Source organism: Gossypium arboreum, chromosome 4 (genome assembly GCF_025698485.1).
Source record: "Gossypium arboreum isolate Shixiya-1 chromosome 4, ASM2569848v2, whole genome shotgun sequence".
Taxonomy (NCBI): domain Eukaryota; kingdom Viridiplantae; phylum Streptophyta; class Magnoliopsida; order Malvales; family Malvaceae; genus Gossypium; species Gossypium arboreum.
The window spans coordinates 383275-452702 of record NC_069073.1 but is presented as its reverse complement, the minus strand read 5'-3'; the positions used below and the strand labels follow the sequence as shown (position 1 = coordinate 452702).

Genomic DNA, 69428 nt, shown 5'->3' with positions numbered 1-69428 from the left:
GCGAATTCTGCATGCGCTTTAATCTTGGAAGTGATAATCTCATGAATTGTGGGTCGCAATCGTTGGCTGTTACATAGATAAACCATCATGAAGACAAGTAATATCAAGAGCAGAATGAAAATAATAGAACTTAAGAAAAAAGAAATAAATTATTATTTGAACTTATCATGTCATTAATTTGTTATGTATGAACAGTTATCAAAGGAAAAAATGGCTCAAGACTACTTTCCATCATGCTCAGTACGTAATTTAAATCCAGACTTATTAAGTTCATATATCATATTAGACAACCCTCTAAAAAAATTCATCAGTAGATGAGTAAATAAAGGAAAATTATTGTATACTAGAATAGTTATAGAAAACCATTTTCAGATTCTATCTAAAAGCACCGATGAAAGAATATAAGTTCTATCAAAACATGCTACTACCTAAGCAAAGCAACCAACCTTATTACAGCCCCAGCTGCAGCTACTTTGTTAAGCAAGCAGAGGCACTCCACCATGGTCTGCAAATACTTCACATGAAGTGGAGCATCACTCTTTTTAATTGTTTCCTAGAACACCAAGAAGAAAACAGCATTTGAATGCTAATGGTGAGAAAAATTAATGAAGTCAACTTCATGAGATGTGGTAATGTTAAGTGAAGTACTCATACAACAAATTCATCGGGAGTCGAACTTGAAAGCCACAATGGGATTTGATGGGATACGACTTTGGCATCTTTTGCATCACCAACATTATCATGTGGCTCCAAATAGCCATCCTCATCATGGCCATCATATGATGAACTGAGAAAAGAAAAAGGTGATACAAATTCAGAAAACTGAACAAACTGAGAAATATAATATTTCTAAAAAGCATGTAAAAAAAAGAAGCCTAAACAGAATTTTTCTTGAAGGAGAAAAAAAGCCTAATGACTTTCTGCATATCTACAACACCAAGCAGTATAGACATCTGATAATTAGTTTATAATAAAAACTTAAAACCCGTGAGCAGGCATTGATAATGGGAGAAAATTTATGCAACAAAATCCGTAAAAGAAAGCATTTTAGAATAGATAACAGGTTCAGAGATGAATACTTAGTAGACGAAATCACTAATCACATTTCATGTTGCCATAAATTTTAATACTGTATGATTCAAAAGAAAGTTTGGCATCCAAATCATTCTTCCACAAAACTCAACTAAAACAGAAGTGAAGGTTTGCTCTCCTATATTCTGAAAGAAATCTGTTTTCAGCTAGACATGGTCATACTGTAGCCGAGGAAAGAACTATTCCGAGTCATTAACACTTAATAATAATGCTAAGAATACTATCATAACTGTTAAAGCATGAATTATATGATGTTTGAAACTCATAACATCCTTCAAGAGGAATGTACAACAGAGAAAAGCATATATAATCATATATTTGTTTCATTTTTAAAATGAAAGACTGGGAGAAGTCAAGAGTACATAAAGAAAAATATTTTAAAAGGAAGGAAAAATCTAGACTTACCCCCCATCAATGGAACCTGGCCTGTATGACCCATCTACAGTTCCCTGACTGCCAAACATACCATCACCTCTCACTGACCTGGTTCTTCGAGAGCCAGGATGCGAAGTATTTGCAGTGCATGCAACAGCTGTGGTTGTAGGGACTTCATCATCCTTTTCATGCAAGCTTGACGTAATTGAGCTGCAAAATTTAGTTGGCGTAATGACCAAAAGTTCTGTAAGAGGGAAAACGTTCTGAAATGCCCTTTACTGGCATAGAGAAAATGCAAAAAGTGTATAGAACCAGATAAGACATTTATTTCTTTCCAATTGAATGTGAACAAATGAAACGATGAAATGCAAAAAGAATATGCCATGGAAAGTTAAAAGTCCTTCATAGATAAAAATACCTGTATTCACCCTTATTGTAAAGATGTGCATGCAAATCCTCCAAAACTTTATAGAACAGAACACTTCGCAACTTTGACAGATCAGATCGAACATCTTGAAGAGCACCAACCTAGATTATACTGGGTTAGAATATTTAAGTTCAGGCATCTAAAGTTATATATATAGTTTCAATTTCACAAAAGTGAAGTGGACATAGAAAAAGATGAACTTTTTATAAGAGTAAGATTTCTTTTGTCACTAGGTTGATTGATTGCTATTGTGAGCCTATGTTTTATGAACATATGAAATAAGACGTCACTCCCAACTTTATTTGAATTTATAAAATTACAACAAACATAACATAGACTAAGCTTCTTGCTTTTAAATGACATGGCTTCCATTTTTCTTTCTGTACTTATTTATATACCTATGGATTACTTTCCATAAGAATAGTTTAGAAATTGTAATTGTTCCATTTGGTTTTGTTGTAATTGTGTGTAGTCTATCAATGTTATTCCACCACAAATAAAGAGACAAAAGAAAATGATTTACAATGATAAGAGCGAGCAAAGAGAGAACATTGTGTTAGCATCTCTTTGGAACAGCATGTGCAGCCCAAATGACAATTAAAGGACTTGTTAGTTGAAGGTTAAAACTGTTCATATTTAATTTAGAGATCAATGTCTAGGCTTTCAAAACTGTAGGGTTCAACCTGAAACTGGGTCAAAATAAGGATTTTTTTGTGCATTTGTTCCAGATATTTAACAAAACACCTAGCCATAATCGTGAAAATATGCCCAATTAATTTGGGAGATCTAACAACTTTAAAACAGACAGCTTATCTGTTTATGTCAAATCAACAAGCTGCTCTAAAAGATAAAAGAGTAAGAGAAGTTGAAACATTTTAATCCAGTGCAAATTTAATCATGGAACTGTTAGGAACAGGAGCTAAACCAAATTTTACCTAAATAAAGCAAAGAATATAAAGGTATACACCACTTGCAACATTGTATAAACAGCACTAGCTAAACCAAGGTTTCACTTTCTTCTACGTAAAGCAAAGAATACACTATAAATACCGTTTGGAGGCCCTCTCGCTCAAGCATCAATACAGACTGAACAAGCGATTGAGCTGCAGCATAAAGTTGATTATCAGAAATGAGCTTCTCAATACGAGCAGGAACCTGATCCATGTAACAAACAAACAAGGTGGTGCTTCAGATTTACTTGATTTACTGCAGCAACATAGGTACATGAAAGGAACTGAAGTGCCAACTTCTAGAGGAGATGAAGCATTTCAATACTAACAAAATAGCATTTGAATGGATGAAATAATAATCAACAAACCTTAGCTATGCCCTCAATCTGATCTAACAAGGAAATTATGTGACGCAATGTAACTGATCGATACCACAACTGGTGCAATTGTTTATTCCGTACACCTAGACATTTTTTAGCCTCAGACAAGTCAACCTTTAAGACACCAATGCTTTCAGAAGATTCACTGAATAACCGCAAGATCTGAAAAGGAATGAATAGTTAGTGATAAAACATGTAACAGCTAACTTTCCACTTCTGATTTCAACAAAAGAAGGAAAACAGAATGATAAATTGACATTGACATCAGAAATGGCACCTATACCAGAGATAATTAGTTTTGATTGTAAATTTATTTATGTATCTTGTATGCCCAGTTTGTTCAAATATTATAGTATGGATCTTTCAATTCCCTCAAATCTTACCCATTATTTTATCTTAAGTGGGATTTATTACCATGAGTGTTTGATGGACGTCAGATTGATAGAGGGCTCTCTAACACAGGACTGATTATCAATGGCATAACTAGGGATTTAAATACTTGATCAATGGACATAGTTCATTCTATACTAGATGCCCAAAAAATGAGTGTCTTGATTTAAAATTCTGAAGAAGAATGAACAGTTAGGAACCAAAATTGTAAAAACACACTTTCCTCTTCTCATTTCTAAAAAGAGAAGGAAAAGAGAGAAAATGGCACTGACATGAGAAATGGCACCTAATGGAAGTGTCATATCAAACTAGTTTTGCAAATTTATTTACTCATTTTGTACGACCTATTTGTTCAAATATATAATAGTATGGATCATTCATGTCCCTCAAACTCTTATCCATCCACTATTTTTCACCCATAGGATCAGACCGATAAAGGGCTCTATAACATAGGATTGATGATCAAAGGCATAATTAGAGATTTAATAGTTAATTCATGTGCATATTTTATACTTCTATATTAGAAGTCCAAAATGAGCGTCTTGATTTAAAATCAATATTTTATTATTTTATTTTTGCACATTATCTTAATTTCATAGCCAAAATGAAAAAAAATATTAAGAAAAAAAAAACCTTCCTCTTCCCATATATTTAGCCATCTTTAGGCTTCCTAAATTTTATGGGGGCATCATTTATTGTACTTACATTGGTCATAGAAAGCATTCATTTTCAAAATTTTACCAAGCAAATTCGTGCGCATAAAGAGAGAAGCAGCAAGTGAGGCTAACTTTGTAAAGTTTACAAAGCATTCCAGGACATCTCGAACTAGACAAAATATTGTGGGAGCAAAACGAAAGGATATGTTTTGAGGAGAAAACTATTTGAGAATATACAAAAGTAAAACATACAAAAATAATTACTGCATCCCTGAAAGTTTTGGAGATTCAAATGGGACAATAATCATGTGCCAGAAGAGCGACACATAAAAGGTTAAGAATCCATAAAAACAAACCAAATATCATATCTGGAAGAAAAAAGTACATAAAATTATCATCCAAGAGGGCAATGATGAATTGCAACTTTTCTCTTCCTAGTATCAGATCAGCAGAACCATAGGACACAAGTGCAAAAACTATAAAAGAGAAAACACAGAAAGAAATACTTCTCTTAGTTTAGTAGCATTTGGAAAAATATCCATGGTTTGAGGGAGTGTTAAACTTTATTACCCCTTACTTTCAATTGAATTTTTAAGTTATGCTATTTTGTTAGTACTATTTAAAATGGTTTTATAAATCAATAGAGTTTGTTAGACCATAAAAAACCAATAAAAGAAGTGCAGAATCTAGATAGTGATTGCTAGAGTTAATAGTTAATATAGAATTTTTTAGCACTAAAATAACTAGTAAATAGCATTGTTTTCATTAAAAGAATTAACATAAGAGAATATGGTTCACTTGCAATGAACAAAATGCTAATATCAATAAAAGAAAAAATTCCATCAAAACTTAAAAAACAAGACAAGAAAAATTAAAACAAAATTCTCTGAAACATATGTTTGATCCTACCCATTTCTAACTCAGCAAGAATCCCTCTTGAAGCATAAACTATGACACAATGAGACATCTATTTGCAGAGTAACACCTTTGAACCCACAATTATGTTAACATCATAACTACTTATACTTATCAATCTAGGTAAAAATCAGACCAAAGGTCGAACAGGTTAAACCTCCTATTCTCCGTTCAACCTGTTGGGCCAGTCTGTTCAATATAATTAGATACTGTTAAGCATCCAACATAAAACCAATGGGCAATAGGTGGAGTGGCCCAACTTTAATATAAGATCATGAGAAACCTAACACTTAACATATGAGGGAAAACACCACTTAACACTCCCCCTAAACAATCATCATCCCAACCTAACCCATTACAAGGATAATCTTCATAGCAAATGAATAAACATAACAATAATTACCAAAATTCTGTTAATTTACAAAATAAGCAACAGCTGTAGGGTTCCTCAGTCTTCTGAGAGTTTTGCTAATAATTTTAGTGTCACCATATCTAATAGTAAGCTAATAATATAGGACTGCAGAACTTTTAGTTTCTAATTTTTAGGGATATTCCTCAGTCTTCTGAGGTTTGCTAATATTTTCAGTGTCACCACATCTAACAGCGAGTTATTCATATATGACAGGGGAATTTTTTATTTTTACTTTTTAAGGATATAGTCCCTTTCTCAACAAAGTATAATAGTTATCCTGAGAAGAAACCATGATTTATCAAAGGAATATGAACTACTGGTAGTGGCAGTTATAGTATATAATTATGGTTAAAGACATTTTTTTCCCATTCATCCGTAATTTTCCAATAAGATTTAGAATAAAAATCAAATGATTTTATGATTCGAAACTACATAGAACAATGTTCCATACTCCCTGTCCAAGTGAGGACCCAACATTACCTGAAAAAGTGTCACTGAGAAAAATATGAACATAAATTCATGTGCTCAGTAGCAAATCACCACAATGGTTTTGAAGTAAATTAATTTTCCATTTAACACCCCCCCCCCCCCGGGGGAAATATCATTAGCAGAAAACCAAGCAATGAGAAACTTGAGAAGCAACAAAAGTTTAGCTTGGGAAGAAACTAATAAAGAACCTGAGAATAATTTTGAATTGCTTTGTTGAATCCCCCGTGATAAGCATGCACAACTTCATCTACAACATCCTCGACAACATCGCTTTGTTCCTTTAAAAACTGGAGCTCGCCTTCACGATCTTTTGATGTCAGGATACGGACAACATGAGGTAGTGAATCAAAACGTGCACTTGCCCAACTCTCATCTATTCTAGAAAGTTCATCCCTTAAGTGCTGCAATTAATCATAAGAAATCAGAAGAAGAACCATGAAAAAAACACTAAAACACATAGGATAATCTAAGAAATGCATCATTATGTTCTTCACTAATTTTATCAAATTCTTCACCAAAAGCAGGTGCCTGATAACAGCAAATGAAGCTGCCTACCAATCAAAAAAATAATACCATCCAAGTAAACATCCTGATCTAAACCATAGCAACAATCAGAATACTATTCGAACTCCACCAGCCTCAAGATGATTGCCAAATTTTGCAATAATAATGACACCATTTTGCTGTTACTTTTATTGCTTAGTTTTTGTTTCTGAACGAAAAAAAGAAAGTTGTTTGAATATGAGAAGAGTGTTGCTTTCAAGAATAATTATATATTATATTACTACTGCATTTTTTCCTCAAGAACAAAGCACATGACATTTACATGTATATAAGAAATCTATACTAGAATTATGTGATTTTGAGGTCATTTATTCATGGCTAACCTGTCACAATTCTGCTTGTTGGCAATCTTTTTACAAGCAATAGCAAAAACAAAGTAGTAAAGTAACAACCTATGTTGCTCATACTCTTAAAACTTTCTGATTTCAATTTGTTGAAGTATTAGTGTCCAACACATATTCAGACACTGGTATAGGAATTAAGCTTAAACTCTTAGAACCAGAAGAAGAGTGAATTAAGCTTACTTCTTTATCTGGAGGAATGGGAAATCCATCAAAAATCCCCATCACAAAAAGCCTTTCACTTCTCCCACGCTAAAACCCTCCGAGGAACAGCGTGAACTCAACTAATGGCAACAATGCGTCTAATCCACCTGAAAAGAAAATTCCGAACAAAAATAAATAAAAAGTAAACATTTTATTGCCTCTAAAAAAAAGGAGACATTTTATCATTGCCAGCTACGTTCTTAGAGCTCAGTGCAAGAAAGAGAACAATTGGGATGAATTTTTTATACTACTAATAACAATAAGGAATTACTAAAAAGAAAAGTATAAACTTCAGAATTTCCTTTCCAATCAATTTTCCATTATTATACCGGTGACCAAACAACAGACAAAAAAATAGTTGAATGAAAACCGAAAATCAAGAGAAATGAGTTCAGATCCAGTACGCAGAACACCAGAACAGACGAAATATCAAGCAATGCGAAGTTTGATTAAAATCACTGAATAAATAGAAGAAATCGAAAGAAAGTTGAAATTTCGAAAATCATGCGATTCAAAGAACTAAAACAGATCAAATCATTTTATCAAAAGTAAATAAAATCTATAAATCAAGAACGAATAAGAAAAAGAAGAGAATTGGAACTGTGAATCAATGAAAGAAAAACAAAAGGTAAAGTGAGCTTCAGTCATCTCCCTTCGGGTTACCTGCCACAAAGCGCCAAACGTTTTCAAAGGGCGTGCCGCAGTTGACACGCCGAGCTCGAGTCAAATTCAGATCCCTTCAATGGCAGAAGAAGAAGAGAAAGAAGAAAGAAAGAAAGAAATGTCAAAATCTTACAATAGAAGAAAGACGAACAAGAACGATTTTTCGATTGGAGCTATCGAGTTTATTACTGTTCTTTTTTCTTTTTATATTTTAAAATGGATAAAAAATATATAAAAAATCCAAAAGGGTCGGGTCGAGTATTTGATTAAAAAATGAGTGATATAAAATAAATAGAGATAATAAAGAATAAGAAAAATATGGCGACTAATAGAAAATATATTTTATTTATCCCATATTACCATGCTCTTCAAATTAGGAAAAATCATAAAAATGGTTAAAAGGAAAAGAGTACACCTTGTTTTAGACTGCCCCAATAGTAATATTACATCTCATCTTTGAATTTGAATTGACACATTTTAATTTTGTGTAGAAGTTTTTCAAATATTGAAGTTAGCAATATCTGCTAAATTATCACTAGAATGAATTTCTTGAATATTATATCACCTATTTTCTCAATATCATGAGTTAAAAATAATTTTGGTGAAATATGTTTGTTCTGTCACATTTAGTATAACCACTATTCAATTGAGTTATGCATGCTGCATTATCTTTGTATAATATAGTTGGTATATTTTACTTTAAAGGCAAATTACATATCTTTTAGATATATTGGGTCAATAAGCTTAGTCAAACACACTCTCGACTTGTCTCATGCATTACAATTATTTCTGCATGATTTGAAAAAGCGGCAGCTAATGTTTACTTTGTTAAATATCATAAAATGGCAATACCCCACATGTAAATAAATATCATGTTTGAAATCGACCTTTATGTGGATCTAATGAGTATCCAACATCAACATAGCCAACTAACAAGGATTTTAAATCATTTGAATAAAATAACCACCTATCAATGGTCCCTCTAAGATATCCAAATACATATTTAATTCTATTCCAATATCTATGTGTTGGAAAAGAACTAAATCTTACTAACAAGTTTACAGCGAAAACTATATCAGGTCTTATGCTGTTTACAAGATACATTAATGCCCCCATGACACTTAGATATGATACTTCAGGACCAAGAAACTCTTCATCATTCTCGTAAGGACGAAATTTATCTTTACTCACATCTAACGATCGTACAACCATCAGAATACTCAATGGGTGTGCTTTATCTATGTAAAATTTCTTTAATATATTTTCCGTATAAGTTGATTAATGAACATGAATTCCATATTTTAAATGCTCGATCTGTAAATCAAGACAAAATTTTGTTTTTTTCAAGATTTTTCATCTCAAATTCTTTCTTTAAACAATTTATTATATTTTGGAGCTATTCAAGAGTTCCAATAATATATAGATCATCAACATAAATAACAATTATCACAAAATCTAATCCAAACCTTTTTATAAAGACATAGACAAATTGGATTGTTTTTGTAACATTCTTTTAACAAGTATTCACTAAGACGATTGTACCACATACGTCCAGATTGTTTTAATCTATATAAACTTTTCTTTAATTTGATCGAGCAATTTTTTTGAAAAACTCTATATCCTTCTGTGTTGGAATGGAACCATCGCCTTAGAAGCTCATTGCATTGCAACTCAAGCTCCCAATTTATAATGATTATACGGTTATGGGTTAAAGTATAACTAGGGCTCTTAGTTGACAATGGTTATGCGATCATGAGTTTAAGTTTCACAATATCGGAATAGGGTGCTTTATAAACCCATACATAAGTTTGAGACCACAATCATAGGGACAAGCAAAGGGGCTTTTCAGTATAATTAGTTTATTCTTTTTATTGGTCTCCACCAAAGGTAGTATTCTTAGTCTTATTATCATAAACTGTGACAGAGTTGGGTGTAAGAAGACTTTTAAACGGATGAGTGACTGTGACAGTGGAGAAAAGCTGAAACGCGACTCGAGACAGTAGCTGTTGTAGTTATTAATGAGTTTTTTAATCACAACAATTGTTGCTGCCCTAATTCGCATTCACCTTTTCTTAACAGTCACAGTCACTTGTCCCTCTTAAAGCCTTCTTGGCTGTAACTTTATCACTGGTTATAGTAACAAGTAGGTTAAGGATACTACATTCCCTAATGTAGATATATTTGGTACGGAATATCATTCAATATTCGTTAGTTCTCTCTCACAAGTCGACCTTATATTGTTCTTCGATGTCCTAGGGTGATAGCAGAATATTTTGCTTAAACCTATAACCTCCCCAACCTAGTCCAGAAGTTATAGCCGAATTTTGAAAGTCACAGTAACCACTGAAATGGCTTTGTAAAATTAATTAGGTTTTCAGAAACTTAATTTTAAAGTAAGTGCTTATTTTATGGAAAATCGGAATGGGCTTTCCTTTGTTATTATTATTTTTTTTAAAATGTTAATTTTTTCAAGATTAATTAAAGTTCAATTAAAATTTGTTTTTTAATTTTACAAACATAGTTGATTATTAATTTGTTATTCAGAGTTTTGAAAACCAATTTTGTAGTGGAAAAATCTAGTCAATAATCTTATTAATAGAAACCATTACTCCTAATTTTCAAAAACCAATTATTAATTCAATCGAGTATTTAACTTGCCTAGTTTTGACGTTAATGCATGCAAAATACCAATTAAACCCAAAATACCAATTCCATGTCACAGTTCATATAAAGAAATTATTACAAACCCAAATAAATTAACTTATAAAATTTAAGTACTGAAAATCCAAGTTGATATATTCGAATGCCACGTCAGAGTCCTAACCTTGCAGAATACCTGAAAAATGTTAAACTAATAGGATGAGCTATAAAACTAAGAGTTAGTCTTAATCAATAGCAAACAGTATACCAAAGACCATAAAATCATTCATGAACACATAAAGATCAAATACAACATTATCACCAATCACCCTATTATCAGAGTAAATCATATCTCAGAATTTATGCACATGTACATGAATTTCAACGTAGTTTTCCTACCTATCCATCCACTATACACCATATCCAACCAATTGGAGCCGATCTGAGAGAGGCACAAAATCACCTCATGGAATATTAAGGGGCAATAACCATAGTAGGAATACTAGGGGATGTCGCCCACCCTAGTCCTACTACTAGTAGGAAGTTGTTTTTCTAGTTTAAATAAACTTCTACAATTCAACAAGGGTTTCACATTCTCTTTCTATAAATAGATAACCCCAATAGAGCTATTAACACAATTTTGAGATATTGCTACTTTGCCGAAAAATAAAGAGAATTTGTTCTCAACTATTAAATAAATTTTCAAGAATAACAAATTCTACTTGTTTCTATTAAAAAAGAGAGAGTTTTTGTTTTCATCTAAAAAGAAAAAGAAAACTTTTTCTAGTTTTGTATTTTAATTCAATTGGCTTAAGCCCACTCTTAAAGCAATTCATGGTACGAGAATTGCGAAAAAGGTCGTTTGGTTGAAAGTCAAAAAACATGAAGGATCCACTTATTCAAAAATATAGGTATGATTTCGATCTAAGGTTTATTGCTATAAATATCAAAAATTAGATCGATATTCAAATTTTTAATTTTTCACTTTGCAAGAAAACCATTTTCAAATCGGATTTTTTCCAACATGACTGGCCTCATTTTCCTGGCGAGCTGGATTCTCTTGTTTGAGGATCTCCAAACTAACTCTAGCCCTGTTCTCCAGGCGATTTAGTCTGGCTTATCTCCTGACTTCACCACACTAACTCGACCTAAATGAATTTATGCTCAATAGGCTCTCCTTTCTATCTCGCCTATCTATATGTTCCCTTAAAGGTGCCAATTCTACATTTTAAAATTTATTTAATTTAGTCCAGTTTTTACAATTTAGCCTTTGTACAAAAAACTAATTAAACAACTTTTACACCAACCAACCACCATAAACTTAGTTACCTAACATCATTTCCATACAAACAACCTAATAAACAATCAAAGCATACATTAGATTAAACACAAAAGTAAGGTTTAAGAAAACATAATGATTTCTTTATGGTTGCTTGGAGGAGAGAATGTTGGTAACAATGGAAGTCACAAATACTATTCAAGATCATATTTTTAACTAAGAAAAGAAATAGAGGTGAGTTATATTAATTGTTATGGATTAAGATGAAAATAAAAAGAAGGTTTGAGTACTAAACAACAATTAAAATAAATCTACATGAAAAACTAACTAACTTCCAACTAACTCAACTAAAAACCAAAATATTTTGAAACTAAACCCTAAAAATATGAAGAAAAAAATAATTAGAAATCAAATATATTTTCTCATAAACTCTTTATTTTATAGATTCACGATCAGACTTGTTGAAAGCGATCAGACTTTTGATTCAATATTGATAATATCAGGAACCTATGTTTTTTGAAACCATCTGTATGTGCCAAAAGATTCAGAGTTGAAATGAGACATTTTACATGAGGCTTATAGTAGTGCTTTTCAATCCATTCGAGTAGTAACAAAATGTATAATAACTTGAAACAATTGTACTGTTGGTTAGGAATGAAAAGAGAAATTTTAGAATACATAGCAAAGTGTTTGATATGTCATAAAGTTAAAGTCAAACATCAGATTTCGTCAAGTTTATACAACCTGTAATAATTTCGGGATAGAAATGTAAGTGAGATACTATGAATTTCGTATCGAGTTTGTCCTTGTCACTGAAAAAGAAGAATGTGATTTGGTTAATAGTTGACAGATTGACTAAATAAGCGCATTTCATTCTTGTCAAGACAAATTACTCACTTGAAAAGTTAGCTTAACAATATATTTTTTAGATTGTCAGATTATACAATATGTCACTATCTATGATTTTAGATTGAGATCTGATATTTACCTTTAGATTTTGGGGTAAACTATATAAAGCCCTGGGCACGAAATTAAATTTTAGTATAGCATTCCATCAATAGACTAGCAAACAATCAAAATGGGTGATCCAGATATTCAAAGATAAGTTGTGATGTTGTATTACTAAATTTGAAGGTAGTTGGGAAAAAATTCTACCATTAGCTAAGTTTACATATAATAAAGCTACTAGTGGAGTATCAAAATGGCACCGTACGAGGTCTTATACGAACGTAAATGTAAAACTCCTCTATGTTGGTTAGAGTTGAGCGATAGAAAGCTGACAGGAATAGACCTGATTCGTGAAGCTGAAGAAAATGTTTGGGTTATACGAGTTTTTTTAAAGCTACACTAGATCGATAGAAATCATATGTTGACTTGAAAAGAAAAGATATTGAGTTTCAGATAGATGATAAAGTGTTTTTGAAAGTTTCACCTTGGAAAAAAGTTCTACGTGTCGGCAAAAAAGAGAGACTCATTCGAGATTTATGAGGTCATGCGAGATTCTAGAAAGGATTGGTCTGGTAACTTATCGACTAGATCTGCCTTCGGAACTTGAAAAGATTCATAACGTTTTCTACCTATCGATGTTATTTCATTATGGTTCTGATCCTTCTCATGTGTTATCTTATGATGAAATAGAATTACAGCCTGATTTGACGTATAGTAAAGAACCAGTTAGAATTTTGATTTAAAAAGCTAAAGAACTGCAAGACAAATCAGCATCACATGGCAATGTCATGACACAGAAGAGGCTATGTGAGAATAGAAAGAAACGATAATGTTATAGTACCCTAACCTTTACTCAAATAAAAATTTTGGGGACGAAATTTCTTAAGGGGGGAGAGTTGTAACAACCTAAAAGTCAGTGGTGTCAAAAAATATGATTTTGGAACCCCATTTCCAATGTTTGAGTCTTTAAATATTATTATTTAATATTTATAATGTTAGTATAGAGTTTAATTAAAGTTTGGTCCCTTAATTTTGTCAAATTGATAGTTAATTAAGGTACAATGACTAATTGTAAAAATGGTAAAAGTTTCTCGTTATGGATTTTAATTATTTAAATGACCAATTGAACAATTGGTCCAATTGAACAATTGGTCCAATTGACTACATCTAAACGGTGGTGAATGTTTGGTGTACTCCACTAAAATTTGTTAATTATAATTAAGTTAGTTAATTATAGTTAATTAAGCTAATTATTGATTAATTAATGATTAATATTAATATAAAATGAAAAATAGAACATTTCTTCTTCCAGTTGTCATTTTCACCGAAGCAAGAAATAATAAATAGGTTTTTGACATTTTCAACTTTGGTCCCTCAATTGGTAAGCATTTTCAAGTTCATTTCTTATCATTCTTATGTTTTTTAGGTTTCAAGAGTTTGATTTAGCTAATTCGTGTACCAATTTGCAAAACCATTGAAGTTTATAAAAGTTACCATTGATGAGTTTTTTTATGAAATTGGTGTTAAATGGTAATTTGTTTAACTTAGATATGAAAAATAACTAATTTGTAAAGTGAAAATTATTAGTTTTGAACATAGGGACTAAAATGTAATTCCAAATTGGTATTAAATCTTTATAATTATGGATAGTCGAGGGTCTTAGAATGATGTAATTGATATCAATTTCAAAATCAAAGCTCAAATTTGAAAGTTATAGCAATTTCAGTTTTAAAAACTAAGTTGAATAAAATGCAAAACTTTAAGGGCATTCGAATAATGAAATTGAGCTAATATATGCTTATAATAGGATGAAATAAGGTAGGATTGAAATTGATAAATTGAACTGAATTATTTTGTAGAATGAGAATTGAACCAAACCAAAGATAATCAAGAAAAATGCAAAAATAATTGATTAGTCCTTGAAGATTTGGTTGTTTGTTATTTTGATTAGGTAATTTCATATGGTATGATTGTATTTAAATTATTATATACTTGAATTATGAGTTTGAGTATGTTTAATGGTAATTTAAATTGTTTGCAATTTGATACAAAAGGTAAGATATGGACTAAATCGTAAAAATGATAAATTAACGATAAATTGAGTTATTTAATGAATTGGTAGTTGATTATGATTGATTGAATCGTATTATTATGTTTGTGAATGATTATCGAGAAATAGGACAAAACTAAATAAAATTGAGATAAATTATACAATATATGTATGAAATGGTAACTTGATTAATGAATTGGTTATATTGAAATCAATAAAATGAGAGTTGAACTTATAATGAAATTGGATTATTGATTACTCTATTAATTGTTCGGTTAGAGTCAGATATAGTTGGCATGTCATAGGATAGATAGAGTATGGGTTACTTAGACTATGTATCGATAAGTGATGGGCACAACTTTTACTTCGGTTATACCAATGAGTGTGAAGTGCAAACTAGTTACTTCGGCATTGTTCGATGAGGCACTGGATGTCAAATTAGCGTGTTGATTGAATCTGTGTATCTATTCTTGTCCAAGTCAGGTAAATAAAGGGTATGAAATGTGATATTTGATAAATGATATATAATTTGGTTGGTAATGTGACTTGGTATTACAAAGCTGATTTATGATATATGAATATTGATAGCATGGAAAAGATCATGCAAACTAGATATACGAGCCCAGAGGGTCGATATGGAAATGTGACGAATCTATAAATTCGATTTGAAATTTGAACAATGAAATGAAATAGTGATTTTCATTAAATTGAAATTGGATGTATTATTAATAAATAAATGAAATGGTATGAATTTGATATTAAATTGATTAAATGTTGACTGCTTACATGAATGGCATTGAACTGTTGATTATATGCGGATTGGAATATTGTATGTTTGAATCAATATACGATACAATATATATTGAACTGACCTTGTTGAATTGTGGTTGCCATGTTTAGGCAAACTTGTCAAGCTAGTAGCTTATCATATTAAATTGTTATTGAGGTAATTTATGATTTAATGCCTATAAACTTACTAAGCATTCGATATACTTACCTCGTTGTTTTCCCTTTCTTTGTAGATTGCAAACTTGCGGAACGTGTCAAGGAGATCATCGAGAAGCTCACACTATCCCATTGTTATTTGGTAATCTTTTAAATGTTCTAAAGTTCGGTTATGTGGCATGTACATAGGTGTTATATATGATTTTACTTGGAAATGATAGTTGGTTTGAAACTTGGTTAATGGTTGTTTTTGAGAAAGTTGAAGTTCATGTTATATGTGTGTGTGTGCTTGGTATTAGGTTAAGCTTTAGATGAAGCATTTGAATGACAATTTGGAAGTGAAATGATTTGGTTAAATGATGGAATTGAATGGTTGTAAATGTTTGAAAGGTTTGTGAATTCATAGGTTAAAATGTTATGTTTAAGTATCTAATTGATGTATAATAATTTGGTTGATTTTGAAAATGGTAAAATGGATGTTTTGGTATGTGTTTTGGTTGGCTTTGTGCAGGTTTGTGTGTGCTTTAAGCACCATTTGAGTAATAGAATTGGTTTGGCATGAAAAAGGTACCAAAATATTATTTTTGACCATTTTGGCTCATATGTATCGATGTTTTAAGTAAAGGTATCGATACTTAGTGATTTTCTTCAAAATTTTCAAACATAGAATCTTAAAATGGTATCGATACAGAGTTAAGGTATTAATACCTTGAAAGAAGTATCAGTACTTTAAGTCTAGTATCGATACCTTTGGTTTTAAATCAATTTTTCTGAAACGTCAAAGCTTAGATTGGTATCGACACCTAGATGGGGTATCGATACTTGATATGAAAACTTTGAAAATATTATAATCTGGTCATTTTTCAAGCTCAGGTTAGAAAATGAGCTTTAGTAAGCTTATATAATCTCGAAAAAAATTGTATATCATGATGTGAATGTATTTATGTTATGATTGGATATTTGAATGATTTATTTGTTGATTATTTTATGGTAGTTGCTTCGATAATAGTTGTCGCATCTGGTAGCTTAGACCCGACGATTGAGTCGAGAGAAGGATGTTACAAGAGAAATCATCGTGGGTTTGATTTGGTGGATTTATCGAGAGTTTTCTTTCACACTAGTTAATATGAGAAGAGAAGTGGGAGAACAGGGTGGCAATGGTGGAAGAACATACGGTGTTCGTATCCTTAGAAAAAAATGACATAAACAATTTTGATTATTGAGTCGCAATTCCTCTTTTACCTTCAATTACTTTATCAACAAGTAACAATGTCCTATTCCAAATGAAATTACAAAACTTTAACTTTAACTTTATCTCTAAGTCTAACTCTAATTGTTATCTTATCTGATCAATATTTTCATTTAAAAAATTACAAAAGTAACTTATTCGTATATACACTAAACGAATATGAAAAAATTATAAGCTCATCCTTTTCCAAATGGAATTAGGAAATTTTATATATTCTGATATATATAAAAGCTAAAGCTATAAAGCTTTTAATGTTCTATACCGTAACATGTATCCAAGAAAACAAATTTTAAAGTTAAGAAAAAAGAATTGAGGTTAAAATAGTAAAGATCAAGGTTCTTGGAAAGGGTTCTTATGGTGTTGGGCATCAGGTCAATATCGTAGTTCCTGTTTATAATCATAGTTATGGATGACTAAAATGAAAAGTTGGATGATGAAATTGCAAAAAAAAATTTTAAGGTGATCAAAATAAAATTGTCTAAAAATTGGACGAGTAAGGGGTAGTTTACCTTATTTTTAAAATGAAAAACTACTTTTTTTAATTGAAGGAAATTTCTTTGGTGTTGTTAATTGGACTTCAATTGTCAAATTAAAAGAATAGAGAGATTAAAATTCAAGAATTAAAGTAGAGGGACTAAAGTTTAAACATACAAAAAGTAAAGTGACTAAGAGCAGAAATATACATTTTGCTTGCCATGAATGGTTGACAGGCGGTTAAGATGCATTTATAATAATAACCATCAGATCAACAAAATATTTATACCCAAAATAAGTAAGGTATTATAAATAAAATTAGGTAATATTAATATTAAATTAAATATAGTAAAATATGGTTCATTTATTTTATAGTAATAATAATTTAAATAATTTAAAACAAAAAACAAAAAGGAGAAAACTTTGTGAAATTGTCTTTATGAATTGTCTGTTAATGCCACACTGTCGAAGGCCGTTCTTTCCTAAACTCTCTCTCTCTCTTTTGTTCCTTTGAAGGGAATAAAAGAGAAGAGGAGGGAAAGTACGTGAAATTTGTGAATTTGTTTTACATCTTCGTTAATCTGCGTTGAGGTAAACTATTTCCTTTTTAATTTCTTCAATATTTTTTTGTTGTTGTATTTCTTCCATGTTTTTGTTGAATTTTACATGATCTAAGAATCGTCAATGTTGGTTGTTCAATGGTTTTTAATTGTGTGTGTTTTTATTATTTTATTTCTTTTTTTTGGGTTTTGTTTTGAATTTTCCCAGAAAAAGAAACGAGAAAGAAACCCATGAAAAGGGAATGACTTTTCAAAAGTTTTCGTTTTCTTCTTAAATTTGGAGAGAAAAGCATGAAAACAAATTTTAGAAAAGGAACTTAATTCCTCTACTTTTATTTCAAGGAATTTAGTTCATGATAAGTACAGAGACTTGTGGCACATTTTCTTGACTTTTTTCATGAAAAGTATGAAATTCATGTATAAAGCGTCACCCTTTTTGATGAATAATGGGAAACTTTGGTACTACATCTTAGCATTTCACACAGCCTTTGTAGAGGATATATGGAGAAACAAAGAAAGAAAGAGAAACCGGCCTCTTCCAGACAAATATTCTGCCTTTCAGGTCCTTCACACCTCACTTCAGTCGACTGGTAAACACCTTTTCTTTCATTTATTTCATTGAGAATCTCCAATGTTTACATTAAATTTTTTTTTTCTCTGGACAACATTGCAAGATATATGGTAGGGTATTAATGGAGTTTGCCAAGGAGACTTATATGAAAAAGAAAAAAAAAAGAGGGGGGTCTCAAATAGCATTTTAATTCAAAAGAGTTCAATGAATGAGCATTTTCAAATTGTGGAAAACCGACTAACCATTGATGCTAAGAATGAAGTGGACATACAATTAATCTAGTACCTAACATTTGATAGTAGTTAATCCTCAGCTAAAACTTTGTAAAAGTATCATGGAGGCTCTTGTATTAAGAGTCGGATTACATTTTATCCCCTCTACTAAAAAAATGAATAAATTAGTCTCTATACTTTAGATCAAAGAGCAAACTGGTCCCTCTGTTAAAATTTTATCCATTTCTAATGTTAAAAAATTGGTTCCTATACGTTGGCATGAGGTACACGTGGCAAGTCTCATATAACTGTCTGATTATTCCTTCAACTATGCCAGTTTTTAATAGTATAAATGAATGAAATTTTTAACAGAAATGACCTATTTGCTCCTTGAACTATTGTACAAGGACCAATTTGCTCATTTTTTAATAGAGAGCGCAAAATGTTATCTGACTCGTAGTACAGGGGCCTCCATGATGCTTTTACCACTAAAACTCGTTGTCTCTATGACCCTGAATTCATGCTGAGAAAATTATCATGGAACAAGTATGAACAACAGATAACTCTTCTTTCTTTAAGCAAAGATCAAAATTCAGGGGATTTGTTGGTGCACAGAACTCTTAGGGCCAAATTCAGTGAATTCAGCAGCCAAAGCTACAGTAATGAACATGCTTTAATTGCAGTTTATGCTTTTTCTGTGGTTCTTTGGTAGGGATAACTTTCATGACCGAAGATCAGTTGCTGCAAGCTTGGTTCAGGGAGTGTACATCCTAGAACGTGATCGCCAAGAGAACCGCAAAGACCCTCTGGCTCATGCACCAGCTTGGTGGGAGTTCTTCAATTTCCAATTGTTCCATATTCTTGTAGATGATGTTGATAACTCCATTTTTGGTGCCATTTTTCAATCCAAGCCTTGTAATTTCACCTACAACCATTCATCTCAAAGTTCTCCACATTATGTTATTGCATTTCGGGGTACTATAAATACGTCAAACACCAGGTCTCGTGATCTCAAGTTGGACTTCCTCTGTGTCCGCAATAGACTTCATGAAAGCTCTCGTTTTGAACAAGCAATGCAGGCCGCGGAGAGCCTCTTTTCTGTTTACAGAAATTCAAGTATTTGGCTAGCCGGTCATTCACTAGGATCCGCTATTTCACTGCTTATAGGTAAAAATATGACTAAGATGGGTTATAATGTTGAAGCTTACCTCTTCAATCCCCCATTCTTGTCTGCTCCTGTAGAGGGAATCAAGAGTGAAAGGCTGAAGCATGGGATTCGTTTTACAAGCAGCGTAGTCAAAGCTGGCCTCGCTTTTGCTGTAAAGGGTCGTAATCTTAGACACGAGCAAAATGATCCATTTACTTCACTCTCTTCTTGGAGACCATACCTGTTTGTGAATCCTTCAGACCTTATATGTTCAGGTTATATTGGATATTTTGAACATAGGAAGAAAATGGAGGAGATTGGGGCCGGGAAAATCGAGAGGGTCGCGACACAGGTAGGGAGCTTACTTGCAGGCTCAGGTCTACAAAGAAGCGAGTCAGAACCACTGCACCTGATTCCTTCTGCCTATCTTACCATTAATTTGCGTCACTCTCCGGATTTCAAACATGCTCACGGAATTCACCAATGGTGGGATAATGGTTTTATTGGTCTGTCGGAACTACACGAGTACAGGCCTTTTGTAACGGATGAGAAGTATCTTCTAAGATAATTGCATAAGGAAAAGTTACATCACTTACTTACATTGGTGTAAGAACTCAGGGAGATTGTAATTGACTTCCTATTTCCCGTTTACCATGAAGACATAAAACCGATTTGTCTTCATAGAGCAAACAAATGTGGTAGGGCTTGAAGCAGTGCAACTTCTAGGGGTTATGTTTTTGTAAGGCATAGGAGCTTTGATAGACTTGAAAACCATGGTTGGTCATGTTGGTCTATTGCTTCGGCCTTCACATTGTATTTATTCCATTCAATACATTTTTATCTATCAATGAATCTGAAAGAAAGAAAAATATATTGGAATTGTATTATACCTTTCAATGAAATGGATTGCAGATGTTTATCACTAAATAGTTGCTCTTTTTCTTGGACAAAGATTCGATCCCATATTCTAACATTATCTTGTTTTACTTTTGTTGTTGTAAATATTATAAAATATATTATATATATATATATATATTCTTCTGAGATGTGCTCGTCAATTTCACGCCATCATGATTGCAGCTCATGTTCCAAAAATGCTTCAAAAACTTGCAGGATATTGCATTTACTATTGAGCTTGAAAGCTCTTGATTTATTGGCCTATAGGTTTTCTTCTTTACTCATTAATGACTGTTTTATTAGATAAAATTTTACACTTTCAAGCTTAGTGAATTATTACAATCTCTCTTGCCAGTGAATTGTCTAGTTACTAAATAGGTAATGGCCTCTGGTCGTGCAAATTTTAGTCTTTCGGGACCTTCACAACTCAAAGCCATTGACTGGTAAGTGTTTTGGCAGCTATCATTTCATTTTTGAGGAATTCTAGTGGTAGGAGTATGATGGAGGTCATTGTATTAGGAGTTAGATTGTATTTTACCTCTTCTATTAAAATAAGGGACAAATTAGTCCCTTTACATTAGATGAAGAGTAAACTGATCATTTTGTTAAAAATTTTATCCATTTTTACTGTTAAAAATTTGTTCGTGTAAGTTACAATGATGATAATTTGTCATTATTTGGTTATTCTGTCAATCATGTCAGTTTTTAATAGTACAAATTAATGGAATTTTTAACCAAAAAAAACAAATTTGCTCTTTAATTTTATGTGCAGAGATTAATTTATTCATTTTTTGAGTTAATGGGATAAAATAAAATCTAACTTACTTCTACCAATTCTGGTCAATTTTATTGGATCCTAAATATGTAAGTATTTCTTGAAAATATTTGCTGGATTTCTTGAGTGTTAATCGGTATATACATATTTGGTTTTAATTTTGGAGGTTAAATGAACATCATCGAAGATCGATCGCTGCGAGTTTGGTTCAAGGAGTTTATGTGCTAGAACGTGATCGGCAGAAGAACAGGGAAGGACACCAAGTTTGTTGTGCTCCTCCATGGTGGGAATCTTTTCATTTTCGACTAAACCATCGTCTTATTGATGATGTTGATGGATCCATATTTGGTGCCATTTATGAATTCGACATCAACACCTCCTCTGCTCACCATTCTCAACTCCAAAACGCCCCCAACTATGTTATTGCCTTTCGTGGTACTTTGAATACTCCACCCTCCATTTCTCGTGATCTCAAACTGGATCTTCTTTGTGCATGCAACAGACTCCATGGCAGCTCCCGGTTTAAGCTGGCCATGAAGTTTGTGAACGATACAGTTGAACGAGTTGGACCCAACATTTGGTTAACAGGGCATTCACTTGGATCAGCCATGGCATTGATTGCAGGGAAGGAGCTGACTATGAAGGGTTATCTCATTGAAACTTACCTCTTCAATCCCCCATTCTTATCAACCCCAGTGGAAATAGTTAAGTATCCAGTATTAAAAACTGGGATTCGTTTCACCAGCAGTGTGGTTAAAGCAGCACTCACAGTGGCCATTAAGGGTCGAAATCCAAAGCCTGGGAAACAAGATCCTTTTGCTGCATTATGTTCATGGACTCCTCACCTGTTTGTGAATCCGAATGATGTTCTTTGCTCAGAGTACAAAGGGTATTTTGAACATAGGAAGAAGATGGAAGAGATTGGAGCTGGGAAAATTGAAAGGATCTCAACAAAGAATTCAATTGTTTGTCTATTGTCAAGCCTTGTATCCAACATGAGCTGTGAACCCTTGCATTTGCTTCCTTCGGCTTACCTCACTATTAATCTACGTCCATGTTCAGATTTTAGGACAGCTCATGGGATTCAACAGTGGTGGGACCCTAATTTTAATGCTAAGGTTGAGCTACACCAGTTCAAGTGACAGAAACTTAATTTGGTGGATGATCAATCAATCAAATAATCTTTTTTTTTTCTTTATTTGATTTCCAAAGGAAAAACTTAGATGTTAAACAACGTATGTGTACCCAAACCCAAGAACAAAGTTTGAACATTACTTGTTTGCGCCATTTGATTCAGTTTTCTCATGAATCCATTTGACTAACTGTTTTCTTATTTTCATTTAAATTTGTTACTTCATTCAAAGGTAAAAGAGTTAAATCCAAAATCATTTGGAATGGAGAATATCTTGTGGTAAATTATACAAATTTATTGTAAGTAAATTCAACGAAATGTAAATATTTTTTCCCATCTCTATATTCTTATCACCAGTCCATCCGTATATAAATTAATTGCAGGAACAACCTCATACCACTAACCTAGAGGTGTGCATGGGCCGGGCTACCCGACCTGGCCCGAAGGCCTGCTCGAAATGTGGGAGGGTTTGGGCAAAAATATAAGCCCGAAAAATAGGCTTGGACAAAAAAATAAGGCCTGTTTAAAAAATAGGCCGGGCCTCGAGTAAGGTATTTTTAGCCCGGGCTCAGCCCCGCCCGGCCCGAATTCACTAAAGGACAAAAAAATCTGCATTTTTTTTAATGTTATTTTCTTGTTGTTTTCTTCATATTTTGCTACCATTTTACTATTATGTTACTATTATTTTATTGTTATTGTTTAGATATTGTATAAAATTTATTTTATTGTTAATTTTCTTATTATTTTAAAGGCATTTGTTAATTTTTTATTATTTTAGAAGCATTTGCTTCTTAAGTTGCATTATCTTAGTGTTATTTAAGTCTACATATTTTTCAAAATTTATTTTTAATTTGTTGGGAAATATTTATTTTGATATTTTAGTATTTTTGATGTATTTATATATATATTTAAAAATAATAAAAAATAATATAAAAATTAATGGGAGGGCGGGTCGGGCTTGGGCAAAATTTTAGGCCTATTTTTTTAGTCCGACCCGCCCGAGCCCAATAAATGAGTATGATTTTTTAGTTGAGCCCGACCTGAACTCGGCCCGGCCCGACCCATGAACACCTCTACACTAACCCATCTGTATGTAAATTAATTGCGGGAATATGGGAACGGCCGAGCAGTTAATCCTTACCAAACGAACAACCCTGAAACCAATTTCCAAGATCTAGCTCCTTGACAACCTTGCAAACTAGAAGAATCTTGCTTGAATCAACAACCTCAACTTTGCTGGTGGTTTAAATTTGATGGTTAATTTCTCTGACGAATTTAACCACTTACTCAATTAGTCACATCAATTTACTCTTCGGTAGATCGATTACGACAATTACATATATATGAATTTTTCAAACTATGTTCCATACAACAACGAATCAATAAACCCTTTTTAACTTGATGCTAATATGACTTTGAGAGATGACTGAGCTTATCTCCTACAGAAAAATAACAAATACTAAAGTAGAAAATTTTTTGAGTACGATTTCAAATCTCACGTGATTCTCTCCTGAATCGATTATAGGCCTAAAATCAGATTTGAGATTTAGTTAATCATGGAAAATAATAAATCAAGACAATAAATAGTCTTTGATTAAAATTAAGAATAGAAAATTTTGGCAGGAAGGTAGAAAGTTCCACCACCACCATTGTGTACGAAACAAAGGAATTGAAAAAGTGAAATTTATTTTTATTAAGAATAATTTTTGGAAAATGTTTTTTTCTTATATTTTCTTGTATTTTTTATTTTTCAACAGAAAATAATTTATAAAAATAAGTAATGATTTACTCTATCGAAGAATGTAAATTATTTTAAAAAAGTGCTCCTTTATGTTGATTTTATTTTTATATAAAATTAACGTCAAATTTAATATTATTATATTTATAATCATTTTTATTTTTAAAATATTTAATATTAATAAAATATTAATATAAAATATTATAAATTTCAATATTATTAAATATACATATTTAATTATCTATATCTAATCATATAATAATTAATAAATTATTTAATATTCAATTTTATTTTAATAATAAATTTTAAATAATATTCTTCATATATTATTGAAAAATATTCAATATTAATATTTTAATAATAAATATTTTATAGTATAAAGGTTAAAATATACTATAAGTCTGTGTACTCTTCACAAATGTGAAATTTAGTCTCTGTACTTTTATTTTCAACAATTTAGTCCGTGTACTTTTCATATATGAAAATCAAACCTAATTGTTAACATTGTTAATTTTCTTGTCAATTTTGATGATATCACATTTTAAATAAAAAATACTCAGGATTCATGTAAATAAAAATGATGTTATAATGAACATGAATTTAACAAAATATTTTTAATAATGCTAATAGCTAAACCTGAATTTTGATATTTAAAAATAGGACTAACCCAAAAATAAAAGTATATGGACTAAATTTCAAATTCATGAATAGTACAAGGACTTGTGACATATTTTAATTTAGTACAAAAATATGAATCTTTTAATTATATAAATATGAGTATTTGTTTAAATAACATTTAGCTTCATTTATCGTTTACAACTCTAATATGTCAATATTCACTCTCATATATGTAATATATGTAATTTAAATTAATTTTAATTAAGCATTATTTATTATTAAATTTTATATATGATATTAATTATTACAAAATATTTTTATTATAAAACAAATTTTGATTGTTAAAAGAAAATTGCAGTATAATATTTTACATCAAATATATTTATGTCGTATTTGTTTTACAAAAAAATATAAAATATAAATTTATAGATATAAAATAAACTCAATTAAATAATGAAAAAAGGAAAATCAAATATAATTTTTATGAAATATTTTTAGGAAATTTGCCAAATAATAGAAAATATTTTACGCAGATTTATCCAAATACCGAAAAATATTAACTTTTTTAGAAAAATAAGTGATTTAAATAAATTTAATTATTTACATCCAAAGTTGAGTTAAATTAACAAGTTATTAAATTTGAGTGAATGGTGGTTCAATTCGACTAATAAACCATTTGAGCAACCCTAATAAATGATAATAAATTCGAATGCTATTGACTTGCGTGTCTAAAGATAAATTAATTGTTCTTTTATTTTATATTACTTGTTTTGCAAGTCACCATTTACTTTCAAAATTAAATATCTATATGCCTATATATAAAAAAGGCTTTATTCACATTTTAGTCCTCACCTTTCTCCGTTTTCCTAAATAGGTGTCTAAACTTTTTTATATTATTATTAATTATTTAAAATTGTTAACTTTCAAATAAAATATTATGTGCTTATATATATTTTGAAAATGGAATTTTAAGTCCAAAAAGTAGAGGGATTAAATTTTTGAAAATAAAAGTAATACGACTAAATTCCAAATATACAAAGTGGAGAGACTTAGAGTCATGGTTGTTTGAGTCAGGTTGACGGGGTATCGATCCAAATAGAGGCATCAAATTGATTAACCCACAAACAAATACAAATCGATTGAACCAGGCTAAAAAAAACTTATTGAATCGATTTTCTACTTCTAAATATTTTATTTTTATATTTATGTTTTAATAATTTATTTAAGCGAATCATATGAATCGGTGGCGATTCTAAAATCTTACTTAGAGTATATTTTAAAATTTAAAATTATATTCTATAATTTAAAATAAACAAATAATCAAAGTAATGCAAAGCATAGATGATCATGATAAAAATCAAAACAATTAAATTCATAATTTAATATTTTTAATAAAATATATATATACTTTTAAAAAGTGATTAAATGAAAGGAAAGAAAAATAAAAATGGAAAGGTGGAATAAGTGAGAGTATGAATTTGTATTTCCATTTTAATCATGAATCTCTTTAGATTTCCAACCATGATGGAAAAATCTTAAACATTAATTACAAAATATTTGTTAAAATTTAGTCTATAAATATATTTTAAGGCTTTTCTAAACCCTAAATTGGTAATAGCTTTGCAGTTAATTCATTCCACACTCCACCTCCATCAAGGTAAATCATTCAACTCTTTTTTTTTATTATTTCCTTCATGTCCGTTTTACGATTTATGTTCAAGGTTCATAGCTGTCTCTCTTAACAATGTTATTTTCAAAATTATAATCTAAATCCTCCCATTGAAAGTGCAACGCGTCTTACCATTATAAAGTTTAAATATATTTTTTTGAAATAATCATCTCCTTATTGTTTTGTTTTTCTTTAAAAAATAGATAATAAAAATTAGTAAGGAATGGAACTCAAATTTGATATTAATGAAAGATTTGAAGGCAAATCTTATTGCTTTTATGTTATTAATTTAATTAATTTTGTTATATATCCTTAGTATAGCATTAAATCTTGGTTATATACTTAATTGATCCCTACATTATGTCATATTCACTATATAGGTGATAATTTTATCTTTAAAATTAAAAGGTCGTCTTGGAGTAATAGTTAAGAGTGTTTTTTCTTAAGGTCTAGGTTTAAACTTTAGTGAAATAACTTTAATTAAATTTTTAAAAGAAATAAATATTTTTATACTAATATTAATTGATTGTTAAAAATAGTGACGACATCAGGGGTTGGGAGGAGCTCCGGCTCCTTGGAAAAATTTTCATTTAATCCTCTTTTTAATTTATAAAATTTTAAATTATTAATCATAATATTGCATTTTAGCCCTCAAAAATAATAAAAATTTAATTTAATCCTTTAAAATTTTAAATATATAAATTATTAAAATAATAAAATTATATTTTTATTATAGTGAAAATATTCAATTTAATTTCGCCCAAAATTTTTTCTAATTTCATCCCTAATTAAAAGAATGTTGGGTTAACTAGTGTCAAAAGTTAGCATAAATAGTTCAAGGGTCTGATTAATGGGTAATTAATATCGACAAGCATAATCATTAAAGTGTTCTGTTGTACATTTACCCCCAAAAAATGCATTAATCACACTGATTAAGAGTATACGGTTTAGAGGATAAAATTTAGAGTTTTGTTTTTAATATTTATTTATAATTAATTATTACTTAATTTACATTTCAATAAAATTATTACTACTAATTTTATTTTATTTAATAGTGAAGTATAATATCATTATTTATTAATGGTACATGTATTTTTGCGGAGGCAATATATCTCATAAAAAATTACTACTCTTATTATAAGAAGAGCATCACATATATTAAATTAAGTACACATTTTCATTTATTTTTATATATAAAAATTATATTTTTAATTAATATTAAATACTGTAATATTGTTAAATTTACTGAATTTAAAGTTGGATTATATAAAGCTAGTTATTAAATGGTAAAGACGTGAAAAGTAAAAAGATAGATATCTGTTATGGTGAATGAATGGTGAGTTTAATGTATAACCCATCCCTGTTCCTCAGTTGCCAATATAGCTGAAAGTAGACCACCCTTGAAGCTTTCCACACTCTTACACCTCCGCCATTGTTTCTTTTGTTTTGCAGCTTAAAAGATCAAAGCAATGGCACCACCTAAAAACCTTATTACCATTTTTTTACTTATTGTCTTCACTATGATCAATGTCTGTGCTGCTGGCCGAGGCGCCGCCGTAATCCGCCATAACCCAACCCAAGCCATTTCCAACACCTGTAGCAGAACTCGGTTCCCCAACTACTGTGTAAACTCACTCCTTAAGTTCCCTGACTCGTTCACTGCCAGTGAACAAGACCTGGTCCATGTTTCTTTCAACATGACCTTGCAGCACTTCAGCGACGCTCTTTATATGACGACGTCCGTTTCCAACATCAAGATGGATCCACGTGTGCGCTCCGCATTCGACGCCTGCCTCGAGCTTCTTGTAGATTCCATCGAAGCCCTCTCCCTCTCCCTCTCCGCCGTCATTCACAAAGGCGGGTCCACCCAAGACGTGATGACGTGGCTTAGCGCTGCGTTGACGAACCTTGACACGTGCGCGGAGGGATTCGAGGGAGTGACCGGGGCGTTGAAGGATCATGTGGTGGCGAAACTGAATGACTTGTCTCAACTCGTGAGTAACTGCTTGTCGATTTTCGCCGCTACAGGCGGAGACGACTTCGCCGGTGTGTCGGTAGAGAACAGGAGGCTGCTGGCGTCGTCGCCGTCGAACGAGGAGAAATTCCCGAAATGGGTAGGGAGAATAGAGAGAAAGCTGCTCGACACTCCCTTGTCGGAAATCCAGGCTCATATAATCGTGTCGAAAGACGGAAACGGCACCGTTGAGACGATTAGTGAAGCGATTAAAAAGGCACCGGAGAATAGTAGTCGGCGGATTGTCATTTATGTGAGGGCAGGAAGGTAAATAGACGTTACAATAATTAACATCTAGTTTTACTACAACACCTTTTTGCTTTTCGTTACATTTCTCATTATAACATAACACCACGGAAATAACCTTTGTAGAATTTCTATATTCTAAAGTTGGGCTAATTTTTCCCTTAGTCCCTGTATTTTTGAACTTCTACTTTTAATTCCATTTATAAGACTTTGAATACTAAATTGTAACATATTCCAAATTTTAAAAATTCAAATATGGGTAGAATTAAAATTTTATAATTCATTACTGATTTTTTTGGGGTTGAAATTAGGGGTTTTTTTTCAATTAATGGTTCTTTTTTCAGCTTCCACCGCTATGATTATAAACTACTTCGTATTCATGTGATTGTTTAGGTGGAGAGGCATTTATGGTGAAAACTTTTTCCCTTCTTTTTTTTTTTTGAATTAAACTGAAAAATCGAAATTATTATTTGTTTTAACAGATACGAAGAGACTAATTTGAAGGTGGGGAGGAAGAAAATGAACTTGATGTTTATTGGTGACGGAAAGGGTAAAACAGTCATTTCAGGAGGAAAAAGTGTATTTGATAACGTCACCACTTTCCACACTGCTACTTTTGGTAAGTTACCTGCTTAACCTATTTTCTCACTCGATTATTTTGTAATTTTTTTTAATTATGAAAATTATAAAATGTTGGACTAGTTATTAGTAAACTTTTTTTTGTCATTTAATTATAAAAATTATAAAATAATAATTTTTAATTTTTTTTGCTAACATAAACATAATTAAAGATTCAATATAGTTGAGTGATAAAAATATAAAATTAAATAATTGAGTGACTAATTTATAATTTTTCATAATTAGATGATAATTTTTTACTAATAATTCAATCACTATTTTATAATTTTTATATAAAAAATAATACCCTTATTTTTTCCTACACAAATACTTTGAATTAAAAAGAACAACTTAATATCATTAACCATGCATGATGTTGCCTCGTTTTTTTTTTCAGCGGCCACCGGGAGTGGTTTTATTGCAAGAGACATGACATTTGAGAATTGGGCTGGACCAACTAAGCACCAAGCAGTAGCTCTTCGTGTTGGGGCAGACCATGCCGTGGTATACAAGTGCAATATTATTGGGTACCAAGATACTTTATATGTTCATTCCAATCGTCAATTCTATCGTGAATGTGACATCTATGGCACTGTGGATTTCATTTTTGGAAATGCCGCGGTGGTACTTCAAAACTGTAGTATTTATGCTCGAAAACCCATGCCCTTTCAGAAGAACACAATCACGGCTCAAAGTCGAAAAGACCCGCATCAAAACACGGGTATTTCAATTCATGCATGTAGGATCTTACCCACGCCGGATCTCGCAGTAATGAACGGTAGCTTCCAAACGTATCTAGGGCGTCCATGGAAGCTGCACTCTAGGGTTGTGTTCATGTTATCATACATGCATGACCACATTGACCCTAGTGGATGGCTGGAATGGAACGGTTCATTTGCCTTAGATTCACTATACTATGGTGAATACATGAATTATGGAGCTGGTGCGGCAGTTGGTCAACGGGTCAAATGGCCTGGCTATAGAGTCATCACTTCAGAATCTGAAGCAAGCAATTTCACTGTTGCACAATTTATTTATGGAACATTATGGTTGCCATCAACGGGGATTGCTTTCTTGGCTGGTCTCCAAGTTTAAAATTAAAATTTCTTTAACCTTTTACACAAAATATATTTCAGAACTTTTTTTTAGATATGGTAAATTGTCACTGTTCCTGTTCATTTTGAAAGTCCATACATGTTATAGGCTCTAAAAGTTACTTTCTTTTACAATTTTCCTTTTTAGAATCTAATTATAAATTCTTTTGATGGTATTAGAGAAGTAAAAGTAGAACAGAACAAGTCCATATACATTAGGTTAAATAGTTGTATTGTATTTTTCCCTTTCTACTCAAAAAATAGACAAATAAATCTATGTATATTATATCAAAAAGTAAATTAATCTTTTTTGTTAAAAATTTCAACCATTTGTACTGTTAAAAACTAAGATGACTGATAGAACAACCAAATAATTACACGAAATATATCACCTATACTTTATACTGACGTACACGGAATAATTTTAACAGTAAGAATGGATGAAATTTTTAATAGAATGATCAAATTGCCCTTTAATCTAACATACAGGTACTAATTTACCTATTTTTTAAGTAGAGGGGCAAAATACAATCTAACTTTTACAACAGCTGCCTCCACGAGGATTAGAGATTACAAAAAGGATGCAGTTGAATTCACACTCATTCAAATCCAAACAACATAGTTTGGAAGTCATGTGCTTACCAAATATGGCATCATAGAGAAACTATGAAGTGCTTGTTCTCTTTCGGCAAGCAACAAGCTACCCTCAGATGAGCAAACTGGAAAATATTGGATCTACTGGAATTGAGGTAAAGAAAAAGCATAAAGGAAAAACAATTAAAGCTGATGAGATTTGTACTGTTATTCACATAGCTAACAACTAGAGCCTCCCCGATACAGTTTGTTCTTGGATAGATTACTTAATAGACATTTCCAAGTAGTATGGTACGGTTTGAGGTCGTTCTGCATAATAGAAATTTAGATGCACCAACAAAATAAAACAGACGATGGAAACACAAGTTCGAGCAACAATCCGACTACTACACAGAACTTATGCCAAGACCATTTAACAAAAACATGGACTCCCATCATTGTTGTGCATTAAGCATGTGATGTTGAAAACGAAGATATCCAAACCCTACCCAACTAGTTGGTTTAAGAGGTCAAATCATCAAGACGCCTATCCATGATCAATGTCACTGCTTCAAAGAATGCATCATCACTCATTCCGGGAAGCAGAGCTTCCTCTGCTTCTTTAACAATCTGCTCAATCACCGACTCCTGTTTCACTGTTTCCCTGCACATGATTCTTCCAATAGCATAGGGTGTGAGTCCTCTCTCCGCACCTTTCTTTAGAAGTATTGTGGAGATGCGAAAAGTGCGAGCACATTTGGGTGGCATGTCCCAACCATGGAACCTTAGAAGTTCAATGTCTTGTTCAGCATCCAGCGATTTAATATACTTGATGACATCTGGGGAATAAGGTTCACGAGCTTGAGGCCAGTAGAGCCAGTCAAACGTGCAATCCTCGAACTGCAGCAAAATAAAGAGCAATAACAAGGTGATGAAAATGAATGCTAAAGAATCTTTTACAATGATAGTTCATTTACCAAAACCAGGAAACAGTTGAAAAATGCAAAGTTAGACTCTTACATTCTCAGGTAAGCAGTAGCCGTGGTCAATAGGAACAAGTGAAAACCGACCTTCCTCACAATTTCTTGTGACCAGTATATTTCCAGCATGCCTATCTGCATTTGCCAACCTTATGTCCAACACAGAGATCTTCTGCACCTCATCCACTGGGAAAGCACGAGAGCCCATATCTTCACAACTTCCAACGTTGTTTACAAACATCTGCAGTGACCCAATCTTGCAATCATAATCATAACCGTCCGGATAATTAAATGCTTTATGCAAGCACTTAACCATCACAGTAGGAGGAACCCCAGCAAAGCCCTTCTCTCCACTATCAAATGAGCGAGGCCCAGTCATTGGATGGTCCAACAGGTAAGCTGCAACTTCTCTCAGTGCACCTTCTCCTACACATGTGCCTTTCTTCAGCCCTTCACCATCTAGTGACAAGGGGAGGCCATGTGGGTTATTTACAGCCATTGGCTCTTCATCAGTAGGCTTAAAGACGGAGATATACTTCTGACCAGATGAATCTTGCATGAAGTAAGCTCCACCTGACCCCTCTGATGACCTGATAGGCCTGCTGCCTTGCTGTAATCCATCAAAAGTTAAGTCAATTAGTTCTTTAGTAACCATTGGCAATTGAATCTTCGAATTAACAACCAGAGGCTCCAGAATGGAATCTCTTTGGAACAGCTTCCCTGCCCAGATCAGATTTTCCACAGAGGATGTGTCACCCAAGTATTGTCTAGCAGCATGTGGCCCCTCATTCAAACTCAATGTCCCAATAGAAACTTCAAAATCTCTTTCAATAGGAACAGCCCGTACTTTAGCAGAGTTTCGAACTAGCAAGTGAATAACAGCATCACTATTTTTGCAGATATCAGCAATTAGTCTCTGATCTTCAAGCTCCTCACCGTTGCATACCAGTTCCTGATCCTTGAGATTAAGAAATCCTTTTCCCTTCTTAGCAATTTGTTGCTTCACATAACCCACGTTTCTACCCCTTGGAATGTGAAACTCAAACTCCTTACCACATACAGTCCTAACAGTGATAGCCTGGAGATCTGAAAGCTTTAACACCAGATGCAATACATTCCCATCAGCAACACCATAGTCCTGGACACGAGAATTATTCTGAGCCAGTTCTCTACCTTCGAAAACTAACTTCTGCTTCCTCACAAAAAACCCTTTTGAAGTCTGAATCCTTAGCTTTACAGAGGCAATTGAATCATACTCCATTACACGCATGGGAATGATAGACCCCCCAACAGAGAGAAAAATTAAGATTGAGTTGCTCAATGTCTGACCATATCTATGGGCAAAATTTTCAGGGAAACAAGCAAACTCTTCAATTGCTGAGCTAAAGGCTACACTGGCAATCGACATTGTATTTGTCTACCCTGTAGAAAGTGTTAAGAAACGAGAACTTCTAAAAACCAATTCCACTAAAACTCCTTCAAAAAAAAGCGGGAAAATTCAAAAAGAGAAAAAGAACCTATAGGCAGAAACAGTTAATGGTCATAGTAAGGTTCCCAGAAACCTAGTTTTCTCCAAGGATAAAAAAGAGCCTAGAATCCATTTTCACTCCCAGGTTTCCTTGGAACATCGAGAAAGTCCAGGACCTTACAGCAATTTCAAGTTCAAACTTCCTTGAATGCATCAAACAATTATGTAATCAGACATCAGAAAAAGCATAAGGCGGTTTTTGATTACTGATAAACAAGACGAAAGTAAAAACACTAACAAACCTCCAAAGGAAAATTCAAAAAGAAAAGAAAATTTTAGGAGGAAACAGGAAGAGCTTCCCATAAATCCTAGTTTTCTCCGAGGATAAAGAAGAGCTTAGGATCCATTTTCACTCCACAGATTTCCTTGAAATATAAAGAAAGTCCAAACCCCCTACAATAATACATCAAATACTAATTACACAACAGGAAAAAAGCACCAGACAGTATTTTATTACTGTTGTAAGAAAACTCTAGAAACTACAGAATAAAAACATTACTTTAGTTCAAAAGAAATCAAAGAAGATTCCTTTTCCACCAGAAACGACAACCTTGATTCCTTCATTTCTTCATATATATATAAATTATTCAGATCTTATTAGAGAGAGAGAGAGAGAAAGCAACTACTACAAATAATCAGATACACTATTACACAGAACCTAATTATACCAAAAAAAAAAATCTTATATTTTATTAATAACTCTCGCTCATAGTTCTCAGTAACCAAAGGGAAAATACCTACAACATATAAACTTGAACAACAAAATTACGAATATTATGATATTTCAAAACGTTCTATCCGATCCGATCTCCTTTTTAACCCCAGCAACGTGAAAATTTTAAAGCAAAACTATTTTTAAACATATTAAAAAAATTCAAATAAAACAATAAAAATAACCAAAAACGAAGAAGATAAAACACAGAATTTTTTGTTACCAAAACGAAACTGAACCTACGAATGCGAAATAAAATAGGAAAAATTTAAAACGATGATCGAAACCGTACCTGAAGAAAACAAAATCAAAAGACTATGAAAAAAAAAATTCAGGTGAAGAAATGGAAAACTCGAAATGCAAGAAAAAGGAATACGTTGTCGCAGGTTTCTTTCTTTGTTTAATTTTAGAGATTTTCTTCAAATATTAGCACGAAAAATGGTTTTAAGAAAATGGATTTCTTCTTCTTTTATTTTTTTTCTCACTCTGAGAAACAGAGAGAGAGAGAGAGAGAGAGAGAGTGAAGGTTTAGAGACAGTACAAGCTTATTAAATGAAGGGGGTATTTATAGGGTCGGATGACGCAAGTTTTGGAGGGGTTTACCGGTTAATTACAAATATTATCTGTACGCAAAAAGACTGAGTTACCCTTCTTGGAATATATGATATACATACATGCTTCCGCCATTTTAATAAATGATTTCTCCGAAACTAATAAAAGACCGTTGACGAGTTTCATCGGAACAACTATACGAGTACTTAAAACGTAAATGTAATGCAAATTTTAATTTAATTTTTTTTAAAATATGTAATTATTTTAAATAATTGGAATTTATTAAATTTATTTTTATGAAAAGGCGGTAAAAAAATGATAAGGTAAAAAAAGAGATTAAGTGTTTTAAAGTGCGTAGGGTTGCTTAAATGTCAAAAATATCTCTCTTATTTTGAAAGGCATTTATAAACAGGAGGTTTCGCGATGCCACATCTCCGACAAATTCAAAATATGGTGATTATATAATCAATTAGATGTATGTAAGTTATTCATATGCATAATATTATTTTAACATTTCCTTAATTGAAATAATATAAAGTTGTTACGTTTTGCTGATCCCAAATAATCTCCGTTTTACGATAAATTCTCCGAGTACTCTTCAAGTGGGAATTATAAGAGAATATATCATCTTATGGGCAGTACATTTTTATTACCCTAAAATAATTTTTTTTTCTTGCCTCTTAAGCAAGAAGAATTCCAAATTCTTAACACGTGAAGGGCATTTTTGTAGATATACTTCTTTCGGGATTTTGTGTTAAAGCTATTATGTGTCTTCGTGTCACTCGACCAATAGATAGCTTCCACGTCAAAACCAGCTTAGAGTGGCAAAAGTTCAAATGAAATTTAAAAAAAAAATGATTAGTACAAAAGAAAATTTGTCCCAGATTTATAAATTGATAAAAAAATTAGAAAGAGAAATGAATCCCAAAGTACTTATTATTATTATTTTTCGAATAAACAAAACTACTCTCGAAGAGATGATATATAAACATGGAAGTTTACCTCACAAGCTCCTGTCAATGAATTCCCATATCCTCTCTTCCATGTAAATCCGGTCCCTGTGACGGCGTGGCATGTGGCGTTCATCTGGAAATATCAGTAACTCATACGGTTTCCCAGCTGCCACAAGTGCGTTAACGAGCCTTGCAGTGTGCCTAAAATGTACATTTTCGTCGATCATGCCATGGACCAACAGCAGTCTTCCTTTCATCTTGTTAACATGGTGCATCACGGAGCCATACTCAAAACTTTCAGCACCCTCGGAAGGGAATCCCATGTACTTCTCGGTGTAAAATGTGTCGTAGCCATCCCATGATGTAACAGGAGCACCTGAAATGGCGCATCGGAAAACATCAGGGAACCTGGCCAACACCATGGCTGAGAGATAGCCACCATAGCTCCAACCGTATAACCCGATATGAGCAGGCTTTGCTAGCCCTTGTTTAATTAGCCATTCAGCACCGGTGAGCTGATCCTCAGCATCGACACGGCCAATGCTGCCGTTGAGATAGCCTTCAAACTTCAGTCCACGTCTAGCTGTTCCTCTATTATCTAACTGCAAAGAGCATATTTCAGGTAGGGGGAACTAAAGAGATGCATAAGATGTCTGAAAAAGCTGCTGACACAGATTAGACATTGGTAAAAGTACCATAGAAGCCTGGATTGCATTTTGGCTCTACTAAAAAAATAGGTAAATTAATCTTTATACGTTAGATCAAAATGCAAACTAATCCTTTTATTAAAAATTTTATCTATTTTTACTGTTAAAAACTAATTCATGTACGTCAACATGATATATACGTGGCACACTACATGTCGCTATCTGATTATTTTGTCAATGACACCAGTTTTTAATAGTACAAAGGGATCAAAATTTTAACAAAAAAGACTAATTTACTCTTTGATCTAACATGAAAGGACCAATTTGCTTATTTTTTTAGTAGAGAGGGTAAAATGCAATTTGACTTCTACAAGGGCTTCCATGATATTTTTACCATTAGACATTATAAATAATAGCTAAATTAATAGATGGCTTAAGGAATTTAGGAATCACTAGTCCCTTCCCCTACCAATCGTTTTATTGGAGGATAAGAGCCTGTTTTTCAGTCATATACCCTAACTAGAACGATAGTGTATCATGAACTAAACTTAAGGGAAAAGAAAGTTGTGAATGCGGGAAACACAAACCTTCCAAACCAAAATGCCTTTGCTTCGCAAATATTGCGCTCGCATGTCAACTGTATTTATCCAAGAATCATAAACAAGCTGAACACCAGGACCACCATACACACTGATCAAGGTTTTGTACGGTGGGGGTCCAAATCTTGTTGCATCAGGCTTATATAAAGCCCCATATAGTCTGGTACCATCATTTGCCTGTATGTGAACTATCTCTGGAGGCTCAAGTTGAAGTCTTTCAAGCCCGGGAATTGTTGATGGCGGCTCATAAATAGACATTATTACACTTCCATCTATCAAGTTGCATAGTGAAACCCTAGGGGGAGAATCAAGAGAATCATAAATATCAACAAATTTCCGCATGTGGTGATCAAGCACAACCACATGTTTTCCCTTGCCATGAGTCAATCTGACAGGAGCTTGCAAAGTTGAATTCTCATCTGGGCATAGCTTAGCACAGTAAAGGTGTGATTCTAAGGGTCCATCAAGAGTTCCAGTGAAATATACAAGCCCTGCAGCCTCATTTATACCAGCAATTTGCTCAACCATCCAATCGCCCCTTGTAATGGGCCCTAAGCATGTCCCATTAGCATCATGCAGATAAAGATGTCTGAATCCGGTTTTTTCACTTGCCCAGATGAACCCCGCAGAATATCTGCTGGCTCCTTTATCCAGAGGTGTAAAGCAATCATGTAAATTAATCCAAGGTTTTAGTTCTTCAACCATTACAACATCTTTTTTGCCTGTCTTGATATCAAACTTAAGGATCTTTAGTTTGGTTTGAGACCTATTTACGACTTGGGCTGTGAGAACATTTGCATGCATCCAATTTACTCTAGCCAAATATTCATCATCAGAGTTAGGTCCCCCACATAGAAGATCCATCCAGGTAACAGGGCCACCGGTGGTGGACACCACCCCAAGCCGAACCTTGACATTTGAAGCTCCTGCAAAAGGATATGCATGGTCTTCTTGTGCCTCTGGACCAACTGAGCTTTTACCTTGGTGCATAATTCTAAAAAGAGGTATCTCAGAATAATCAACCTCTGTAAATGCAATGAATTTGCCATCAAGTGACCACCAATACCCAGTTTTTCTATCCATCTCTTCCTGCAAGCAATCAAATTCCCCAAATATGAAGGAGAGAAATCTATGTGCACGATAGAGCAATTAAATGGGGGAAAAAATGAAGTTTGGCATCATTGTAGCTTTATGGCATTGGATGTACACCTCGCAAAGAACTGTAACTTCTATTTGCTCTCAAAAGCAGTAATCAGTTCCAATTTCATACAAACCAGTGACTAATTTATATAAATATGTGAACAAAAGTAAGGAAATTGAAAGAAATTCTCACCTGAGCTATATATTCAGCAAGTCCATGAGTCTGCAATTCATTAAAAATAATGTCATTCAAGACAAGGGGGTAAAAATCTAATTTGCCACACACAGAGTATATTGAAACCAGGTAAAAATCAAACAGTTAGAGCCTATTGCATTTGATATTATTCATTCAATAATTTTTATAGAAGGCAGGAAAAGTTGCCCTATGATTTCTACATTGTATGATGCAGTTAATGGCACTGAAAGCCTTGTAGGTTGCATCATTAAATTAAATATGTACATACTTTCTTCTACACCAACCTTCCCCCCCCCCCCCTCCCCTTCATAGACAGGGCCAGAAAAGGAGAAAAGAAGAAAAGAAAACTCATAAAAATATGAATATCCAGAGAAGTGAACAATTACTGGTGATATAAACTTACCACAGTGTTCCCATTGGCACCATATGTTAATTGTCTTTGTTCATTGTACAAAAGATTTAGAACGTGTAGCTCATACTCTCTTATGTAAGCAAGCATGGTACCATCTGGCGAAAGATGTGGATCAATTATTGGTGATGATGACGTGCTCGGAAGCTTGAGCACTGGTTTTGAACCAGAAAAATCCTGGAAATAGATCTGCCCATAGAAAGGAAAGCAAATTATCAGGGAAAACAAAATCCTTAAATTGCATGCAAGAGTTGATAAAAGAAATGTACACACACACAGAAGTAGCATAAAAGATAACAGTGCAAAGCAATAAAAAGTGGCGATAGGTTGGCATGAAATAATCACATTGGTGAGAAAAAATGTTATTGACCAGCTAATTCACACAACAGGGAGTTGTTGTTATAAAGGAATCTACTGTGCTGCGGACTCTTAACAGCAATAGCATTCCAGAATGCAACTTCACAAATTGGCAAATTGTGGTCAATGAAGTATCAAGAGAAAGCATCAACCAACACAACCTCTCCCAGTTCAGATTAAACATAAATAAAAGAACACACTTCTTTCACTTAAATCTATATATTATTGCTCCTAGAAACATGCCCTGATGGCCCCAATTAAAAAAAAAAAACACTTAAAAAATCATTGGTTCAACACTATAGTATTTTGCGTATATTTTAGATTATAACAAAACTTATCAACAAAGATAAGTAGAACATGGAAAGCCCCAGTGCTTAAGATATAGGGAAAGTAGCATATGTAGACAACAGTAACACATACAGAACATCATGCATGGACTAAATAAGCCATTATTAACAGTATATTCAAATTAACAGATGAGATTGTTCCACATACACCACCAGGTAAAGGCACCATAATAGTTTTCTTCTTTGAGATAGTCTTCACCCATTCATAACGTGTGACACCCAGCCCACGCTCCCTGGACCTCTCCCTCCTCAACTTCTCTTCTGGTGATATATTACTCTCGTCAAGTCCACCATCCGGGGGAGAGAAGAATAAATCTTGCTTGACAGCATTGAGATCAAAAGCAAAAACCTTTCTACTCAAAGTTTCTTCAGGACTAAATAAATATGCTATCAAACTATCATCTGGACTAAAACTAACAGATGTAGGTGCTACATATCCAGGTAATGGTGATTGAACTATATCTTTAACAGGGAAAATATCATAATGGTCAAGGGTTTGCGTTGCGGGGCTGTCAGTTACGGGCATATCGTGCAGGGATAGTGATCTTGATCGTTTCAAATTCGTCTTCTTTTCCTTACTCTCGTCAACAGATTGCATTACAAATTGAACTCCTATTGATTCCAATCAGAACAGAACATGAACCTTTATGCAAAGATAGAAAAAAGAAACTAATTAAGAAATGAAGTAAAATCATCAACACGAATTCAAGATAGAAAAGTTCCCTCGAATTCAACAATTAAGCTAATTGAGTTCAAGTTATTCTAAAATCTTCTTTCAATTTGATAAAAGTTCGCAAATAACACATTCTGAAAATTGAATTCGTTCATTTCAAAATTCATTTCCATAGTTTTCTCGGCAACCAAGCAAGAATTAATTTTGAAAAAAAAAAAGCAATTAAGAAAGCCATTACCTGCGGTGGATCCGATCACAGTCTACTGAACTGCACCGAATCCACACTTTTTTCCGTGAAAACTAAATCTTCCTTTCCTTTTCACTTTAACCATAAAACAAAACTCAAATTTAAAAGCAACATGGAAAAAAAAGTTGACTTTTTTCTTTTTCCAGAAAGAATAAGATTGGAATATTACCTGCAAAATAAGCGGAATTGATGATCGGCCATAAAGAAAATTTAGATTAAGATTGAAAGAAGGAAAAGGAATTAATGGAGTTGGATTGAGTGGGGATTTGAATGAGCAATTGTAATTGGCAGGCAAAGATCTAATGAAGTAAGAGCGTTGGACTTTAAAAATTGAAATGTGCATTCAATGATAAAATAGCTGATAAGATAAAGTCAAGAATGCAATCACTATTTTAATTAATTAAATTTAAAATCCAGGTTTAGGGTTGTTGTATTAATCATTCAGCATTGGAAATTTTTGTACACATTTGTTTATGTAATCACGCGCCAACTTTTGCGCGTTAAGAGGTAAACGGATAAATTGGAAATTCATATTAATAAAAAATAATTTTTGCTTTTTTTTTTAATAGTGTATGTCTAAATTTGATCTAAACACTAACTTTAAAATAGATATTTATAAAATATTATGATACCTACTCGAGCTAGATACATGACATTTCTAGAGTGCATTAGGAGGATTCTTGAAGACAGTCCTTTATCGCTTATCTGTTAAACTATGCTCGACTGCTCAACCTCCTAGATTAGTTATCCAACATGAGACTATTCGTTATTAGAGGGAATGTCCCCTTTCATCAAGCTTCCCACTTACCATAGTTTGGCCACCCGATTCTTAATATAAACATTATTCCAAGTGTGAGCACTCTCCTCAAAGATTATTAGGACTCACCTGAACATAATAACTTTGTGTTGCTTCAAAAAAGAACAATAAAATGGACCTCATCGTGCACGTCCTTCACGTACTCCATGATAACAACTTATTTATAACAACTTGCCACGTCACCACTACCAGATAAGAGAACTATCCCCAATAAATGTCCTTCAAGACAATGAAATAAGGATTTTTTCCCTTAGCAACCTTGAGCACTTATTCCCTGCCTTCCCTCCTTACATTCACAATAACTTTTTTTTCTCTTCTTGTACTTCTTTAACTCTTCCGCCTGTTTAGGTGAATCAGTCCTCTTTGCGTTACCACCCTCTCTTCTTTGTCTCCTCCATCGTTGAAACTTGTATGAACAAAAGTTATTAGAAAAAAAAAAAGGTGATTATTAAAATTTTATTATTTATCATTTAGTTTTGATGTATAAAATGAACATATTGGAACAACTAAAAGGAACGCCAATTTTGCGCAAAAATCACTATAAATGTCTCTACATTAAGAGTTAAATTTCATTTTACCTCTTTACTCAAAAAATAGGTAAATTAATCCTTATACGTTAAATCAAAAAGTAAATTGGTCATTTCTATTAAAAATCTTACCTATTTTTATTGTTAAAAATTGGCGTGGTTGATAAAATAACCAAATAGTTATACTTGGCGTGCCATGTGTACTTTATATAGACGTATACTAGTTTTTAATAGTAAAATGGATATAAATTTTAATAGAATGGTCAATTTACTCTTTGATCTAATATATAAGGACTAATTTACCTATTTTTTAATAAAGGAATAAAATACAAGGTAACTCATAGTATAAAGACTTCCATGATACTTTTATAAAAAATTACTCAACTTAAAACTCTAGGTTCAACATATTCAAAAATCAATGATTTTATATCTATAACTATATATTAAACAACAAACCTAACATTGACATGTTGGTGGTTTTTTTATATATATATATAATTTTTAGGTTTGGGTGGAAGAAAAATAAGAGAGAGAAAGGCCTAATTATTCGTTAATCTCTTTACTTTTAATTTAAAAATTTAGTCAATTCTATTTAATTTTAATTTAAAATGTAGTCCACCTACTCTAATTTAAATTTTATTTCTTTTACAACTTACTTAAAATTTACTAATAATAAAGTTAATTGATTTCTATTTTAAATCAAACATTTTAAAATTAAAATGTCAAATATTCAAAATCAGCGAAGGTTCAATAGAATTGTTTCCAATTGGATTTTAGTTTTAAATTAGTCAAATAGAAAGAATAAATTCCATAAATTAAAGCCTAAACAACTAGATTTTAAAAGTTTAAAGAGTACAAAGATGACATAATTAAACGGAAAAGAAAGAGAAAGAAAAGAAAAAAAAGAGATAAAAATGTATATTGGTGTTTTTATTATTATCTAAATTATTATATTATTATTACTATAAATTTGTGTGTGTTATAAAATTATCAAATAAAAGAACATTAAAAAGTAAATAACATTTTTCTCTAAGCCAAAGGCGTCTCAAAGGTGTTCAATGAAGTTCCCAATAGGGTAGAAACAAAGCTTCTTCTTAGTGTTCAGAGTTAGGGATTACGTTAAAAGAATCCTCCTTGTGCACATTAGCTGGCTTTTGGCACGCAGGAGTTCTCTTGGTTCTTTGCTGTTTCTTCTTGATTTTTTTTTGGGGGGGGGGTTTGGCTTGATTTTCTTCATTTTCTTGTTGATTTTGTGTTATTTGTTGCTTCTTGGCTTTGATTTTGTGTTATGTCCTCTTCATAAGCTTTGGATTGAAGGAAGCTTTTTGATTCGTCTTCTGAGCAAAGTTTGAAGGTTTTTTTAACCAAAAATCTATGGTGGTTCTATTACCGTCAAACCTCCGAGTGAGGTGTTTGATGAAGGGATTCAGAGGTGGCAGCACTTGCTGGTTGCTCAATTTCGTGGGCGAGTTCCCAATTTTGTTCGCTACAGAAGTGGATTGATATGCTTTGGAGTAAACAAGAGGTTGTTGAAGTCAAGATGGTAGGAGAAAATTTGTTTATTTTTTAATTTTCTTCTTCTATTGCTCGAGATTGGGTTTTGGATCATAGCCCTTGGCATATCTAGAACAAGCCGATGGTGCTGAGAAAGTAGGAGCCTAATTTCTAGAGATTGGATTTCTCCCTTAAAAGTAGGAGCCTAATTTCTACAAAGTAGGAGCCCTTAATATTATTCGAGTAGAGTTTTTTACTCAAAAGGGGCTTAGTTACATTGTAAGTGCGTTTGATGCTCCCTTTTACATGAATAATATCACAACTTTGCAACAACATCTTGCTTATGCGCAGGTGTATTTTGAGATTTCTGTTGATTTTGAACTCTTTCTTTTTATTGATATTGAATTGTGTGATAGTTCATTTGTTTCTATTAGAGTTGAAGTACCATGGCTGCCGATGCGTTGTTTGCAGTGTTGATCTTTCAGTCATTCTAGTAAGCACTGTTCTAAGAAGAATGAGGTGAAATTTTGGAAGGTTAAGCAATATGGTGCAGGCACTGCTTAAAATTTTGTTCCTAAAAAATCTGTTGCGGTTCGAAGTGCCCCTGATAGTGGTGCAGCTTTGATTTCAACTTTTAAAGTTTCCTTTAAGGGTAAAACCATGGTTTTGGATCTTTCTCTTACTCTTAAACCAAAGCATGTTTGTCTTGGGGGGATCTAATAATAGATTTGAAGCTTTGAATGTTGACCTTGTGGATTCTAATGATGTTGTTGCTGATGATATTGATGCTGAACAAGATGTTGTTGATGATGATAATGAAACTGAACAGCTTGAGTTTTCTCCTCAGAAGCCTAGGTTAGCCTCGCTGGAAGTAGCTCCTTTCGTGAGATCTTTAATGGCAACAAAGCAAGAGAACCTTGACAAAGGTAATAAAAAAATGAATAATTCTTCTGCTAAAGGGCGAGGAAAATGATGTGATAAAAGAGGTACATATTCTCCTCGTGTTCCATGATCATTATCTTTTAGAATATTAGGGGGTTTAATAATCCTCTAAAGTAAAAACTTGTAGTTGATAGGTTAGTTAGATTGAAAATTGATGTTTGTTGTTTGTTGGAAAATAATGATTATTTTGGGAAAGTATTTTCAGGGGTGGAACTATGTTTGCAATTATGATCATGCTGTTAAAGGTAGAATTTGGCTTAGTTATAAGAATACTTGTATTGTGGATGTGTTATATGTCTTTGGTTAATGTATTACATGCAGTGTGTAAGTGAAACATCAGAAAGTCTTCTTTTCAGCTGTTTATGCTTGTAATGATGGTGTTTCTCGTTGAGAGCTATGGTCTCACTTGTGTTCTATGAGTGGCCAGGTTGGTGATGCTCCGTGATTGTTAGGTGGTGACTTTAATGTCACGTTTTTGCCTGAGGAGAGTTCTTTTTTCGATAGTTCTTAATTTTTTACTGTTGGTATGAAAAATTTTCAAGCTTTAGTTAGGGAGATTGAAGTCTTTGATCATGCTTATTTTGGTCCTGTTTTCACTTAGTCTAATAATAAATTGGATAGGCCAATTGCGAAGAAGCTTCATAGAGTTCTTGTTAAGGTAACTTGGTTGCAGTTTCTGCCTCATTCATGGGTTGAGTTTGTTGCTCCTAGTTGTTTGGATCATTGTCCTTTTATTGTTTGGTTGGAGCGGCCTAATAATAAATCTTGGCAGCCTACTATGGTAGGTGATCTTATGTTGAATTTATTTACCAAGTTTAAGAGACTTAAACTTGTCTTGAATATGCTCAACACTGAGGTTTTTGGTAATATTTTTGCTTGAGTTAAGGCTAAGGCTGAAGAGTTGGAGAGCTTGAAGCTTGCTTTGTTGCGAGGTGATCTAGTTAGAAATGGTCATATTGATAAGGTGAGAGCTGATCTTTTGCTTTTACAAGAGGCCGAAGCATGTTTTTATTAGCAAAAAGCTCGGGTTCAATGGATCAGAGAGGGGGATCAAAGCACTAAATTTTTTCATAGTACTGTTGCAGTTAAGAGGAATAAGCACATTGTTACTTCTCTTTTTGATGCAACTAGTAATCGGTTGATAATGCTCTAGAATAATGTATTTTCATGTATTAATCATGTGTTTATTCTGGGCTTAATCCTACTAATTTGAGCTATTTATGTCTTTTTATTGATTAGGGACTGATTTAGAGGTAAAAGTAAAATTAAGGGACAAAAGTGCGAATTTGGAGACACAATGGGCTGATATGCGACACAGGAAAAAGATTGTGCCAAAAGTGCGAGCATGGAAAACACAAGGACTAAAAACGAAAAAAGAAGAGATTTTATTTTATAAGACTCCATTTTATTTATATTAGGATAATTAATATTAAGATAATTATTAGTATTATTTAATTTTAGGATTTTATTTTAATTATCTTTATTTATCTTTAATTAAATGTATTTATCTTTTTAAAATTTAAGTTAAATTAGACTATCTCCCTAGCACTATAGATAGGGGGTGAAGTGACTCTATTTGGGTTTTATCTTTTTCTGTAAACACTCTCCCCCTAAAAGTCTAGGCTTTTGTTTTTTCATATTTTTTTTCAATAAAATTCCTTTTTCCATTTTTATATTTATTTCTTTTTCCACCATTATCATGAGCCACTAGAACCTATCTAGTCGAAAGTTGTCAATATTCCCCAAAAAGGATTCTTGAGGCCTAGAATCCGTACTTAGCCTTCTCACCAAGTATTCATCGTTTCTCTGCACTACGAGCTGAAGCTTTCGTCCATGGCCCTTAAGAAGTAAGCTTTTCAGCATATGCAAAGGCGACCGCTTTGTATGTTTTGGAAGGATTGCATAGTCGGTTCGTTAACTTACTGCGTCAGAGGTTGGCGAGCTAAAGAGACGAAATGGCGTGTGATTCGTCATTGAGAAGCGTTGATCTAGTATAGATTACTGGCTAGAGTCAGGTTTCCTAAAAATCGAAAGTCTAATCTTTAAAGCTGGTGGTCGTAGGCGTCCTCTTCTACTATAATTGGCTTACTTGAGTTGAGAAGGGCCCAAAGCGGAATGAGACAACTGGAGGTTAGAATCTATAAATAATAATTTCTTTTCCTTCAACTCTTTTTATTATTTTTACTATTTTCGTAATCATAATTTCAGTCAAATTTAGATTCTGTTTTTTATTTTTTCTAAATCAAATCTTTAGTTCTGTTATTTTTTTATTTTTTTCTGTCACGCAGGTTTTCTTAGGCACGATTTTGCCCAGGATTTCGAGAAACAAGTATTCGTATAATCCGATCCCTGAGGATTCGACCCTACTTCCCCTTTACTGTTCTTTTTTATTATTTTACAGGGAATAGGATATTTTTGGTGCTCTTAACGACTGCATCATCGGTTGGCATCTTTTGATTAGATTTCTGTAGAGATTTTGGGGTTTTATCAAAATCTTCTTGGCGCAGTTGATTCCAATGTTGTTAAGTGCCCAGATTTTTTACTTCAGTAGTTACTGCCTAAATTGTCTAACGATATTCATCATATGTTAACTAGCCCTATTACCAATGAGAAGATAAATGCAATTATTTTTAGGCAAGGGAATGAGAAAGCCCCTAGTTCTGATAGTTTCACAACTTTCTTTTTCAAATCTGCATAGGGTATAGTGGAGCCTGATTTTCTTGAAGTTTTTCAGTATTCTTTTGCATCCTCCACTCTCTTGGCTGCCTTTTATAGTACCTCAATTTCTTTTATTCCCAAATATGATAATCCTAGCTATGCAAAGGATTTTTGGCCTATTTCTTGTTGCAGTGTAGTTTATCAGTGCATAACCAAGGTTTTGGTTAATAGAATGACTATTTTCTGCCTGCTTTGATTTTAATAGTCAGAGTGCCTTTGTTAGAGGGCATAGTATCACTAATAATACCATGTTGGCTCATGAGCTAATGCGAGGGTATGGTAGAAGACATATTTTTCCTAGATGTGCCTTGAAGGTTGATATTCAAAAGAAGTTTGATTCTTTACACTAAGGTTTTTTGCTTTCAGTACTTAGAGCTGAAGGGTTCTTTGAAAAGTTCTTGAAGTGGATTAAAGTTTGTTTAACTACTCCTCGATTCTTTGTCTTCCATAATAGAAGACTTGTAGGGTTCTTTTGAGGAAGGAAAGGTATTAGGCAGGGAGATCCTCCCTCTCTTTACCTCTTTGTACTTGCAATGGATGTGTTATCCAAGTTATTGGATGTTGCTGCCATAAATACTTTATTCAAGTATCATCTTAAGTGCCTTCGAGTGCGGTTGACTCATCTAATGTTTGCTGATGATCTTCTTATTTTTTCTAAGGGTACTACTGATTCAGTGGCTGGTGTTTATTGTGTTCTTTAACAATTTTACTTACTTTCTAAGTTGCAACTCAATGCCTCCAAAAGTGAATTGTTTGCTGTTAGGGTGCTTCAAGAGGAGTTGGCTCTCATGACTACTTGTATAGGGTTTAAAGTTGGTAGGCTACCAGCGAGGTACCTTGGTGTTCCTCTTATTTCTTGAAAGCTATCTCGGTCTGACTGTGCTGCTTTAACTAAAATGATTTGGACAGGATTCAAGGGTGGTCTACTGAGCACTTGAGTTATGCTGGTAGATTGCAACTCATTAAGGTTATGATCTTTAGTGTGCAAGCTTATTGGAGTTGCTAATTTCTAATGCCTAAGAGTGTTCTGAAGAAGGTTTATCAATATCGTCTTAGTTTCTTTTGGAAATGAAAGTTTGGCTTCGGTCGAGGGGCTCGTGTTTGTTGCAAGGCAATATGTTTACCTTAATTTTAGGGGGCTTGTGACTAAAAAATGTGATAGAATAGAATCAAGCTTGTATTTTGTAGCTTATCCGTACCTTGCTTGCAAGAGAGGGATCTCTTTGGATCGCTTAGGTTAGTGAATATGTGTTAAAGGGTAGGAGTTTTCTGGATTCTACTTCAATGCGTAGCTAGAATTGGCAAATGATGCTTAAGTTGAAGCATTTGGCTCCTGTCTCTTCTCAACAATTTGCTAATGAAAAAGTGAGTACTTCTCGATTGTGGGAGGCAATTAGAACTAATGGTATGAAGGTGGAATGGCAACGTTTGTTATGGTTTCCTTTACATATTCCCAAACATTCTCTTAGTGCTTGGATGGTCATTCTTAACAGACTCCCAACCAGGGATCGTTTGCTTGCTTTTGGAATTTTGGTTGATACTTGTTGTTTTTTTTTTTTGTATGGATGTTACAGAGAGACGTAATCACTTTCTTTTAGTGCAGTTTTTCAAGGAAGGTGTGGTAGTCAATTTTGCACCTTTGCTCCATTCATAGGGCTGTGGGAACTTGGAGGCAAGTGTTAACTTAGGCGATATTGCAACTTAAAAAGGAAAGTCATTACTTGTTGCTATACTTAAGCTTGCTTGGAGTGCATATTTGTATGTGATATGGAGATAGAGGAACAAAAGGTATTTTGGTGCATCTTTCTTGACTGAAAATGTTATCTTGATGTAGATTAAAAAGATTGTGCGGGCTCACTTAGGAGGAAGACCAATCAATAGAACTGATTCTGTTAATGCTTCACTTTATGCTTCTTAGGGTATCATTGGTTAATTTGTTTGTATAGATTAAAGTTACTGTACAATTTTTTTTGTTTTTTTGTAACAGTTTAACTGCATTCTTGGATTAATGAATTTCACCATTCATAAAAAAAAGTAATTAATAGAGATTTTTTTCGTATTTTATTTCACTCACCCAAGGGTTCTATTTATAAGCCATTGTCATTCAATGCAATACAAATAAATGAAGCTTACTTAAGTTCTTCATTAACACATACATTAAGCAACTTGCATATTTATTTTCAAAAATGAATAAGGGGTTTATCTCATAAATGATGGGGTTAGAATATGAACTTTCACATTTATATATTTGTAACACTTCCCATTAGATGTCTATTAGAGAAAAATGTGTCTCATGAAAACCTTTATTAGGAAAAACCCGTTGAGATGAGAAGCTTTGATCTCATTAGTAACAGTCTAGCAATTAATTGGAGGCATTTAATAAATGATTATACCAAATCATTTTGTGTATGAACATGAGCAATAGGACTTTCAATTGTTATTCTGATAAACTTACTATAGTCATTGAAAGCCTAAATATAAACTCACTAGTATTATTAAGACAAATTGTCTTAATTGCATAATCTGAAAACTATGCCTTTAATTTAATTACTTGCACAAATGATCTCGCAAACGCTAGGTTACGTGTTGATAATAAACACACATGTGACCCTTTTACACATGCATCTAAGGGTGAACAAAATTCGATTCAATTCGAAAAACTCGATAAAAAATTTAAAATTTGAATTAAATAGTTTGAGTTATTCGAGTTAATCGGTTATTCGGATCAACTCGAATAAAAAATAAAAATTTTCTGTTTAACTCGAATATGAATTATACAATTCAAGTTATCCAAATATCCAAATAAGAAAAGGTAAAACTATGTTGTTTTGATAAATATTTACCTTTTTAAAGTTAAAAGTTAAAATTATTAAGTTAAAAAGTAAAACTATGTCATTTTGATAAATATTTATCCATTAAGTTAAAAGGCAAAACTATTATATTGCTTATATAGTTAAATAATCTTGCACTTCGTCTACTAGTTAAATAATTGGTCCATGTAAATGCAACATTAAGTATAAACAATAGGATTCGTTAGCTCGACTCGACTTGACTCAAAATTTTTTGACTCGATTTGGTTGGAAAAAAGAATTACATTGAGTTCGGTTGCTAAAATAGAATTCATCAACTCGACTAACTTGAAATTTTTTAACTCGATTCGACTCGACTCGATCGAATACTCCCCCTAAATGCATCTATCAAAACCATAAAATATTTAAATGATCCACATGGTGGATGAATGAGCCTGTATTTATCATCTTGAATACATTCCAAAATGCAAGGGATTTTATATCAACTTAGTTGATGATGCTCTTGTAAAAAATTTTCTTTAAAAACAAGCACCACATGAGAATTTCTTAAATTGAAGAATCTTCTAGTTCTTCAATGAATGATCATGTGAATTCTCAATTGTTTTTCACATCATTAATGATTCGGGATGGCCTAATTGATCATGCCAAATAGTAAATGTATTTGAATTTGTAAACTTCTAGTTTACTACAATATGTGCTTTAATTATACTAATAATTGTATAAGCCTAAAGACAAGGCAGGTAATTTTTTCAAAACACATTTCTTTTCAAATGCAACTTTTGTGATTTGCATATACTCACAATATGCTTTTGTCTCCTGCTTATGGCAAGAGTTAACTTGTTGTGAGCGACTTGATTTACAATAAGAGAACGCACAATCACCCACTTGAGGGATGTGAGCATTTCAATTTGGTAGAGTTTTAATCCTATCTTATGGCATATAGGTCACCATGTACAACTTAATTCATGGATATACTTTTTCTCTATGATAAATTAACATCTAAAATTAATATTTAATTATTATTAAAGTTTGATTGATTATTTAATAAATTACACTTTAAATACTCTTCGAAAAACTCAAATCCTCGGGATGAATCTAATTGAAACCGAATATAGGTATAATTTTTGGATAAAATATTAATTCAAATTAGGGTGGGGGATAAGTTAGGGGCATTTTGGGGTAAGTAAAGAGCCGCCCACCCATCTGATCTCATATTGCGGTTGATATATGAAATGAAACCGGTAGTCCCAAGCTCCAAGGCAGAGTTCACGTGAAAGAGCTTGTTAGATTGACACGTAGGGAATTTCTATTCCATCAATGGAGAAAGTCCTTTAACTTTAGTAAAACGCTTCTGCCATATGGATCTCCTCAGGTCATCCAATTTTCTTGGCTTTCGCGCTTTTACTGGATCTCTCACTCTTCTTCTTCTTCTTCACTATAAAAAAGGGAAGGACGAAGTTTGATTTTTGTTCTCCTTTTTTTTGGATATTTTATTTATTACCAGAGTCACAGGCGTTTCTATTTTCCCGGATTTTCCTTTCCTTTCGCTCTTTGCTCTTTCCGGGTCCTTCCTGTTTCACGATTCCTTTCGTGTTCTTCTCATCTAATTATTTATTCCTTCACTGTTTCTTTCAAAATTCCCTGTTTTCCAATGGCGTCCATTCAACTAACTCGTATACTATTGTCTTGCAAATTATCTACCAATATTGCATTATCGTCTCGTACATGTTGCAGTTTTAGGCGTACTAGGCAACTGGATTTCGGTCCTTTGTTGAAAAGAAATTTTCAAAATAGGAAATTGACGGCTATAAGATCTGAAAAATCAGGAAATGAAGGTTCTATTTCTAGTGCAATTGAAGGAGAAGAAAATTCTGGTTCTATTTCCAGCCCAGTAAAGCCCGGACTTATGCTAGGCATCGACAGAGATGATTCTGGTTCTGTTATTGGCTTAAACTTGATTCCTGGTATTTTTGTTACTCTGATTTTTTCCTTTTTTATTCTATTCAAGATTGAAATGATGCTCAATTATAATGTTACGATGATCATTTGACGATACTGCTTTTGTTTGGAAGAAGATTATGCTTATTCTGTATTATTTAATGATTGCTAGAATTCTTTAGAACTTTCCATATTTTATCATATTATACTCCATCTTTTTTTCCCTGATATTATCATTAAAAAAGAATCTTGAAGCAGAAATAGGAAAGGCAAATGAATGAGCAACAAGTAAAATCAGTCACATGCTCTCTGACCCAGGATGGGGTGGAATGGGGCCAATCAAGTACAACGTTGTCAAGTGTTAACTAAAATACTCAATCGTGTATTTCACTTTCATCAGGCAAACTATTCCTTGTTTGCGTGCATTTTAGGTTCAGATGGTCCCTCTCAATCTGTCTATCTATGGACCATGGAACAAAATTGACTACTTTGTCTATATCTGTAACCATCTATAAAAGCTACCCCATGGGAACATCTAATTTATTTCTTTATTTTTTTATTTTAAATATTATCTATTTATGTTTTACAGGTTAATAATTTATGCCGATTACATCACGTCTGTGTATTTTGTATTGTGTTCATATTATTATTGTATATGTTCGTGTTCCTATATTTTATCGTGCTCGTATAGGCATGTTGTGTTCGTGTCATTTTGTCTATCGCATAGTTTATTAGAATAATTCAATTTAGAAGATAATTTATGTTTTCATGTCGTGTTTGTAGTGTATCTTGCTTTATCTCATATTTTGCATAGCTTATCATAGTGGTTCACTTTAAGGGAAAAAAGTATGTTCACATTGTATTCGTATTACTTTTTGGTGTTTAAATTGTTATGAATTGATTTAAGTTTTTATGTGTTACTTAGTAACAAATTTTATGTATATTTTGGTGCATTCATGTATCTATGTTAGGTTCATGTATTCTTTTTTTGTGTCATTTCATATTTTAATTATTTTTCTTATTATTTTGTGTCATTTCTTAGTTTATTGCATGGCTTGTATTATTGTCGTTCAATTTTAACTCCAATTTCGTTTACTTGAAAATCGAATCATTTCATTATTTATTAATATAAATATCATATTCAGAACATTACTCTTAACTTTCCGAAGCATAGTGACATATAGGTGTGGACACTCTAATATGAAAGTTTCTATAAGATTAGGAAATCTATAATAAATTACTTTTATATGGTATGATATAAATGTAAAATTGGTACTTTTAATTAAATATTAATAGGCAAGTAGAAAATATATTTAAGTTTAGAAACCTAAATACTACAAAAATCAAATCATGAGAAGTTGAGAACTGCATTGTTCATTGTTGATTCTATATTGAAAAATAAAATAAATAACTGTGTGTCTAAGTGTCTAAATGTATCTAACCGTGTTTTGATCATACTTCGACTGTTTGTTTGATTTGCCTTTTCTTTTTTCTTTGACATGTCCTGATGTGTCTAACATGTGTTTTGTTGCATAATACATGTCCCACACTTGGATGTTCCCTGATAGAAGTGTTCATGTTTCATAGCTTTTATTACTCTTGTTATTAAATTTTCTTTAATTAATTAATATTATGTATCAAAGTAGAGTTGAGTGAGAGATGTTCTTATTGATGAATCTTGAGCTTCTTGTTGGTCAAGATTCATATATGAAAACTTGGATTTGGTAGAATTTGGAATCTATGGTTATTAGCAATACCTCATTGCGAGCATGATCCGACAATCTTTGCATCAGCAATACTCATTCTTGCAGGGGCTGTCATATGCAAACTTTTGACTATTTGGAAACTTTTAAAACAATACACGCATGGTCCTATTTTCCATTTTGTCATTGCCAAAGTTTTTCTTCTGATTTTATTTCACTTTTCTAGATTATCCTGTGTCTGTTAAACCTCCACATTTTCATTTTCTTTTTATAATGTTGAAACAATATCTAAGGTGTAAATTTATATCTTTTATTACTGTTGTTGTGTTGTTGCTCCGGAGTTTACTTTGACTCTTACACCTTGCCCACTTTAGTTTGATCTTCTCTAGCTGGTAACTGTAGCAGTATCTTGTTCATAAGGAGTAAATGGCCTTCTGTGGCTAACTGCAGTTTATTAACTTGGATCATAGGTGACAATGAAGCCATTGACACTGAAGTTGTGTCAACTGTTACCAAAGTCAAAGATGAGGAAATAAAAAAAGAAAAAATAGAAACCAGAGTAACCTACAATATTGTCTTTGTTACTGCTGAAGCCGCGCCTTATTCAAAAACGGGTGGATTAGGAGATGTTTGTGGTTCTTTGCCTATAGAGCTGGCTAGCCGTGGACACAGAGTCATGGTTGTCTCCCCAAGATACCTGAATGGTACGTCTGCAGATGAAAATTTTGCACGTGTCTTTGATGCAAATCGACGCATCAAACTACAATGTTTTGGAGGGGAACAAGAGATTGCATTCTTCCATGAGTATCGGGAGGGTGTTGATTGGGTAAGAATTAGTCTCTGCTTCTAATCTAAACCTCCTCTAATGAATGTGTTGTTAAAGAGATTGTTCATTAGCGAATCATGAGGGAAATTAGTTTTTTATTAATAACTTCCATTCATCTATTTGTCAAGTTGGTTGGTGGGAGAAGACTCTAACCATGTTAATTGGTTTCCCTACATTATAAGGTATTTGTGGACCATCCTTCTTACCATAGACCTGGAAATCCATATGGCGATAGTCATGGTGCTTTTGGTGATAATCAGGTAAAGTTTTGGTCGGTATTTGGTTGAATATGAAATTGCTTATTACTTCTTTATTCACTAATGACAATTTTTTCTACAGTTTCGGTATACTTTACTTTGCCATGCAGCATGTGAAGCTCCATTAGTGCTTCCATTGGGAGGGTATACCTATGGAGAGAAGTGTCTCTTCCTTGTCAATGATTGGCATGCTGGTCTCGTGTCGGTGTAAGATTTTGCCTGTTTATTGTTGCATCTATTTGCTATACTCAGACTTTATTTCAAGTATTAGAAAGCATAAGTTTTACCAATGATTAGTTTGATACTTCATATTACACTCGATTCCAAAGGTTTGCAATCTTTCTGGAACTGCTGATCTTACTTGTTACATTTTGCAGGCTTTTGGCTGCCAAATACCGTCCATTTGGTGTTTATAAAGATGCTCGGAGCATCCTTGTAATTCATAACCTTGCTCATCAGGTAGATAATTTCCACATTGTTATTCCTTTTGCTTTGTTCTTGATTCTCTCATTCTCTCTGGAAGAAGACTGATTTCTTTAGTTCATAAAAGTGGTTAAACTGAACTTTTGTAGATCAAATTGCATGCATTTCTGAAATAATAATTTTAGATATATTGTTTTCTATATGAAAGGGAGTGGAACCTGCAGCAACCTTTAAGAATTTGGGATTGCCTTCAAACTGGTATGGGGCATTGGAATGGGTGTTTCCTACATGGGCAAGGACACATGCACTTGACACGGGAGAGGCTGTCAATATTCTAAAGGGTGCCATTGTGACATCTGATCGAATACTTACCGTTAGTAAGGTAATTTATTTACATATTCTACTATTTACAGTACATTTATATCTCTCTTGATATATAATGTTGTTAATTCTTTGAATATACAATGTTACATTTTATTTTGATGGTTATGATCATATATCATGTAAATCTGATTGAAGAGCCACTGAACGTCTGAGCTTCCTTATGGGAATTAGTTGCAACTAAAATGTAAAAACCATCCTCTACTTAATAAGTTTGAACTACAGCTTGCAGTTTTAGTATTTTCATAAGGTGGCTTTAGTTGACTATATTTTGTTAATTGCAGGGCTATGCATGGGAAATAACAACTGTTGAAGGTGGATATGGTTTAAATCAGCTATTAAGCAGTCGGAGGAGTGTTCTGACTGGTACATTTTCTCTACTTTTCGAATAAAATGTGGCCATTATGTCATTTTGTACAACTCTAAAGGTTTTTAGGCCAAGGCACATGCAAATGCTGTGAAGGTTAATTCTCATACACAACTTAATGTGACATCCCACTTTTAGTGGTATCTGCATTTTAGTATGGCCCTTATCTAGGTCTTAGTTTTGTCCATATTCTTCACTTATATCGAAAATTACATGCATTGATCATGTGTGGGGCATTCGGAACTTGTGTTCTCCAATCATGTTTAGTCTCTGAAGGAATTACAGATATTCTTTAACCCGACTCTTCCTGAACATTCAATGATGATCAGGAATTACAAACGGCATTCATATTGCTGAATGGGATCCATCTTCAGATGAGCATATTGCTTTCCATTATTCTGCTGCTTCTCTATCTGGAAAGGTGGGTTAATTTCTGGTTTTCCGTTCATAGTAAAAAAATGTTGCTCTTCTGAATTCTTATCCGAACTAATGTAAACTTCAGGTTCAATGCAAGACTGCTCTCCAACAGGAACTTGGTTTTCCAATTAAGCCTGATTGTCCCTTGGTAAGATTTTACTTTGTGTTGGAAGACTTGGTAGTGAAAAAACCAAGTCTTTCCTTCATGTCTCACTAAGCTCGTATTTACAGATTGGATTTATTGGGAGACTGGACTACCAGAAAGGCATTGACCTGATCCACTGGGCAATTCCAGAACTTATGGAAGATGATGTACAATTTGTAAGTGACTTTTCTATTTATTTAACAACCATAATAAGTGCAAAGTAGAACTACTCTTAATTTGTATGGTGTATTCAAGGATGTATTCCTTTTAGTTAATATCATGGCGACCTTTTTAGGTTGAAGGGTATTTTTCATATTTTCTAGTGTCGAAGTAGATAAAAGAAGATTTGCCCTTGTAGAAGACCATGACTCTTTTAAGCATTTTAAGCTGGTCCTCAATACTAATATCATTCTTCCTCAAGTTGTATTGAATCTCGTGATTCAGTTAAGTTGAAATTGAAATGTACTTGGTAATTTGGAGTATGAACCTAGTTAATTGCTCGGGCCTTGGTAATTTGGTGCATTACTGATACGCATATATTCTTTGACAATATTTAAGTCTAGGGTGCTGCCTCGTGGCCTCTCTGTACCTTTTTCTGGTGTTTTTCTAGTTATTCTTTTTGTAGCTTACAGGAGAACTAAACTCCAAAATTTCTTTAGGTAATGCTTGGCTCTGGGGACCCACTTTACGAAGACTGGATGAGATCAGCAGAGACTACTTACAGAGATAAATTTCGTGGTTGGGTTGGATTTAGTGTTCCAATCTCGCATAGGATCACTGCAGGGTAATCAGAAACTTCTATTTATTCTTAACATGTTAATAAAGATATCAATAAACATGTTGTTGTTGTTGTATTGGATTGAGCAGCTGTGACATACTATTGATGCCTTCAAGATTCGAGCCCTGTGGACTAAATCAGTTATATGCGATGAGATATGGAACTGTCCCTGTAGTTCATGCCACAGGAGGACTTAGAGTGAGTTAAAAACAGTAGCTATCTCGTGTTATTTGCTTTTATCTGATTGACCTTCATTACATGCCTCTGCTTTACTCTTATTCAGGACACAGTAGAGAATTTCAATCCGTACGCTGGAGAAGGTAGAGGTGAAGGCACAGGGTATGCAGTCTTTACCGTTGTATTTTTCGTCAACTTAGTACATGGTGTATAACATCTAAATTCTTTTACTGAGTTGAAAATTTTGTAGTAATCCAAGTGTTGTTTAATCAAAATAGATAAACAAATCCCTAGTTAAGATTTCAGTTGTGGTTCAAACATTCATTAAAATCATCTACTATGTTTCATTAAAAAATGCAACTGCATTGATATCAAAAGAACTAAGACTTAGGGGCGAGTGTTGGATATCCGACATATCTTTAGTAAGTGTTTCACTTACATGTAATTTTTCTCTTACAATGGTTTGAACTGTGCTGACAGGTGGGCCTTTTCTCCGCTCACAAAAGACTGTATGCTAAATGTAAGTTAAATGCTATTTATTTGGCATCTTTATACGAGTTTAGCAATGGCGGGTCTGCCATTTAACTGTGAATTCTCTTTTTTCTCATGTGGCCTTCTAAACTGACATAATTCGATTTTCATGAGAGCAGGCGCTAAAAACAGCAATAAGGACGTACAGAGATCACAAGTCAACATGGGAGGGATTGATGAGAAGATGCATGCAAAAGGACTTCACCTGGGAAAATGCTGCCATTCAATACGAGCAGGTTTTTGAGTGGGCCCTTATTGATCCGCCGTACATTATGTGAATTCTATACATCTCTCTCGAGGCCTGTTAATGGTTAATGAATCACAGGGGCAAGGACGTACAAGTAGGCACTATTATGTATTTTCCTTCCCGTCTGGGTATAAGCTGCCGTTAGCTATTCTTTGTTGATAAGAGTAATTAGTTTGCAAAATGCACTTATTTTCATTTTAATTATATATGGTTGGTATTACAAAAGTACCACTGTAATTTTTACAAACAGAATAATAGAGACATTACTGCCTTGTCAGATGTTAAAACGTTATGTTTAATTTTAGAATATTTTGATGTACTTAGGATTGGATATATGCCCATTTTTATGTGTATTATTATTTTTCTAAAAAATTCATACATTTATTTTAGTCGGGTATTACAATTTACTTGAGCTTCTAAAAAAAAACTTAGTTTAAGGAATTATTTGAGATTAATTGATTTATAATTTACTCAAGGTTGCTTTTGATATATATATATATATATATATATATATTTATATATTATAAAGAAAAACTTGGAGAGTTGAATTGTAAATGACGCGTGTTTAATCAACTTACTAAGACTAAATTAGTACTTGGATTTTTTGTATGGATACATTTAATACTTTTAACTTCCATATAATGTAAATAAATTACATTTTTAAGTTCAACTTTTAGACCACATAAGTTGTTTATTTTCCACTTAACTGATTTTTTTAACCTCTTTAAAACAATACAATATAATCATCACCAAATCTTCGGTGATCCATAGCATCAAGGAGTTTATCCAGCGTAACTGTACAATTCGCTTAATACACGTTTTCAGATATGCCAGCAAGATAGTGAATGGTTTGGCAAAAATGACATTCTCAAGACCTTTGGATAAGTTTATATTCATGCAACCGTTAGATGGAGTCCTTCATTCTCTACATGATGATTTATTTAGTGTAGGGTGATTTTATTTTAATTTGTTTAGGTTTAATCCCTCTTTTGTATAAAAAAAAATCTGATTTTATTTTTACGATGATTTACACCAAACAGTAAAAATGGAAAAAAAAATCAATTTAGTTTAATTGATTATGATTTTCCATATAAATCGAATGACTTTTTCACTCTAAAAGAACTAGAAATCCTCCTATATTATATATAGCCTATGTACACTAGATGAGTGAGTAAAACAATTACTCTGTTAAAATTTGATGTTCATATATAGTAACAAATTTAGCTCTCAACCTTTACACATTTATTCAATTTGGCCCTTACTCTTTTATTGAAAATAAATTATAATTTTTAAAGTAATAAGGCTAAAGAGTAACAAAAAAGGTGTTAGGAACAAATTTTTAAAAATCAATTAAACCATTTTAAAATTTAAAAATATCATAAAATTTATAAAAAAGTTATAAAATGTTTAAATTATAATTTTTTTTAAAAGGAACAATACCTACTCAATAAAAGAGTAGTGGTCAACTTTTTTTAAAAATCTTATAACCATTGGATTTTAATGGGTTAATATTGTTCAAATATATTTTCAAGTACTACAAACTCAAAAACAAAGTTTCTACTTGACTTAAACTTTCTACAAAAGTTTTTGGGAGCCCTTAAGTCTTTTAAAATGTTTCTCAACCACATTTTTTAAGGTTCTCAATCTTGTCTCGAGACAAAAGCATATTGTCTCGAGACTAGCCAACAACAAAGCTAAGGTATGCTTCAGGGAAGCCTTATCTTGAGACAATCATATGCAATTGTTTTGAGGCATATGCAACATGCCTATTGTGTCTCAAAGCTATGGTATGCTTCAGGGAAGCCTTATCTTGAGACAATCATATGCAATTGTCTTGAGACAAATGGTCAACTGGCTCGAACATGCCTATTGTGTCTCAAGACCTCAGGCTTCAATGGTCATATTTGTTTTTCCTATCTCGAGACAAGGGTTATATATTTCAAGACATATTGTTAAATGTGTGAAATAAATTCCTCCAACGGCTCCAAATGTCCAAAAATCAATTAGATGGTATATATTCAAGTCAAGAACACTTGAAGGCACTTGAGAAGAACATCAAAACAAAGAAAAATTAAATTCTTTATTTCTTAATTTTCTCTTGTACATATATCTTAGGTGCTTATTATTAGATATTTTTATCATTCTCATTTCGATTCTTTGAGAGAGCTAAACACTTGTATACACACACCTTTGAGAGGCTTTTATTGTTTACATATTTTCTTTTACCTACAAAAGGTTACTTAATTTAAGGTTTTTGAAGCATAAAACCTTAAGTGATTTGTAGAGAATTTTAGTTGAGCCACAAAAAATAGAAAGAGTTTTGGTTAAGCCATAAAAACTAGGGAAAAGTTATATCTTAGCCTTGTGAAAAAGACAGGATTGTAAATGTTATACCTTTTCCTTGAAAGGTAATTCAAGCATAGTAAATTTGGAAAGTCTTGATTGAGGTACACCAAGGTAGTAGAGGTAGGCAATTGGATTCAAATTACTATAAATCGAATTGTCCAAGCCATTCTTCCCTTTCCTTATCATTTAGAAAAGTTTATAAAAATTTTTAAAATACCAATTCACCCCATCTTAGAATTTTTAGGCCTAACAATTGGTATTAGAGCTTGTTCTTCATCAAAGGTTTAACCATCAAAAGAAAATATTTGAAGCGAAAAATATTGAGTTTATATGGAATTTGAGTCAGAGTCAAAGTGAACAACTTTTCAAAAAGGTCATTCTGTCATATGTCCTCCACTCCTCCACGAAGAAAACCATTCCAATTGAAAAGTGAGAATAAAATCTTTGTCCAAACATTTGATTATGGTGCTTGGAGGATAATCTTAAAAGGCCCATTGGAGATACCAAGTGAAGAAGAAAGATGGGATGAAAAAGATAACCAAGGCTCAATCCAATTCCAAAGCTATGCACACACTCCTTTGTGCTATGAGTTGTTGGAAACAATAGATTTTTGGAAGTTTTTAGGCATATTCTCGATTAGTAAATGTGAAGATTTGAATATTAAAATTATGATTTTATATTCTACCCTATTAGACCTTTACAACAATATATCATATGCTCAAAATGATTGAGTATTGAATAAAAAATTGATGCTCAAAGTAAACCACTTGTAAAATGTCGAGAAAAAATAAAAAGTTTAGTCACATTAGTTAGATATCAAGTGTTAAATCTGTTCATATGTATGAACCAACTTAGTGATTATTGAATGATTAAACTAATGCTCTTTCTTACGTGTAGGGAGGGCGTGTTAGGGGTGCAACAACACAATATGGACAATACAAAATGTTTGGATTAATCAGGCTCTTCTGGGCTTGTGGATATTTTGTGCCGCTGGAAATGACTTGTTTTCCACATTTGACAGGTAATATATCTACCATGACATCTCTAATGTTTCATGCATGACTCAAGCTTGTTTTTTCATATAATTCTCAGTCCCAAAGTTTGGCACTAAACATTTTCTTAAAGCCTAAAACAATATACTAAGTTGACAACTAGGTGATTACCTACATACAATCAAGTTGATGTATTGCATTTTATATATAGTCCAAAGCAAACAAACAAAATTCTTTTAAGAACAAAACCTATAAGCAAAATAAAATATTTAAGAAACATCCCTAAAACCACATTTAGTAGGCCTGAAAGAATACGTTGCAAGAGCAGTATGGGAACTACTTGTCACTTTCACCCGCAGGGTGTAAGCTTTTTATTGCCTGCACCTCGAGGATTGTCATCTTTCCAGTCATCCCATGCCCGTGCCTTCTCTTGGGCAGCATCATCGTCTTCATCATCTTCACTTGGTCCCATCTTTGGTTTGTCCTTGTACCATGCTGAGTTTGCTTCTTCAAACATTTTTGCATTCCTCTCCTGCCACTTATTCATCATTTCCATCTCCCTCAGACCAGCTTCCTCGATGCTCATAGTTGGCATCCTACAACAAAATAATTTTATTAGTAACTAAAAACAATGCATACAAGAAACACAATATTCTAGGGAAGGGATAACATGGAAATATGTTAATTTTATTAGTAATTAAAAACAATGCATACAAGAAACACAATATTCTAGGGAAGGGATAACATGGAAAGATGTTTGAACAAAAACATAATTTGATGCCCAAATCTGTCCTTCATCCCCGACAATAAAACAAAAAGTAAGTAGTAGTAGTATTTCAGGACAGGGATTTACCTATAAGCAGGTTGGAAAACCTGTGCTGCCATCCTTTCCCTTTCACTTGTTAGGCTCCCACCTATAAGGCTTTGTGGTCCAAAGATCATTGGCTGATGTTTGTGTTCATGTGCTTGCGATACATTTGCCCTTCCTTCAATAACATCTTGAGCAAATGTAGCACAAGTAATAGGTGCCGCAGGTTGAGTATACCGTGCACGAGCTGCAGCATCACGATGCCATGCCTCTGCTTTCTTGGTGCGATCATCAAGGATAGCCTGAGAAAATTCCTTTTCCCCTTCCTGAAATACAAGAGAAATAACCATCAATCCATAATATAAAATGGTTCATCAGAAATACTGTCAAAATTTGAGTAGAAATATAAAGAAGCAATTTGATGATTCCTTCAGACAGCCATTTAATTTCTGAAACTCCAGAAAAGAAAAAAAAAAATTATCTTTTCCATCACAAGCTACCGGAAAGCTGGCCATTACTGCACTGGCCAGAGTAATGCACAAGAAATTGAGCATTGTCACCAATTAATGGCAGATTGTAACAAGTTATGGTTGGGCAGCAACGCAATGATAAGATTACAGTAAATCAAGTAATGTTTATCCTTTAAACAACAATGTTCTGCTTCAGTGATTTAGTTAAATATTTCCAAAAATTTGTAGAAGAATTTCCAATTTGCTCCAACGTCAAAGGCCAGTTGGCCAAGTAGCATGCCTAGAGAATGAACTTAAGGGCTAAGATACCTCTAACAGGGGAAAATGTTTCTTCTATTTATTAGAAAAAATAAGTAACCAATTCCTTCATGGGGCTTAACAGTGTCAATCTTGGCACTGAACCTTTAGATGTCCCCTTCTGAGGCTTAACATCATAAAAAATTTATCTTAAAAGTAATGATCTACATCTCCTAAGTGAGTGTAAAGTGTGAATCCACAAGCTGTGCTTTACTCAAAGCTTTAAATCATCTAGTAGAAAATTTTAGCTAACTCATTGCTAAAAAATTCAGAAGGCAGACAACTACACTTTTTAGGAAAAATAAGCACAAGTACTGAATACAACAGTTAAAGCTATAGATCATTTAAGCAGATTAATACCTTGAGCTGTTTCTCCTTTATCGCAGAAAGCATTTCCTCTTCCTTCTTCAGCATTTCAAGCAGATCAAAAGCCTACAATTGCAGTATCATGCACAAAGTGGTTACAAAGTTATTGCTATGATGAGGGAAAAAATTAAGCTTTTACATGGCAGATTTTATTGAAATGTATGTAAGACTAACCTTACAAATAGCCAATGAAATAGTAGTAAGCCAAGCCTGCACAAGGAATATGCCATCTTTTAGGGATACCATATAGTTATGCCAAATCAATAAGAACAGCTAATATCTTCAATAATAAGCATTAGGTGTATCATTTCAGTTTCAAAGCATAATACATTTATTCTGACAACAAAATAACCAAATTTACAGTATCAGCAGCAGACTTCATGAGGTAAAAAGCACATAATCATAATTTAAGGAAAAAAGGATGGAGCTGATATTTCCTTTGTATGCGTAGTTGCAAAGTGAAATTCGGGAGTGGGTCCTAGTAATATCCAGTAGGTAAATATCATATTTACATCAGATTTCAGGGGTGAAAAAAACTGTTATAGCGTTATAAAAAAGTAAAAGTCAAGTTGGAAAAAAGTCCAACTCTAACTTAGTGAGTATAACCTCACAAGAACATTTAAAACTACTAGATTCCAATCACTCAGAACAGAATCACAACTCTATTGAGAACTTGCTTATGATAAAACATATAAACACAGGAAATAAATATAAAACAATTCAGGGGAAGCCTTATCAATTAATGGCCCTAATTAAACCTTCAGTGCCTGATATATGAGCAAAAGCACAAGAAATAAAAAAAAAAAAAAAAGAAAACAGTTCAAAAGTAACCTTAGAAAATAGCCTTAACTAATGCTTTGCTACATATGATTTTTATTTTTAAAAAATTAATAAAATAGTTGCCAAGAGATTCCTTGTCACCAATACATGCAAACCTTCCACAAGTTCCATGTATTCACAGGTTTTCACAAGATAACATCAAGCTTGACGTCTAATAGGGAAGTCTTAACAGTAACGCCACATCTAAATTCGTTTAGAAGGTATTTCTAGCAGAAAACTAACCTCTCGTTCCTCCTCCCCATCATCATCAAGCAGATCATCCTCTCCAACCTCCACAGGAGTTGATAAGGCAGCTGCTTTTATTGAACGTCCACGCCGCTCCTTCCGCTCCTTTATTTCTGTAAGTTTTGCCTCTGCAGCCCTTTGGCGTCTAAAACGAGCAATCTGTAAACAGGCACAAAAGCAACCCATTCAACTCAACTATCTGGAATGTATAAAATAATGACAGATTTTCATGTTGTTTGCAAAAATAAATATTACTACCTTCAAAGCTCTTCGGTCAGCAAAAGAATTTGAAGCTCCTTGCACAGAAGCTTCCAACTCTTCCTGTGGTACAAGTTCCATTGCTTCACAAAATGAAATGAATTCCTAGAAGACACGATAAGTTTATTAAATTCCAGTTGACATACAAGAGAAAAAAAGATAAATTAAAACTTTTAACCGAATAAAAAAATAATTACAAGAGCAACATTCGTTAAATATTATCTTTAAGGCAAAACTTTCAAAATGAGCATTCAACCACACTTTGAATTCACGTTGAGAACCAAACTTTACCTTCAATTTAGCTTGCGAAATCTTGAGAATCTGTATCCTTTCCTCCTGCGCAAGCTTTTCCGTCAGCTCTGCCAGATAAAACGGTACCTGAAGGGTAAAACAACAGTTAGAACTTGAGATACTACTTAAATTACAGCCATTACTACTTTATCAAATTATTCTAAAAATGAAGAATGAATAACTCCCAAGTTATTTAAGGAGAGAGAGAATAAGTAATTACAGAAATAAGAATCAAAATTTCAAAGAAAGCTTAATTGAGATACTAAGTTACTAAGTATAAGTGATATAAGGAAAAGCGAAATGAAAACATAGATGATTACCAGAAGGTACTTGAGATTGTTGGTGCTGATATCATCTTTGGTCTCATTGGATGAGAAAAGCCCTAGCTTGCTTATCATGTCCTCGCACTTCTCCAGCAGCTCGCATCCTTTCTTTACCAGATCCTGCGGAACCCATGGAATTGATATTCATCAGATCGGCGTCGAAAGGACAATGAATCAAGCATAAGAAGAGGTCGTACCTGATCAGCACCGGACTCTGTGACCGTAAGATGGATCTTACGAGCTTGTTCGAAGAGAGCTGACAACGACATATCCTCCACTTTGCGTTCACCCATGGGTGACTATCGAAAACCCTAGAATTTATACCAAAACTTTGGGAAAAAAAGAAGAAAACAAAATAGAAAATCTTGAATGGAATGGGTGACAATGGTTTCGAATTTGAGTAATCTTGAGGCTAAATTGAAGATCACACCTTTTCTACAAAGAAAGAAAAATAATTCATCTGAGAAAGTGGAAGTTGAAAGAGAAGTCGAAGGAAACCAATAAGGAATGAAAGATGTTGTATTTATAGAAGCTAGTGTGTGGGTAACGTCATTGCCTAGGCATGGCCATCTCCATCTAAGTTTCGCCACGTCAATTATATCAAGGAATAAGTAACATTTAGTCCTTCAATTTCGTCACTTTGTTTATTCTGGTCCCTGAAACTTTTTGTTTCATATTACACTCAGAATTTTGGATTTCTTTTTCTTAATTTGATCCCTGAATTTGAATTTTATTAAGGTATGATTACATGTCATATTAAGATTTGAAACGTGATTACCTAATATTTTTTAAAAATAAATTTTTCATAATTTATTAGTAATTTTTTAGATTATATATATTTAAAATTTTCAAGAATGACAGAAATTGTTAAATTCAAAAACTAAATTAAAAAATTGTTAAATTCAAAGGTTAAATAATGATTTATCTCTTATATAAAATGGATTTGAGAAATTCTAGCGGTGCCTTTTCATCTCTTTATATATAAAAGATTATATCACAGTCATTATGAGTGAAAGAAATACACACTCTCATACGTACTCATTTAAATTACTATATAAATATGATTTGTGAATTGATCGCATGACCTAAAGGATAAGTGAAATAGTAAAGTATTTATGATTAAACATTTATTAATTTCGAGTTAAATATATAGAAATTTGAATTTTATTTATTTTACTTGTTTTCGATAAAAATAGTAAAAATACCAAACATATGAATAATCATTATTTTCTTAAAAAAAAAAGTTTTAAGTAAAATCTTTATCCCTTAGTCCATTAGGGAACTCAACAATCATGACGGTGTGGTCTAGGTGTTTGATTTAGAGAGTTCTTACATTAAAATGGATGATATACTCTCTTAAAGTTGTAATGTCTCAAATTTTTGAATATACTAAATGATGTTGTTTCGAAGATATTTAGCTTGGAGAGTTCTTAAATTAAAATAGATGATATATTTTTTTAAAATTGTAATACCCCAAAATTTTTAGTACAGTAAATGCCGTTGTTTTGAAAATTGGTACAATGAAACATAGAAAGAATTAAAGATAAGTTTTATAAATGAAGTCTTAAAGAATTGTAAAAACTACAAAATGGTAACTAAAATTTGGCTATAATTTTTTTGCTATTGAACTATAAAAAGTTATATTTTAGTCATTAAAGTTATCGATTTATAATGTTTTCATCACTCGTCCGTTAATGGCCATTACAATTTTAACGGAAAAGTGGGGTGACACATTAATTTAAAGGTAAATATCCAATTTGATCTTTGAACTACACCTAAAACATTCAATTCGGTACTTTTACAACATTTTTAACAATAATTCTAAAAGAATACAAAATTCTAAAGAATATTAAAAATTCTGAGAAATCATTATTTATTTTTTGAAATCGTAAAAATATTTTATAAAAATTATAATTATGTAAAAGAAATTTTTAAAAATCTAAAAATTATATAATAAATATATTTTGAGAAGGTCTTTTCTTCTCTTTCTCTTTCTGTTTTGGATTAGTAAATTGCAATTTGCGATCATATTATATTGAATTTTTCTTTCCTTAGTCAATTTTGGGTCATTATTCACATGGTAGTGTTAAAACAAAATTTTAAAAATAAAAGTGTATACAAAATAGATTTAAATTATTATTATTGTTATCATTTAAAACATATAAATTTTATTATTTCATTCATATGAATGAGATCATATAATTCGGAAAATAACACACTCGTTGTAAGTAGTAAAGGATAAATTCCGTCAATACAACAAAGGCTTCAGCCTCAGTATCGATAGAATACTATGAAATGTTGACAATTGGCTCTATCACAACTCGAACATAACATATCTGGAGTGATTGCAACACCTAATACAGTAAGAAAATCAGTCCCGGATGGTCCAAAGCAGCAAACATAAATCGACAAAAGAACCGAGCATGCACCAAACTAGAGAGGATGGCAACACAACTAGCCCTAAAATCATTCGCAAAAGTAAGATTACATGCATAGTCAAGACTAAAAAAGCATACTATAAGAGTAGACAAATTTCTAAAAGTGAAGACTTATTAGATAGTAGAAAAACAAACAAAAGAAACATATAAAACTAAAGATAACATTGGTCTAAACCGATTTATGAAATCATTTATTATTCCGAAATACTTTCAAAATAGAAACAGATTAAGAAATTAACAAAGCGCTACACACTTTCTAAAAGAAGCTGCCAGTTGGTGGTGTTAGAGCGATGATAAGTATCGTTATATGTCTATTATAACTTGCGAAGATAACAAGAATACCTACAAAATAGATTTACAAATTGAAAAGGGATAAAAATATTAAGTAAATGAGAAGAAAAAATAAAGAGAGGATTGATGAACAGCAAAAAAAAAAAAAAAGCGGGGGATAGTTATCACGAAAGCTAACAATGGTGCTGGCCAAAACAAAAAGACAAGTAAATCAAATAAGGGATATTAGTTAAAAAAAAGTATATCTAACGATTACATTCAGTCTCTCCTTACATATTGAAAGCCCATCGCATCCTACTGAAGCCAATGTTTTAATCTGTCAAATGGGACATCAAAATAACAAGTATCTAACTCATCGGGTGCAGAAGACTTGGCTAGGTAATCTGCTATGTAATTCACCTCTCTCAAAACATGCAACACTCACACTTGTCATCAATCCCTTCCACAAAGCTCCCAAATGTGTCGCACCATTGAAGCTGAGTAAGAGATAGCATCTAGCTATTTATCAGCTGTACTGCCTATTTATTATCACTTTCCACCTCCACTTTCTTAAACCCTTTCCGCTATGCAAGTTCCAAGCCAGTGAAAACTGCCCAAAGCTCTGCATTAAGGATCCCTCCCACACGTGTATCTTTCCGAAGGCCACTATCCACAGACCCTCTTCATCTCGTATTACCCCACCGATTAACAACCAGTCGTATGGCCCCATCAACGTTAACCTTTACCCATCCAGGTGGGGGAGCACACCTATGTACCAACAGAGGTGAGCGAGTAAAGCCCATTTGCGCATTAAGGCGGCTTGTTTAATACTAGATCCCCAGCTCAAACAACTAGCGATGATAGCCTCTGTGTTGACTTGGATTCCTGAAATAAACAAAGTTCATGTTCTTCAAATTTTGGAAGTCTGCTGTTTGGGGTACTTTTTTGGCAAATTTGGAAGAACAGGAACTTTGTTTTATTTCAGGAATACAATTTCAGCATAGAGGCTATCATCACCAGCTGCTTGAGTTGGGCTTCTAGTACCAAAAATGCTACCTTATGGTGCAACACGGGCTTTACACGCTCACCTTTGATGGTACAATGGTGTGCTCCCTAACCTGGATGGGTAAAGGTTGACGTTGATGGTGCATGCAATCCATGCAGGAAACGGCTAGTTGTCAATCGGTGGGTAATACGAGATGAAGAGCGTCAGTATAGTAGGCTTTTGGTAAGCTACGGTATTGATACGAGTATGGGGCCAATATTCAGCCCAACAACATGTTTGGTTTAACTTTCCATAAAACATATTTGACGAGCTCAATGAAAGACTACGAAGAATATTAATTTGAGTTTAAATCA

The 69428-nt window shown here is 32.9% G+C and overlaps 9 protein-coding genes across 16 annotated transcripts in view; 5 read left to right on the top strand and 4 right to left on the bottom strand.

Annotated features, from left to right (window-relative positions):
- Positions 1-8152, bottom strand: part of LOC108460262 (exocyst complex component SEC8) — a 21028-nt gene extending 12876 nt beyond the window's left edge. The window contains exons 1-10 of the mRNA XM_017759699.2: positions 7859-8152; positions 7175-7302; positions 6275-6487; positions 3213-3386; positions 2945-3049; positions 1886-1995; positions 1498-1677; positions 655-787; positions 447-553; positions 1-66 (exon numbers count right to left, since the gene is read on the bottom strand). The exon at positions 1-66 is cut by the window's left edge and continues 242 nt beyond it. Of these exons, the coding sequence (XP_017615188.1) occupies positions 1-66; positions 447-553; positions 655-787; positions 1498-1677; positions 1886-1995; positions 2945-3049; positions 3213-3386; positions 6275-6487; positions 7175-7216 (1130 nt within the window). The 5' untranslated portion in view covers positions 7217-7302; positions 7859-8152. The remainder of the gene's footprint in view (positions 67-446; positions 554-654; positions 788-1497; positions 1678-1885; positions 1996-2944; positions 3050-3212; positions 3387-6274; positions 6488-7174; positions 7303-7858) is intronic.
- Positions 8153-17831: 9679 nt separating this feature from the next.
- Positions 17832-20860, top strand: LOC108458411 (GDSL esterase/lipase At4g10955-like). 2 transcript variants are annotated; one of them, XM_017757801.2, is made up of 3 exons: positions 17832-18034; positions 18489-18593; positions 19499-20860. In XM_017757801.2, the coding sequence occupies exons 2-3, from the start codon at positions 18505-18507 to the stop codon at positions 20499-20501; spliced, it is 1092 nt and encodes a 363-aa protein (XP_017613290.1). In that variant the 5' UTR covers positions 17832-18034; positions 18489-18504; the 3' UTR covers positions 20502-20860. The 2 variants fall into 2 exon arrangements, with proteins under 2 accessions (XP_017613290.1, XP_017613289.1); XM_017757800.2 differs by having other exon boundaries at positions 18477-18593.
- A 115-nt stretch (positions 20861-20975) lies between these two features.
- Positions 20976-22938, top strand: LOC108459848 (GDSL esterase/lipase At4g10955-like). Its single transcript, XM_017759244.2, has 3 exons — positions 20976-21097; positions 21186-21273; positions 21772-22938. The coding sequence occupies exons 2-3, from the start codon at positions 21212-21214 to the stop codon at positions 22745-22747; spliced, it is 1038 nt and encodes a 345-aa protein (XP_017614733.1). The 5' UTR covers positions 20976-21097; positions 21186-21211; the 3' UTR covers positions 22748-22938.
- A 5111-nt stretch (positions 22939-28049) lies between these two features.
- Positions 28050-30790, top strand: LOC108457618 (probable pectinesterase/pectinesterase inhibitor 34). The gene is made up of 3 exons (XM_017756665.2): positions 28050-29043; positions 29505-29641; positions 30038-30790. The coding sequence occupies exons 1-3, from the start codon at positions 28232-28234 to the stop codon at positions 30733-30735; spliced, it is 1647 nt and encodes a 548-aa protein (XP_017612154.1). The 5' UTR covers positions 28050-28231; the 3' UTR covers positions 30736-30790.
- A 721-nt stretch (positions 30791-31511) lies between these two features.
- On the bottom strand, positions 31512-35070 carry LOC108457617 (phosphatidylinositol 4-kinase gamma 3). Of its 2 annotated transcripts, XM_053027221.1 has the most exons (5): positions 34820-35070; positions 34058-34208; positions 33805-33958; positions 32328-33709; positions 31512-32207 (listed from the first exon to the last, which is right to left on the bottom strand). In XM_053027221.1, the coding sequence occupies exons 4-5, from the start codon at positions 33693-33695 to the stop codon at positions 31830-31832; spliced, it is 1746 nt and encodes a 581-aa protein (XP_052883181.1). In that variant the 5' UTR covers positions 33696-33709; positions 33805-33958; positions 34058-34208; positions 34820-35070; the 3' UTR covers positions 31512-31829. The 2 variants fall into 2 exon arrangements, with proteins under 2 accessions (XP_052883181.1, XP_017612153.1); XM_017756664.2 differs by lacking the exons at positions 33805-33958; positions 34058-34208.
- Positions 35071-35937: 867 nt separating this feature from the next.
- Positions 35938-41087, bottom strand: LOC108460709 (uncharacterized). Of its 3 annotated transcripts, XM_053027227.1 has the most exons (7): positions 40817-41086; positions 40639-40722; positions 39876-40370; positions 39018-39212; positions 38612-38641; positions 37267-38367; positions 35938-36634 (listed from the first exon to the last, which is right to left on the bottom strand). In XM_053027227.1, exons 3-7 carry the CDS (start codon positions 40323-40325, stop codon positions 36083-36085), a joined length of 2328 nt encoding a protein of 775 aa, XP_052883187.1. In that variant the 5' UTR covers positions 40326-40370; positions 40639-40722; positions 40817-41086; the 3' UTR covers positions 35938-36082. The 3 variants fall into 3 exon arrangements, with proteins under 3 accessions (XP_052883187.1, XP_017615801.1, XP_017615800.1); XM_017760312.2 differs by lacking the exon at positions 40639-40722 and having other exon boundaries at positions 39876-40339; positions 40817-41087; XM_017760311.2 differs by lacking the exon at positions 40639-40722 and having other exon boundaries at positions 40817-41085.
- Positions 41088-42969: 1882 nt separating this feature from the next.
- On the top strand, positions 42970-49154 carry LOC128291862 (uncharacterized). 4 transcript variants are annotated; one of them, XR_008281806.1, is made up of 5 exons: positions 44484-45208; positions 45314-45391; positions 45667-46557; positions 46716-48550; positions 48749-49154. XR_008281806.1 is itself a non-coding variant. In XM_053027321.1 (2 exons), the coding sequence occupies exons 1-2, from the start codon at positions 44183-44185 to the stop codon at positions 45843-45845; spliced, it is 408 nt and encodes a 135-aa protein (XP_052883281.1). In that variant the 5' UTR covers positions 42970-44182; the 3' UTR covers positions 45846-46100. The 4 variants fall into 4 exon arrangements, 1 of the variants encoding a protein (XP_052883281.1); XR_008281805.1 differs by having other exon boundaries at positions 45314-46557; XR_008281807.1 differs by having other exon boundaries at positions 44484-45511.
- Positions 49155-51104: 1950 nt separating this feature from the next.
- LOC108458235 (starch synthase 1, chloroplastic/amyloplastic-like) lies at positions 51105-58480 on the top strand. Its single transcript, XM_017757548.2, has 15 exons — positions 51105-51919; positions 54067-54422; positions 54605-54682; positions 54762-54886; positions 55057-55138; positions 55311-55484; positions 55768-55849; positions 56180-56271; positions 56353-56415; positions 56499-56588; positions 57072-57196; positions 57280-57388; positions 57474-57529; positions 57848-57887; positions 58018-58480. The coding sequence occupies exons 1-15, from the start codon at positions 51607-51609 to the stop codon at positions 58174-58176; spliced, it is 1944 nt and encodes a 647-aa protein (XP_017613037.1). The 5' UTR covers positions 51105-51606; the 3' UTR covers positions 58177-58480.
- Positions 58481-61541: 3061 nt separating this feature from the next.
- LOC108460982 (PP2A regulatory subunit TAP46-like) lies at positions 61542-65886 on the bottom strand. Its single transcript, XM_017760714.2, has 9 exons — positions 65559-65886; positions 65359-65481; positions 65039-65125; positions 64748-64852; positions 64487-64648; positions 63599-63634; positions 63419-63490; positions 62337-62617; positions 61542-62079 (listed from the first exon to the last, which is right to left on the bottom strand). The coding sequence occupies exons 1-9, from the start codon at positions 65652-65654 to the stop codon at positions 61833-61835; spliced, it is 1209 nt and encodes a 402-aa protein (XP_017616203.1). The 5' UTR covers positions 65655-65886; the 3' UTR covers positions 61542-61832.
- Between the last annotated feature and the right edge of the window lie 3542 nt (positions 65887-69428).

Coding starts and splice junctions, on each gene's coding strand:
- LOC108458411 (XM_017757801.2), top strand. CDS start 18,505: ATGGAGAAACAAAGAAAGAAAGAGAAACCGGCCTCTTCCAGACAAATA. Junction 18,594..19,498: donor CACCTCACTTCAGTCGACTG/GTAAACACCTTT, acceptor GTTCTTTGGTAG/GGATAACTTTCATGACCGAA.
- LOC108459848 (XM_017759244.2), top strand. CDS start 21,212: ATGGCCTCTGGTCGTGCAAATTTTAGTCTTTCGGGACCTTCACAACTC. Junction 21,274..21,771: donor CAACTCAAAGCCATTGACTG/GTAAGTGTTTTG, acceptor TTAATTTTGGAG/GTTAAATGAACATCATCGAA.
- LOC108457618 (XM_017756665.2), top strand. CDS start 28,232: ATGGCACCACCTAAAAACCTTATTACCATTTTTTTACTTATTGTCTTC. Junction 29,044..29,504: donor ATTTATGTGAGGGCAGGAAG/GTAAATAGACGT, acceptor TTGTTTTAACAG/ATACGAAGAGACTAATTTGA. Junction 29,642..30,037: donor TTTCCACACTGCTACTTTTG/GTAAGTTACCTG, acceptor TTTTTTTTTCAG/CGGCCACCGGGAGTGGTTTT.
- LOC108457617 (XM_053027221.1), bottom strand. CDS start 33,695: ATGTCGATTGCCAGTGTAGCCTTTAGCTCAGCAATTGAAGAGTTTGCT. Junction 32,208..32,327: donor GCTACTGCTTACCTGAGAAT/GTAAGAGTCTAA, acceptor ATTTTGCTGCAG/TTCGAGGATTGCACGTTTGA.
- LOC108460709 (XM_017760312.2), bottom strand. CDS start 40,325: ATGCAATCTGTTGACGAGAGTAAGGAAAAGAAGACGAATTTGAAACGA. Junction 39,213..39,875: donor TGGTGCCTTTACCTGGTGGT/GTATGTGGAACA, acceptor TTCTATGGGCAG/ATCTATTTCCAGGATTTTTC. Junction 38,642..39,017: donor GTGCCAATGGGAACACTGTG/GTAAGTTTATAT, acceptor AATGAATTGCAG/ACTCATGGACTTGCTGAATA.
- LOC128291862 (XM_053027321.1), top strand. CDS start 44,183: ATGTTTGTCTTGGGGGGATCTAATAATAGATTTGAAGCTTTGAATGTT. Junction 44,412..45,666: donor GCAAGAGAACCTTGACAAAG/GTAATAAAAAAA, acceptor TTTATTGATTAG/GGACTGATTTAGAGGTAAAA.
- LOC108458235 (XM_017757548.2), top strand. CDS start 51,607: ATGGCGTCCATTCAACTAACTCGTATACTATTGTCTTGCAAATTATCT. Junction 54,683..54,761: donor GTGCTTTTGGTGATAATCAG/GTAAAGTTTTGG, acceptor TTTTTTCTACAG/TTTCGGTATACTTTACTTTG. Junction 55,485..55,767: donor GAATACTTACCGTTAGTAAG/GTAATTTATTTA, acceptor TGTTAATTGCAG/GGCTATGCATGGGAAATAAC.
- LOC108460982 (XM_017760714.2), bottom strand. CDS start 65,654: ATGGGTGAACGCAAAGTGGAGGATATGTCGTTGTCAGCTCTCTTCGAA. Junction 64,853..65,038: donor TTTCGCAAGCTAAATTGAAG/GTAAAGTTTGGT, acceptor CGTGTCTTCTAG/GAATTCATTTCATTTTGTGA. Junction 62,618..63,418: donor TAAAGGAGAAACAGCTCAAG/GTATTAATCTGC, acceptor CTTGTATTTCAG/GAAGGGGAAAAGGAATTTTC.